Source organism: Neopsephotus bourkii, unplaced genomic scaffold, assembly GCF_033783945.1.
Source record: "Neopsephotus bourkii isolate Nb327-2 ecotype Australia unplaced genomic scaffold, CSIRO-AGI_Nbou_v1 NB_756, whole genome shotgun sequence".
NCBI lineage: Eukaryota > Metazoa > Chordata > Aves > Psittaciformes > Psittacidae > Neopsephotus > Neopsephotus bourkii.
The window spans coordinates 624,924-697,012 of record NW_026901254.1 but is presented as its reverse complement, the minus strand read 5'-3'; the positions used below and the strand labels follow the sequence as shown (position 1 = coordinate 697,012).

General features: G+C 39.5%; 1 protein-coding gene across 1 annotated transcript; it reads right to left on the bottom strand.

The window, feature by feature from the left end:
• Positions 1-46,507: 46,507 nt before the first annotated feature.
• Positions 46,508-70,308, bottom strand: LOC133213041 (uncharacterized). The gene is made up of 3 exons (XM_061354992.1): positions 69,752-70,308; positions 68,997-69,220; positions 46,508-47,156 (listed from the first exon to the last, which is right to left on the bottom strand). Coding segments are annotated over exons 1-3 (783 nt in total). The 3' UTR covers positions 46,508-47,154.
• Between the last annotated feature and the right edge of the window lie 1,781 nt (positions 70,309-72,089).

The following is a 72,089-nucleotide window of genomic DNA, read 5'->3' as shown; positions in this document are numbered from 1 at the left end:
TGTCTGCTTCAAGCTGGCTTTTGTCTTTAAGTCTACAGATATTTTAGTAGAGTTAATTCTGATAAAACTTTGTCCCTTTTATTTGCAGATAAAGCAGACTTTAACAAGAAGTGTACAAAAACATATTTTAAAGTAAAAAGAAAAATACTGTCCATCTTGACCTTAGACTAAATTGTCTGAATGTGTAAGAATCAGGAAATAATGCACCATTTGAATTTGAATATTAAACATATTAGTCCTTGGCAACTCAGTTACCATGAGGTCTGTAATTAACACCGCCTCTCCTTCAATAAAATGGGAGTCTGCTGGCTTATTTTGTCAGCAGACTTGTACGCTTGTTATTTGGCACTTGCTATTTTGTGTCACCATAGAATAAACAGTACTCAGAAGATGGCTTCTCTTACACCTATTGGGAGAAATGAACATAGAGTCATTACATTATAGAGTGGTTAGGGCTGGAAAGGACTTAAGATCCTCTAGTTTCAATCCCCCTGTCATGGGCAGGGGCGCTTCACATTAAACCCTATCACCCAAGGCTCTGTCTAACCTGGCCTTGAACGCTGCCAGGCATGGAGCATTTACCACTCCTTTGGGCAACCTGTTCCAGTGCCTCACCACCCTCACAGTAAAGAATTTCTCCATATCTAGCCCAAACTTCCCCTGTTTAAGTTTGAACCAGTTACCCCTTGTCCTATTGCTACTGTCCCTGATGAAGAGTCCCTCTCCAGCATCCCTGTAGCACCCCTTCAGATATTGGAAAGCTGCTACAAGATCTCCATACAATCCTCTTCTCCAGGCTGAACAGCCCCAACTTTCTCAGCCTATCTTCATACGGGAGTTGCTCCAGTCCCCTGATCATCCTCATGGCCCCCCTTTGGACTTGATCCAACAGTTCCATATCCTTCTTATGTTGAGGACACCAGAACTGCATACAGTGCTCCAAGTAACATACTTTTTTATCTTCTTCTTCCTTTTCTTAGCTGTTCAAAGCTGCCAAAATGATGTAATTTGAGATAGTTTAGGCAGTTATTTTTCAGGAGGATAGGTTGTTTTTCACAGAGAAAACTTACTGAAATTAGAGGGCTTATGAGAAAGAGATCCTCCAGCTCTGGGGTGCACAATCTGACTCTGCATGTCTGTAACATCCCTAATAAATTCAATAAAAACCCATCAATATTTATCCACTTCAAGAACATGTAATTGAAAATGCAACTTTCTTTCCCCCTTTATACAGTTATTGGAACTAAGAAAGCCAAATGAGTAGGTCAAAGGAGTTCTTCATAAGTTTAGATTACTCTAACAATATTGCAAGGCTGTGATCAGGTTAGCTGTTTAAATTGTTACCATCCATTTGTACTGCTATGCGCACAAGGAGGGCAATAAATACCTAGTTAAAAAATCCTCTTGGTTACTTACTTAAATGGTACCTTTTCCATTGTACTCATCTCTGCTGGAAAAGGCCGGCCGATGCCTTTTGGCCATATGTGTAGCTGTGACTCTGATGTTTGATTTTCCACATTCTCAGCATTAATGATGCTTTATTCAGCTGCAGCCATTCTGATGACAACAGAATGCTGTTAACTAGGCATGGGGAGGCAGAGACAGCCCTGACATGCACACAGTGCAACAGCTCTGGGTGCTTCACATCAACCCATACCTTTCAGTTAATAATGTTAACTACTTAAAAGTTGACAGCTGTTAACCATTTTTGAACTGGGAAGGAGAAATCATATCATGACTGACATAATCTACTTAGTGAGTTTATCCTGATGTCAAAAATGGAATATGCTTGGGAGACACCATTGCTTTTCCTCTTCAAAAAGAAATGAAATGAAAAGCATATCTCATAAACCCAGTAGACCCTCTTTGCAGTGGTCTGATTGTTAAGTTCATTGTTTTGGCCCAAATTGAAAAGAGAGCAAGCGCAAACCTGGGTGGTTGACAGGCTGCATAGAAATGTTTCATCCTTTACACCACGATCCATGTCAAAATTGTTACACCACTGTTACACAATATTATAGACAGGATTTTCTCCTGTTGATCTGTATATGACCACCAATTTGTGGGTGGAGGCTCAAAGGGAGGCTTGTATTTCCAGTGTTTGTGGCTGTGAATTTTAAATAGGAACATTGATGCAGAAATGACTGTTAATATGAATCTTTTTCACACATCATCTTTGTTGCTCCCTGAATATAAGAAATACTTAACAGATTTTATGGCTGGAGGTAGGGCAACTCTCTGATATTCAGCCAGCATAAAGACAATGCTGAGATAAATGTAGTACCTGTTCTCTACAGGTTATAGTAAGAAATATTTCTTTGCATGGTCTTAAAGAGAAGAGGAGAAAGTACGGATGTGGCCTAGGCCTTTTAATTTCTCTACTAGGGGGATGTTTAGGACACCTGTGGGACACAGTGCAGCCCAGGAGCAAAAAAACCCAAACCCTACAACCTTGTTTTTGAAAGAGACAGAATAACCCACTTGCCAGTCACTGTCAGACCTGAAAATATTTTTCCATTCATGTCCATCCTCCATGCTGCTGCCCCACAGAACCAAAAAGCTCAGTGGGAATCCTGTCATCACATATATCCATCTCTGAAAATGGGACCTACGATGTGGCCTTGAGGTCAAGTGGTATAGCAAAGCTTGCCATAGCTAACTCCCTTCCCTGATCCAGACAGCCCAGCTCTGTCTAGATTACATACTGGAAATAATTCCTGGATCAGACCTTTCCTGGGCATTGCCTGATAGTTGCTACAACCCTAAGACTAGCCCTGCCATGCCTGTAAGTCTACTTGGAATTAAAATGTATGGATGATAGGGACTGTGCTGAGCTGGTGTCCTGGCCCTGTTACTTTATCAATTTGCACTTGCCTTTGTGCCTCCTGCATGTCTTCCTCTGTTTTGCCTCCAGGCTGGCCCATAATATTAGCTGCTTCAATGTCTTTATGAAAGGATATGTGTAGAGCAGATGATATGACTATTTTAAACCTCTACTTTTCTCTTTTTCTTCTTATTTGTTGTCTCATAAATAATTAATTTAGCCTTGTTGTTGTTCCTCACAAACTAAGATATTTATTTCTTATTGGTCTTCAATCCATTGATCAAAGGTTCATGATTAGAGTGTTGATGTACTGTACATGGATAAAAAAGTTTTTTTTCTTTTAGAAAATTCTTCCATCTTCTAGTTATTCAAGTATATTTTATGTTGTAAATAACAATGGTTTTAATGTTCAGCAATGAACCTATCTTTCATTTATATCCTTGCTTGAATTTCATTATAATCTGTGCTCTCTAATATGTCCCATCAATGAGTTCTATGTTTTGTTATATGCTGTGGAGAAAAAAAGTAATTCTTTTTAGCTATAAATCTGATAGATCATTATCTCACTGGTTGTCCTCAGGATATTGTGATAAATAGTGAACGATCCATCCCTACTCACTTCCACCGAATCTCTGCTGTCTGTATTTTCTGGATCATTGTCATATCTTCTTGCCACTTTTAGGCAATGAGTTTTATTTTTTTTAGTAACTCTTCAAGCTCTCTCACATCTTCAGGCATTATTCTTACACTTTTGATTTATTTTGTTGATGTAGATTTTCAGAATTGTCCTGAATCTTTCAGATGTGTGTGAACAATCACAAACTGGCAGAAAATAATGAATCTGTTTTATCCTCAGTTCTTAATAGTTCTAAAAAATAGCTTACCTGTCTTTTATATTTATTGAGGATCTGACCTTCCTCCACTTGACCTCTAGAATACAATCACTGGTTATTTCTATTCTGCATTTCCACACAGACAAGTTATGAAACAATGTCCTACTACTTTTTCACATGAGGGTGATATTTTTTAAGTGCTTCAGGATGAGGCTGTGTTTATTGCAGTACTTTGAGAAATAGTCACCTCATGTCCTGAAGGACTCTAGGTAAAAACAAAATCCAGATTTTACTCACTAGATTTCATGGTTCTGGGAAGTAATATTTGAACATTGTTTGAAATAGTTTAATTATTTGGCTTCTTTTCTATCTTTCTGAGTCCTCAAACGGACCATTCAAATGATTTTCAAAGTGAACTGCATCTATTTTCTTGTAACACCAGTCCTTCACATACTATAAATCAAAATTTAGTATGTGAAATTTTTTTTAATTGTTCTCATTTTTTCATTTGTATTTTAATGTATAAAATTGTAACTCTTTTCTTTGGCTTCGCATGTAAATCAGACTTCCTGCCAAGAGCTGAAATGGTTTCACAATGGATGCAGAATCAAAAAAATGAAGCAATTCCTTTGGGTGGTTTTCTTTTCCTCTCACATAGTTACAAAGAACTATATAATATCCAATGGAGAAAAATGCTCCTTTCACTACATTTAGGAGGATATATTTTAGTTACAAGTATTCTTAAACCTACCTGTGTATTTTCTTCCTTTTAATAAAATCTGTTGAGGTGGATATGGTATATGGCACAGTTGATAATTATGAATTTGGGGCAAATATTAATGGTTGCAGTTCAGTTCCTTAACTTTCAGCACTCCCATGAGCAGAATGCTATACTCAGTCTCTTGCAGGTACAGCATGCCAGTTATAGCTTGACTTACATACTGTAATGGTTCAGATAGATAGGAGCAAGCCTGAAACAACTAAATTGTGAAGATAGATACTGCAGGTAAACCCAAACAGGCTGAAGCTCAGTCACAGCTGATCTGCCTATATTAAAACTATGTTTTTAAATTATAAGGTGTGCATCACATATGGTTTGAAAGATAGAGTTTGCTTTGGGGAAACTAAAAGTATATAGTCCAGGTGATGTCAAAGTTGTCAGAAATATTTCTGTTCATACCATAATAAAGGTGATGATTTACTTATTCATCAACTCATATACTGAGCCAGGCAGGTGGAGAGCTTTTGAAAGGTCTTCCTGGGGCCTTCTCTGCTCACGTAACAGATCCCCTTGAGAGATGAAAAGGCTTTCCTCACGCCAGTCATTTCTAAATTCAGATGAAGTAACTTCATTTGAGTCATGAATTAATACAGGTCACTTACCTTTCCCAGTATAAGCAGGTCCTGCTACACAAAGGGATAATGAGCAAAAACACTGTGATCCTGCCCACACTTTTTAAGAAAGAAGGTGATCACAGAGGAAATGAGGAGCTGTGAGTAGCAGTAGCTCTAAGACGCGTAGTTAAGCGGAGCCTTTTCTGCCAAACCAGCTCTTCAAATCAAAAGTGCTCCCATTTAATGTTCCTCAGCAATAGCTGTCTGCTGGAGCTTTGGCTTAGCTTGCTTAGAAGCATTTGTGACTGTGAGACTGGAGTAATTGGGGATTCATAGGGGCAGGGGGATGTTGCTATGCTGAGCCCCTATTACTTTTTCTCTTCTTGGCTGCATGCTGTTCACATTGGTAACAGCTTCCAGTAGATGAACTTCACAGCTTGAATTTGATTCCTCAGTATGCCAGTGATACGGAGACCAGAGCATTGTATTTCTTTTAATAAAATTTCATTTTCAAAGGCGGTGAAAATATCTAGATAAAACTAAGTGCCTTGCTTGTTTCTGGTCCTTTTCAGAGTCCTTGTATTCAATTGATGCAATCTGTCCAGAATTCCTTATTTTCTAAAAACCTTTAAGATATGTCCTAATGAAAAGACTAAATTAAACAGATTTCCATTTTGCCTCAGCACAGGTTCCCCAAAGGAACTTATTTATCTGGTTGGTGTAGCAGGATCAAAAGCTGCCCTGTGAGCCTCCAGGAACAGAGTTCAGAAGCCAGTGTGCTGAGACGAGTGGAATTAGACAAGTCAGGAAATTTCAAGAACAGTCTGTTTTTGGGACACTTATTGAACAGTCCCCTGCTGATAGAAAGTGCCTTCTACACTTTGGATTTACAGTGCAAAAAATGTCTTCTCTTTCCTGAAAATCTAAAACATGTTGGTTCATTGTATTTTGGCTTGTTTAATTTTTTCAAGAGTTACCCTCTTCCACAGTAATATATAAATGGTCTAGTATGTAAAACCATCATCCAGAAGTGAGAAGGTTTCCCTCTGTGGCCTGAAATTATCCAAGCCCACATTTTCAAATTTCTGTTTACAGCTGTTGCTGTGGGGTGAGCATTTGGTTGTAGGGACAGAGCTGGTTGCTAAAGGCCTTTTGTTTCTCCCTGCAAAGACCCAGGATACGTGGGGAAAGACCAGAAATACAGAAAGAATGTGGAAGCCAGGGCGTGAGTCTATAGGCAGTAGATTTGCATTCCAGCTATTTTGCTGGAGAGCAGGCTTGGCATGCCCCTGAGAGGTGAGGGCAGCAGTGACTCAGGGTGCAGGGAAGGAATCCTGCTACAGCCCTGCCTGAGAATATGCCCTGCAGCCTTCCTGCACAGGTCCCAGAACAGAGCCCAGCTCCTATGGTCCCACTGTGCCACTCACCCTGACACACTCAGCGGCAGCATCCTGTTGCCTTACACCTAAAAGAAACAGCGCTGCTCTTGCCAAGAGGTCCCAAAGAGCCAAGAAGATAGTTCGAGTTTGTTCCTAGTGAGAACTGCTGGGAGAAGAGGAAGGGGGAGCAAGAGCACAAAAAGAGGAAGGTGATGAGTAAAGGAGGGAAGATAGAGCATCCGCTGCCCTTGCCTCTCCTCCAAATGTATCCATAGTCTGCTACAGAAGTCTCTCTCTGAAACTATCCAGACTACTCTCTCCTACCCAGACCTCTGGAGATGCCTGGACCCTTCTGACTCCTGCTTCTTGCTCTGCATCCCATGCACGTCTCCTCTTCCATCCTGCTTTTCAGAGAGCAAACTCCAAACTGCTCAAGACATCCTCTGCCTCTCTCAGCTGTCTTTTTGCCTATCCACACACAGTTATGCTCCTTCCAGTGCCCCTCCTTCATCCAGGCCTGTTGCCTTGTCAACGTAAATTAAAACAATTGTACGTTTAGGCATTTTCAAACTAGGAAGTAACTTTGTAGGATATATATACAACACTTTAACCATCTTTCATATGATTTACAAGCAATGTTTAAATAACATTAAAGATTTTATTTTGCTTTATAAATTCTGGTATAGGCTTCCTGTTTTGTAGTCCATTCAGAAAAAAACACCTCATAAAAAATATGAAGTGACTAAAAAAGAAGACAAAATATGGTCTTAATTGAGAAATTAATGCAAAGAAACACTGCTGAAAACCTTTGTGATATATTAGTTATTGTATTGAATCAGTAATGAACCTCAAAGTCACTTTAAAATAATTCTAATTGAATCTTCTATCAGATGTATTTGTCAATAGAAGAGCATTCATCGGTAAGCTGTAGCCATTTTTTTTCTTTCTTCTCTGTTCCCCACTATTGGGCATTTTATGAATCATGCTTTTTTTTCCTAAAAGAGTCAGAACCCATTGATTTTTAAAGTAACCTATGGAATTCTGCCTTGCAAGGTGCAAAATGAACATGGAAAATCACAAAATGTGGTAAGAACCCCTGTGGAGTCCTCTCTTATCTGTGTTCCTGAAGGATCCCCAGAAAAGAAGGGCACTTGTTAGACAAGGCAACAGTTTCTATGGAAATGTAAAATAACCTCTCTCTAAAACTTCCCACATAAAACCAGTTAGGCTGGTTGTATGAACTATGTCATATATGGTAACTCTTTCCAAATGGAAAACTTGTCAAGTTTGAACTCTAATAATGACATGGAATGTTTTAGTCAAATTAATAGAATCTATATGTGCAGCTTTAGTAGCTCAACTTGCAAAAGACAGATGGATCATGCTAGCCTGTTCATGTATGTGACCATTTTTGGCTAGTATTTTTTAGATCTTGCTGTTTTTTGCATACAGTGCTGTTTAGTTACCATTTGAGTTGTTTTCTGGTTTACTTGTCTGTTGATCAGTAAAACTGATTTTTTAGCACTGGACCGGTGTGAAAACTGCAGTTACACAACCTACTTGTAATACAGTTGTGAAAGCACTCATGAGCTACCTGGCCAATGAGTTTTGCTCCAGAGGCCGCAGTGTCCTGTCTTACAGTTCTGAGTCTTGCAGAATTCAGGTCACTGAACACTTAAATGCAAGCCCCAAATGCAAAACAATCCCAACTCACAGTATGGACTTTATAACTGAGTTTTTTGCAATAGCAGCAGCAAAGTATGTTTGAAGGTCTGCAAGTTATGTTAGGATGAATGCAAACCAATGAATCATTAAGCAACAAAACCAGAGTAAATATAAATAGAACATATTGCATATTCAATTTAAACTGCTCCTTTTATAAATGAAATTGAAAAATGTTTCTGAAAGTAATTTAACTGTCTTGGCCCCTGAAAAAAAGTGACTAAGCATAAAGGCTTGAACTATGGTCTCACTGTGGTGGTATTCTTGCAGTTTACGATACACCTCTAGCTTCAATGAAGTTGGTGACATAATTCCTGACCCCTTCAGTGTCTGGGACTGTGAGAGATCCTGGTGAGAACTGCTATAGAAAATCTGGTTCTGTCAGACAACTAAACCACTGTGTTTTTTCTATTATAAAAGCAGGTAATAAGTTGGCATCCTTGAGAGCAGTAGCCTAGTTGCAGGCAGTCTGAATTCACCACAACTTTCAGAGTACAGTTCTCTGAAATGAGTCTTTCCATGAGTTTTGGCCACATGAGTATAAACAATTGATATAAACAACAAAACCAAACCTTGAACTTCTTTTGCCATTGTACTTTTTCTTACTAGGTGATTTCCTCATATTTGAGCAGTTCAGGCTCTTTCTGTATGCATGCTTTCAGAATACACAGCAGAACTCATATTTCCACAGCATTTATTTTAATCAGAACTTGCAGGATGAAGCCCCACTTAAACTACCTCATGTTCATATACCTTTTGCTGAAAAAAATAACCTCTGTACAAATGAAGTCTGATTTGCAACTAACCTCTTGTACACTGTTCAGAGAAAAATAAACCAAGGAAATTTCATTAACAAATCTCCACTAATAATTCTCATAGCTGGCTTGATAGCAAAAATGGTACATTTTAATCACAGTTATTGTGTTGGGTTTGTGTGGCAAGATTTTAGTAATCATACAAGTAAATATAGATGTTTATTGAATAGCTATTTAGATGATGAAGCTTTTATTTTGTTTCATAATCTTCAGTAGGAGAGAATGTAGTATGGAAGCAAGTGATTTTATTGACTGCTTTTTTATATGAAACTAAAACCAGTGCTCTACAGTATTTGAAAGACTCAGTTATGTCACCAGAGAATGACAGGCCTGAAAACTAGTTTTTAATTGTGAGTAAAATTATATAAAAGCTGATCTGAAGCTTTATTAATAGAAAGCTAGAAGACGATAATGTAATTAATACCAATAAACTAATACTAAAGACCTACTATTGAGAATATGCCCCATCAAAGCAACCAAATGTAACTGCAAACTGCTGGTTTGGTTTGCTTGGAGATGCACAAAAACTTAATTTCATGGCACGCCTTTTTGATGAACAGTCTAAACCAATTTGAAGCTGACAAGTGTTAATTAGGTACTTTGCATGTTTAAATTGTAATTTGAGGGAATTATGTTTCTGCAGGGTATTCCAAGAATCATTTCTCAGCTAAAGATTAGTGAATATTTTTACTGGCAAACCGAGTGCAAACACTGTCAGTTCCCTGTCTGCATAACCAGACTCATGTCGAGTCTCTTTTATTCAATATATCATTATCAGATGTAGTTTATTTGTACTGTTGGACTATTAATCTATGATAATTACCATGCATCCTAATTTTTATTAAGTAATAAAGAGAACACTTCGCTTGGGAACTAGGATCACTGTGGGGAGAAGAGGAGCCCGTATTCCCCCACCTGCTAGTGCAAACTGCAAGGAGATCAGAGGCAGAGCTGAGTCCTGGCCACAGGGTCTTCCCTGGTACCTACTGTGTTGGTCCTCAGCCTCCTTATGAGCTCCTCTCTCCCTCTCTTCCTCTAGCACTGGTACCATTCTGTGCACAAAAAATTAATTAGAGCACTTTTAATGTTAAGGGAATAGGCTTAGAATTAGCTGTTGTCTTTAGTGTCTTGTGTTAGTGATCAGTTAAACTTAATGGCCGAAGGAAGCAGATCACTCTCAGACTCTTGGACTATGTATGTGTTGCTAAATATAATACTCAAGAAGCTGTTCTCTGGTCCTGTGAGCAAATGGCATATCACAGCTTATGTCTTTACAGTTAAGCACTCTTCCTCAAGCACAGCCAGTTTGTGCATGTGTCAGGCAATCCAGCAGCAGTTGAACAGTATGGACAATCACACACCAGTGTTTGAGCTCATGTCCAGATCTATCTAATGCTCTTGGCTTTTCTAAGCTGACTAAGCAAATCACATTAATGTAATAAATGGAACTAAAAATTGCCTTTATTGGACCAGTTAAAAGCATCATTGACACTGAAAAAATGTATGACTGATGGACACTTAAAGAATAATTCATGCTGTGACTGTAAGTGGTGAGTGCTAGATAGTCAAAAAATGGTCTCATGTCTGGCAACAGAGGGTCTTGCTTTTAATAAGGCATAGTCAGTCACCTATGCCTGAGGTAACAATGAAACTGGAAATAAGAAATGTTCAGGGGATACAACATTCTGTGCAAAATAAAGAGTTTTTTTCTGAAAAATATGACATCCCAAAAAACACACCCATAAAGCAGTTAATCCCTACTCTAAGGCAGTAGATCCAGTCTTACAAGTTCCTGAGGTTAATAGAGTCTGTGATAACAGGATAAATCATGACAGGTTTACAGGCCAAAGCTCATAGATATGTTGAGGAAACCCAGCATTAGCACTCAGACAAGGAGTTAGAATGTGCTGAGAAAGAAAATCTCCCAGCCTTGACTGAAGCTCGCCCTATGACACAAGACCAGCACTGAGAGCTAAGACTACTGAAGGCAGAAGCAGATTGAAAGTCACAAATAATTAAAAATCTGAGTTCCCTAGGAAGAGCACCGTGTTCTGTCCAAAACAACATCCAAATGTGACCACTATATCCATGTGCATCAGGTAAGGAGATATCTGAAGCACCCTGGGAGCATGGTCAAAGAGGCTGACAGCTTTGTTTGTCTCATTGTCCTCACTCCTCATGGGCAACGTAATTGCAAGCAATGAAGAAAACATTTGCCATGAAATCAAGTGGTATGTATTTGTTTTAAACTGGGCATATGCACATGAATGTTATATCAGAAATAGCAGGACCAGTACTGAAGGAAGAGATACACTGACCAGAGTTTTTGGGTAACTTAATTCTTCTAAGCAGATTTTTTAAATTGTATATTAACCATACTTTTCCCCATTCCTTCCTCCTCCATGTATATACCACATACAGAACTGTCCATAAAATTCATAATAAAGAAGGCTTGGTACTAACAGATTGAACTCTGCCTGTTGCTATGTAAAAGTATCCCTCTCATGAGTGAAAACTGGATAAACAGGACTTTTGAGAAGAGAATGTACTAAATGAACTCTCACAGGGTAATTCATGTGCTTGCTATTACCTGTATTTTTGCTTTATCTATTTTTTCCCAATTCTCCATTACCCTGATAAGTGAACGGTTAATGGGACAAGTTCTTTTCACAGAATGTGTAAAGACCTAAATGCATGCCTTTGCGAAAATGGGAAAGCTGTAATTATGATACCATTGGAAAAAAAGAGACCAATAATGGATTAAATGGGTGTGAAGTTATTGTCAAGTCAGAGCTCTCATGAAGAAGCAGTGAATCAAAATAAGAAAAAAATTTTGAGAACTTGCAAGGGAATAGAGACTCTCTCAAAGGAGAGTAGATGGGAACTGGAAGAGTTTTATATAAAGGAACATATTCACATAATTCTGTATATGGATTCTCTATTTTTGTTTGTAGGTGTTGGACCTAGAGCAGAAAAGGATCCATGGAAGATCGATGGTTGCATTACACAAGCACATGTATTTCATGGCAGTCATCCCTTTTGGTCTTTATCTCTGTATCATAGCAGAACTGTAGGAAGCTACAGCAAGTGACTTTTTTCCTTTCAGCATTCCTAGACAGAACATGCAGTTTGAACTTTTGAAAGATAATCCAACTTTGTTGACTGACTTAGAGAACTGAAGACCATGGTTCACCTCAGATTTGGGCTCAGACTGTCACTCATGTATTTGTGTACTACAATGCTGTTGTGTTGGCCAGAACATGCAAAAAAGTAGACAATAGAATCATAACTTTCCTGGGGTATCAATGAGTCACAATTTTCACTGAGCAGTTACTAATTCACAGTGTCCAGGCTTCCCATTTCTGTAAAGGTTTGGAGGGGTGTTATGTCCCATTTTGATTGTGAAATGAAAGCTGATGTTCTTATACTATATATAGTGAAATACATGGATATTATTACAAAAAAAAGCATGTAGAGAAGTTGTGACTGACAACTTTGAGGATTACCAGTCATATGTTGGCTTCCACTTGGATAAAATATGTATCTGTACCTACACTCATGCTTGTTTATTTGCAGAGATAGTGAGAACTGGTTGAACACCCTGTAGCATATCAGTGAAAACTCTCTGTTTCTGCAAGCTAGAACTAGCAAGACACACCTTGAACAGCATGAGAGACTAGTAGGCGAGCAACGTGCCTTTCACACATTAATATGCATGGCGTAAGTTTACAGCATGTTGAGGACAGTGTCTATATATGTCTTGGAGGTCACGGTGCTACTCAAGAGGAAAGTGTTAATTTGGAAATACAGTTTTGGGTAAGACACTGTATGCAGCCAACTCTTCATCTAACCGTTCTGAGCGTGCTGGTTGATCATATGTGGGATGAACTTCCAAGTAGTTTGAACAGTACCATTAAGGAAAAGTAGACAGAACAAGGCAGCTTGTGCCAATGTTGCTAGAGCTGGCTCTTTCTTAAAACACTGCCCGCATACTTGATGCTGGGAGAGACATTACAGTTTGCACATTCCACCCTTACTGGTGAGCTTCATCTCAGCTTAACAGTCATTGAAAGAAAGCTATATAATTTATGAGGGGACTGAATTATCTCTCACTTAGCAATTCTGCACAAACCTTTAGCAAGCGATACAACTTAATCCATATTTTCAGAAAAATTGTACCTGTATTTCATCTCTTCCTAGGGTCTACCATAATATCATTTCTTGGTTTCTAAAAATGGAATAATGGAAAAATTATTCATGTAACAAGGAATGGAAAGAGCATTCCCTATTTAAATCCCATCATTATCCTCCAGTTATGGCCTTGTTATCTTTCTAAAATAAAGCTTACTATTCAAATTTATTTAAATATTACTTTAAAACTACTCTGTTTATTTTATTCCTCTTATTAGATATCTATTTATATTATTTAAAACCTCTTCATTGGTCTTTTCTCTTTTAAAATGAGCACAAGAAGTTTTGCCTTTGTTTCACAAATGCATACATATTAAACAAAGTTAGCTAATCCCAATTACACTCTGGTGGAATAGTTTTGACCTATGTATGGTTACCTTGCCCTCTGAAAAACAGGAAATAATAATTATTGTAGCAGGGATGAAAATCTTGAACCAAATGAGTAAGTGAATAGATATTAACTAGTTGTCAGGATTCTCTCCCAGATGTGGGAGAGGAACCTCAGTTCATCCTTCTCACTGAATTCTCTTTGGCAATTGCTCATTTATGTAATCTGAATAAAACCCCCACATTTATTAAAGGCTTCTCTGTCTTTATAATAGTAAAAAAAAGAAGTTAGGGGTGAAGAGGAGTGTTCCCTTAAATACAACACCAGTTTTTGGCATCTCTGATGTAACTGCAATGAAACTTGAGCAAAGCAAGCCTAGTATTATCCATAGGTACCTCAGGGATACTGAAACAGCAGCAAAACCTGCTTAGCCTGTTTGCTTTCCCATACTCCTGGGCTTTACCTAGCTGCCTTATGCCAACCTCCTGCTTAATTGTTTGATTTAATTGTTTCTCATAGAATAATTGTTTTTTCTAACCACATCAACAACTGTTATACAGTCTTGTTGTTTTTCTTGCTTTCATTTATAGTCACTAAATTTTGTTTGTTTGCTTTTGACATTGAAGAGCTTTTAACTCATCCAGTACTTAATTTAGGGCCCTGATGTTTCTTCATTCACTGTGTCACAGAAAGAGATTAGCAAAGCCAGAAAATTTTATGAGATTAAATGAGATGAGATTATTTCAATTATGTCATCCCATTATTTCGAAAGAAGATGGGGTCAGCAACCTATAAGTACTACTTGTCCTTGGGATCCTAAACCAAGAAAAGTGTCAGACATAATGGGACAGGATAAATTGCTTTTCTGAAAGAATGGGTGCTGCAACAGCAATGCAGTTGCTGGAAAGCATTGCAGGCAAATACTCAGCCTTCCCTCTGTTTCGACAAGTGTGAAATGAATAAGCCTGAAAAACAGAACATTTGTGTAACTTCTGTAATTCAGTCTTTCATGAACATCAGCTATAATAATGATTAAATTTAAACAGTGAAAAGCAATATTGTGCTTACAAAGGACTGCTTTTTAGGTGTCACCATAAAAAATTCCTTCAGCTGAGTGACATTTTCTCTCATGCCACATCCCATTACACTGATCCAGTTCCATCGGCCTTTGTTCAACAACAGGAACAGACAACGTGCTGCTATCATGCATCCCAATGAGAACTGTACGGCAGTGCCTTTTTGAAGGGCATCTCTTAACTTGTTAGAACTTGATTGTGCAAAGGCACATAGTACTGCATGTACTTGTCTCTTGACTGCTAAATAAAAGTCTTAATTGCTGTATTTTCAGCTTTTCTCTCACTTCCCAGGAGTCACTGCCTATGTTTTAGCTACTCAGCAGCAAGTTGTTATTCTGACCACATTTTATCCTATCAGGACTTTCTTCCTTTCCCCATCAGTTTGTAAACTGTTCAATTGCTGACATCAATATTTGCCAGGTTTTACTGATACTCAGTGGAAATCCCGTTATTTTCGCTCTGCCTTGCTTGCACAGCATGACCGCAAAAGCCTATGTCATGAATACCTGGTGTATGGGGAGGTATGTGCAGAAGAGCTGGGCAGTGTCCAAACCCATGGTGCATTCCTGCCTGCTGGAATCACAGCTTGGTGTTCAGCTCTCTGCTCAAAGCTTCTGCCAATGTCAGCACAAAAAAGCTTTTAAATATTAACTCTTATCCATCTCTACTGGCAGTTTAAGCTAGAAAGCCAGGTTGCAAATTTGACAGAGTGAGATAGGCATACATACTGCAGTGCTAGCCTGAGTCTAGCCTGGCAAGTCTTGATTTCTGGGTGTTTTCCAGACATCTTGATTGCAATATCATCAAGCTCGTTAAAAGCCTGCATATACTCAGTTTTGGGTGGTTTCAGTGTGGCTCATGTGGGGCTGACATCACTTTGGACTGGGCTGGCTATGTTGAGCTGGCTCTCTGGCTACCTCCAGCCCAAAGACAGTAGATAATGGCGAAGGGACACATCCCAGACACAGCTCTGACAGTGCCAACCTTTGCACACTGACATGGGGTGAACAGAGGTTTGGGACTGGTATGTGTTGTCTAATTACTGGTGGAATGATCCCTGAACATGGAGTTAGAGAGAGAGAATGGCTCTGGGACACCAGAATTCTCAAGGCTCATAACTAGAAAAACATGACAGTCTATAGCAGTCTTTCAGTAATTAAAAAGGCCTTATAAGAAAGATGAGGACAAACTTTTTGGTAGGGCCAGCTGTGACAGGACAAGGTGTGATTTTTTTAAACTGAAAGAGGGTAGATTTATATCAAATATGAGGAAGAATTTTCTTACAATGAGGGTGTTGAAACACTGGGACAGGTTGCCCAGAGAGCTGGTAGATGCCCCATGCCTGGAAACATTCAGGGTCAGGTTTATGGGGCTCTGAGTAACTTGATCTAGTTGCAAATGTCTTTATTTATTGCAGTGGGGTTGGACAAGACAACCCTCAAAAATATCCTCCAATCCAAAGTATTCTATGATTCTAAATCTGAACTCAGGTCTCTCCTCTGCATGAAGGACTCTGAATGCACACCTACTGTCTCCTACTTCCATCCAGCAGAACTTGGGCAGAGTTTGGAGAGAAACAAAAGTACACTAAAGCTGTGGCATGAAGGCCTAGAGCTCCTGCAAGAGCCCCTGGAGTTCCTGGGGAAGGCTCGCTAGCTAGCTAAGATGATCCCTGTAGGACACATGAGAACGAAGTAGGTGCAGTCTGTCTGGGGAGATGACCCGTGCTGAAGGGAACTGGGTACAATGTATGTCCATGCTGTTATTCATTTCTCTTCTGTTAAGGTGAAACTAAAAAAGCCCTGCAGGTAAAATGGTGATTTCTCACTATTTTTTTGTCACTCAAATTAATATGATCATACTGTTATTCTATACACAGATGCGAATGAAATAACAAGACTACTTTAAATCCAGGACTTTTTACTACTTTCAAGGCATTTAAGAAAAACAACTCAGAAAACAAAACAGCAACTACATATAAATCAGCATCTTGCCTTTATGACTTCAACATCTATGCTGTATCATGCCATTCATTTGTGAACATAATTTCTCTTTGGAAAGGCCTTTTCCAATATGTTCCATTAATTATGGTCTCACACTTAAAACTTTTTTTATGGAAATAATTTTTTTTTATTTTGTGTATTCATTGAATATCCTGCTCACTATTAGCTCACAGAAATATTCTTCTGGAGCTCTGCAATATGACAGTAATGGGGTCAGCTTATGAAATTTGAATGTTTTCATCCTGATGTACTACCTAGCTCAGTGATTCTCTTCTGCTGCTGTATGTGTCAGCCATCTCAAATACAGGTAATCAGGTTCTTTGTGTCTAATATTAATTGGCTGTTTTGTCCTATATTGTGCTTTTCTACACAGTTGCAATGAGTTGCTGTGCTCTTAAATAAGTCAAGGAAGAAGAAATATGTTTTATTAAACCATCTGAGATACATCTGAGTTATGGTAAAGGTAACCACAAATTAGCGTGGTGTGAACTCCTCCTTGAATAGGTCTCACCTACCTGAGCAATGCATTGTGAAATTTCCTGTTTAATGCCATTTAGAGTTTTCAGATTTAAAGGTGGGGGGGGAACGATTGTCATGATAATAATGGTAATAGATTTTACCACAAATATTTTATGAATACAATGTTATTATACTGTTTATGGAGCAATGCAATCCAGAATTGTGTCACCAGGTCCAAAGATGCTATTAGGAAGGACCTTACTCATGCTCTGGGAAAATTTCAGTCAAGTTATTAAGAGTCATATGAGTAATCTGGTTGAGAATTTGAGACCTGGAGGTGACCCTTATGAAAGTCATGATACCTTCTTTCATTTTGGTGCTGTTGGTTCTGATCTGGGCTTCACCTACCTGTCAACTATGAACTGTTTACATTAGAATCATTGGAGCCTGTTTTGTTCTGTCCTTCAGTCAAACATATGCGTTACTTAACTTGTGTTACCACACTGTACCTATTTCCAACCTCTAACCCAGTGCTCTGTATGTTTTGGTCAGTTTGTTCTGGTTTTCTGCAAACAGTGACATCACCGGATCGAGCAGAATCTGTGGATGAAGCACTCTATAGACAGATAGGAAAAGCCTCATGCTCACAGGCCCTTGTTCTCATGGGGGACTTCAACCACCCTGACATCTGTTGGAATGACGGTACCAACAGCACAAGCAATCCAGGAAATTCCTCGATTGTGTGGAAGACAACTTCCTTCTGCAAGTAATCGAGGAGCCGACAGGAGAGGTGCTATGCTTGACCTCCTGCTCACCAACAGGAACCAACCAACCAACACCAGCGTTGGAAATGTGACGCTCCAGGGCAGCCTTGGATGCAGCGATCATGAGATGGTCAAGTTTGAGATCCTCAGGAAAGTGAGAAGAGCGTGCAGCAAGCTCACTGCCCTGGACTTCAAGAGAGCAGACTTTGGCCTCTTCAGGAACCTGCTTAGTAAGGTTCCATGGGATATAGCCCTAGAGGGCAGGGGGACCCAAGACTCTTGGTTTAGATTCAAGGATCACCTGCTACAAGCTCAGGAGAGTTTCATCCCAACTAGGAGGAAGTGTAGCAGGAGGGCCAGGAGACCTCCTTGGATGGATAAGGAGCTGCTGAGGAAAATTCTAATGAAAAAAGAGTCTTCTAGAAAGTGGAAGCAAGGAGAGGCAGCCTGGGAAGAGTACAGGGATGTTGTCCGGGAAGCTAGGGACCAGGTTAGGAAAGCTAAGGCCCAGTTAGAATTAAACTTGGCTAGGGATATTAAGGATAACAGGAAGGGATTCTACAGGTGCATAGCAAACAGAAAACAGACTAGGAACAATGTAGGCCCCCTGTGGAAGCTATTGGGAGAACTAGCTACACAGGATTTGGAGAAGACAGGTTCTGAATGACTTCTTTGCCTCGGTCTTCTCTGGCAAAGGCTCTGACCACACCACCCAAGTCTTGGAAGGCAGACCCACGGACTGTGAGAATGAAGACCTTGGGCCCACTGTAGGAGAGGAACTGGTTTGAGACCATCTTAAAAACCTGAATGTGCACAAGTCCATGGGTCCTGATGAAATCCATCCACGGGTCCTGAAGGAGCTGGCAAATGAAGTTGCTAAACCACCGTCCATCATATTTGAAAAATCATAGCAGTCAGGTGAAGGTCCCAATGACTGGAAAAAGAAATATAACCCCCATTTTCAAGGAGAGGAAAATGCATGACCCAGGGAATTACAGACCACTCAGTCTCACCTCTGTGCCTGGCAAAATCTTGGAGCATATTCTCCTGGAAGGCATGCTAAGGCACATGAAAAACAACAAGGTGCTTAGTGACAGCCAGCATGGGTTCACTAAGGGGAAATCCTGCCTGACCAATTTGGTGGCCTTCTATGATGGCGCTACAGAACTGATGGACAGGGGTAGAGCAGTTGATGTCATCTACCTGGACTTGTGCAAAGCATTCAGCACTGTCCCACACGACATCCTCATCTCTAAATTGGAGAGACATCAATTTGATAGGTGAACCACTCAGTGGATAAAGAGCTGGCTGGATGGCTGCATGCAAAGAGTTGTGGTCAGTGGCTCAATGTCCACCTGGAGACCAGTAACGAGTGGTGTCCGTCAGGGATCGATGTTGGGACCGGTCTTGTTCAACATCTTTGTCAGTGGCATGGACAGTGGGATCGAGTGCACCCTCAGCAAGTTTGCCGATGACCCCAAGCTGTGTGGTTCAGTTGATACGCTGGAGGGAAGGAATGCCATCCAGAGGGACCTTGACACACTTGTGAGGTGGGCTGATGCCAACCTTATGGAGTTTAACCATGCCAAGTGCAAGGTCCTACACCTGGGTGGGAGCAATCCCAGGCACAGCTACAGGTTGAGCAGAGAAGAGATTCAGAGCAGCCCTGCGGAGAAGGACTTGGGGGTGCTGGTCGATGAGAAAATGAACATGAGCCAGCTTCAGTGTGCACTTGCAGCCCAGAAAGCCAACCGTATCCTGGGCTGCATCAAAAGGAGCGTCAAAGGAGGTGATCCTGCCCCTTTGCTCTGCTCTTGTGAGACCTCAAGTGCTGTGTGCAGTTCTGGTGTCCTCAACGTAAAAAGGACATGGAACTGTTGGAATCAGTCCAGAGGTGGACCATGAGAATGGTCAGGGGACTGGAGCACCTCCCATATGAAGATAGGCTGAGAAGGTTGGGGCTGTTCAGTCTGGAGAAGAGAAGGCTGTGTGGAGACCTCATAGAAGCCTTCCAGTATCTGAAGGGGGCCTATAGGGATGCTGGGGAGGGACTCTTCACTGGGGACTGTAGTGATAGGACAAGAGGTAAAGGGTAAAAACTTAAACAGGGGAAGTTTAGATTGGATATAAGGAGTAAATTCTTTCCTGTTAGGGTGGTGAGGCACTGGAGTAGTTTGCCCAGGGAGGTTGTGAATGCTCCATCCCTGTCAGTGTTCAAGGCCAATTTGGACGAGGCCTTGGGTGACTTGCTTTAGTGTGAGGTGTCCCTGCCCATGGCAGGGGGGTTGGAACTTGATGATCCAACCCTAACTGTTCTATGATTCTATGATTCTGTGAATTTTGTGTCACCACACCTCAGCCTTTGCTAGAACATTTTATGATGCACTCAGTGAAATACATAGAGGACATAACTCTTCACTTCAGGCTCTTGCTTAGGATATGATCCATTCTGCAACTGGATGTTTTAAGAGAGAAAGATGGAGAATTTACCTACCCATAATCCTATAGCCATGAAAACAAATATAAAATATGATTGTTAATCAAAAGAGAATTGCAACTACTGAGGCTACAAATTCAACAAATTAGAAGAGTGTGGATGAATATGTTAAAATTCTATTTGGAATAAATTTCATCAAAGATTAAAAGTTATTTTTTAAGCTCATCCAGTGACATTAGCACAGGCTTTTCATAAAAAAACGTCCAAGTGATCTGTTATCTTCTGTCTGCATAATGAAACAACGTGAATCATGGAATGAATAAGATCTCTGTGTCAATGTAAAGTAGAATTATTTTTTAACAAAAGTCATGTAATTTTTTTAATATGAAGTGAGAAAATAAAATCTTTCCATTTATTTTCATAAGAAAGGTATTCTCTTTTTGAACCAAAATTTACAGACTTGATGCAGAAACTGGATGAATTTCTAGAATTTTAATTCTTCATATGGCAGCAGGACTTCTGTTATGAAAATGTATCACTTTTAACCATAGAATATGAGTGGTGTCTCCAGTGGCTGATTATTGGCAAAGGTAGGAACTGGACCTGCATTCAGTGGTTTCCAGACCAGTGCTCAATCTGCTGTGCCATGCAGAGGAAAGCACTTTGAAATTTATTACATATTTTATATATGATAGAAATGTGTTTGTTCTCATGTCCTAAGCTGGATATCTGTTTCTGTCACTGCCACAGTTAGTCCTCATTACATGAATTTTATAATGTTGCATATCAGAGAAATAGTATTTGTAACATATATTAAAAAATAGAAAACACTTTTTCACTACTAGAGATCTGTTGTTGGAAAACTCAGTTTTCACTAAATGTAAGTAAGCTTTTGTCAGTCTTGAATACAGCTAAATTGGTTTGCGTTCATGTTTGCTCCAGGGCTAAATCAAATGACCATTCTACACAGCATACATATTAGTTCATTCCCCATGTCCAGATTGTAGCAATCCAATTAGTTCCCTTGATGAAAAAACTTTTAGTCAAAAAGAGACAAGTTTGCTGAAAGGCAAGTCATTTTTTTTTAATTATCATTAAGCACCACATCCCAATTTACCTATGGCAAAGCTTTACATATATAACAAAAATACCCAAGTGTAGCTGGTTGTGAAACAGCCATTCCATTATTCACCTGTTTGTGTGTCTCTTTTCGCAGCATATTCTGTTGAGGACAGAGCATGCAGCTACTCACAGCCTCTTTTCCCAGCCGACTGCAGAGAATTTGCTAGGTTATTTGTGAGAAAATTGGCAAGCCTGCGGTGTGGAGTGAGGCATCCTGGGAATTTCCCTAGTCAGAGTTCAAAAGCGCCAAAGCTGTCAATCAGTATATATTTACCAGTTTCTCTTCTTTGTCCAAGATTGATGCTGTTGGAGGAGATGAAGGACTTTGTGGTGAGACAAAAACCCAGCATGCCTAATGCCCAGTTTATTCAAGAGATGTCTTTTTCTGCAAATATTATGGCAAATTTTGTACTCTGTCTCAAAGTTGCCATAGTACCTGATGTATACTTGATAAAATGAATTTATGCATAACACACAACATAAAGAACACGTATAATCCACCATCCTTAGTATTTCTGGAAAATAGTTCTTACCCAATTTCCCCTTCTTTAGACAAATTTTCCAAGATATGATTGAGAGCATTAATGTTTAAATATATTACCCACCTGCCAAATGGTAATTTCCATTTAAAAGACTACCACTTCACCCTATACTTACAACACTCTTATTGAGAGATTCTAATTACTCTTCAAGTCTGAACTTAAGTCTTCTTGATAGAGGTGATAAGTCTTTCATTCAACTATATGGTTAACCATATCCTAAATCTTACTCCAGTCACTTAATTCTCTCTTTTTATTCTGCCATATTGCTATATCTGCCCATTTATTATCCCATCTCCCTCACTGAATTGTGAGGGTTGCCAGTGTAACTATGAAGAGTGTGTGTTTCTTCTTCCAGCCATAACACAAAATGATTGCTTGCCCTTATATTCCTGCCCTTTCATTTTTTTCAGCTACACTTATTAGAAATAAATCTCAGCTCTACCCTCTTAGAAGAAGAAAAATATATTCAGGAAGTAGTGTTTGCACCAGACATTGGGTTTTATGGGAATGGACAATACTGTTTCTTCCTTGTTTTTAAAAAAATCTCAAAGGACAAAAAACCCCCCACATTTTAGCCATCTATTCCTATCCTTGCTGCCAACCTAGCACATTTATCACAATTTAAGGTATGTTTCAGGGTTTAGCATTTCTTTCAGTTACAGAGATTTTTAATTACATATTAGGTGTTCTTACCATGTAAAAACTTTGCATTTAATCAGTTTTCAGCTTTGAAGTAAAAAAATTTACTGTACAAACCCCTATCTTACTTTAGTTAAAAGACACAAAAAAATCTGGGGCATCTACTTCTCAAATGTAAAATGACTTTAAAAGGGTACCTTAGTCAAAGAAACAACTTTTCTGCTATAGTTGCATATCATTTCATGTAGAAAATGCACTTAGAATTATCATTATCAGGGCAAAGCACCCTTTCTACTTCATCTAATTCCCTGGAAATATTTCAGTTGAAATAAAAGAAAAAAATGGAAGATGATTTCAATATGTGTTTTTCATCAGAATAACAGTTTAACCGATAGTAATGTGGTGTCTGCTATGGACTGTTGATATAACATGTTATAGTTTTACTCAGTTGGAAGGAGACCAAAGGAAAGGAATTGGCAAAATGACAAAGGATTAAAAAAATTTAGCCCCTTTGCTACATGACTTTTTTAAGGCTCTTAAGTAGTAACACTCTTTTCTTTGTAGGCTTTGACAGGACAGGACTGGGCATCTTTTTCCATAAGTTTGGTAAAATTTTAATTTGGAAATGACCACTACAACTCTTGTGTCAAACAGACTGCATGACTGCCTGACGTTGTTTCAGTAATTCTTATACTTCTTTCATAGTGCTTAAAGCAACACACAACCAATGTTAATAGAATGTTTTAGACACCATAGAAATAATCATAATCAAAAGGTTGGACTAGATGTCATCTAGAAGTCACTTTCAAGCAACATTCCCATCTAAGGGTTCTGCGCAGTTTTTTTCCCACAAACCAGCCAAGAGGATCTCTGTATTGCCATTAGCATTGACAGATGAGAAAAATCACAGCCATCTCCGTCTGCCATATTACTCCTCTGAAGATGTTACACATTGAATGTGAAACTCTGGAGAGGAGAAATGTGTCAGTTACTCATTTTATACTGCTTATTTGTAGGTACAATGTTCTCCTCGTCTCCTCAAACCATACTTTTGAAGTTGTGTCTATTTTGAAAATTACTGCCTCTCCCAAAATTCCACCACAACTACCACAGAATCAAACCCTAGTGAATTCATTCACAATGATTAGCAATAGATGTCTTCAGTGGATCTAATTCTCCTGACTTCATAAGCACCTTTAAAGTACATTTTGGCATCCTATTTGAGGGGATGGAGTGTCATAAGCAATCATTAATTAGCTAACTTACATTTGTGCATTCAAATACCTGTAAGTCAACAGGCTAGAAGGAAGTTCAAAGGCATTGCAAAATTCATTGTGATTTTTTTGCTTTCCCTTTTTTTGTTTGTGTTTTTTTTTAACCAATAAATCCCTGTGCTAAACATTAAAGACTGACGTAAGCTAAACACAGAATGATGGCACTAAAGAACTCAAATCTTCAAGGCACAATCAAGTATCTACAGATATTCTCAACTTAGGCTGAAAACATCTGCCTTAGCAATGGCTAAATTCAAGCTAATTTTTCACAGCTCATTTTAGAGCTGACAGTTGTGTGGACTTCTTAGATGGTGCTGTTGACCTTTTTACTGCTGTATTTTATCAAGTTTGAGATTTGTCAAGGGTCAAGGCCTGGGGGGGTTGTATTTTTTCTATTCTGTTCTTAAATCATAAATCTATAGGGGGGGTTGGAACTTGATGGTCTTAAGGTCCTTTCCAACCCTAACTATTCTATGATTCTATAAATCCAAGCAAATCTAGAGCCTGAGAGAAAGGAGATGAACTTTAAGAGATTTGATATCAATTTGATAGGTGAACCACTCGGTTGATAAAGAACTGTCTGATGGCCGCACGTACACAAAGAGTTGTGGTCAATGGCTCAATGTCCACCTGGAGACCAGTAACGAGTGGTGCCCCTCAGGGATCGATGTTGGGATCAGTCTTGTTTAACATCTTCGTTGCTGACATGGACAGTGGGATTGAGTGCGCCCTCAGCAAGTTTGCCGATGACCCCAAGCTGTGTGGTTCGGTTGATACGCTGGAGGGAAGGAATGCCATCCAGAGGGACCTTGACACACTTGTGAGGTGGGCTGATGCCAACCTTATGGAGTTTAACCATGCCAAGTGCAAGGTCCTACACCTGGGTGGGAGCAATCCCAGGCACAGCTACAGGTTGAGCAGAGAAGAGATTCAGAGCAGCCCTGCGGAGAAGGACTTGGGGGTGCTGGTCGATGAGAAAATGAACATGAGCCAGCTTCAGTGTGCACTTGCAGCCCAGAAAGCCAACCGTATCCTGGGCTGCATCAAGGTAAGGATGAACTTAAGGTCCTTTCCAACCCTAGCTATTCTATGATACTGTGATTTAAATTCAAATAATATAAGCTCTTTTGAGCACCAGATTGTGAGGACAAGTTGTCTGATGGCATCTATAGTAAAAAAATAAATTAGGCATTGCACAGCACAGGATTTATTTGAAAGTGTATTTTGACAAAATGCATTATCCATGATAAAAATAAGAATATTTACAGCAAGAGAGCTTGAGAACCCAAAATGTAATTGGAGGATATAAAACTAGAAAAAATAAACACTGGCAAGCTATTAAAAAATAACTTTTAAAGAATTGGATAAGTGAGATTACAAATATGGGGAGGTGGGGGAATTGGGGGCAGGGGGGAAATAGGGGAGGAAGGACAAAACCTGAATATGAAAAAGGAAATAATATCCAGCACCTTTTATAAAAAGTGATTTAAAATTATGGTCAATTATGTCAAAAGAAACATACAATCAAGACAGAATGTAAGAATGAACCTCTCTTTTACTAAGCAATTTCATTTTATATTAAAATTATTTTTATGCAGAGATGGAAACAAGTGGTATTAAGAAAAAATATATTTCTTGAGCATGATAATATTCTTTGGAATTGCATATCAGAGGTGTAGAACTCCATTTCAATTTTCCTTTCAGACTTCTTTAGCTAGGGCCTTGACTAACATTTCATTTCATTTCTTTTGTACAAGAACAATTAAATATTTTTGCATTAAAAATATTTGATGTAGCTCTGGAGACTACAGCTGTGGATAGTCCTACCAAACTGCAATATTTTGCTCTGAAGCTGGAGGCTGAATATATTTATTCTGCAATCATGTATTAATTCATTATTTTTCATTGAGTACCTCTTCCCACCTCCTCTCTCTCTCCCTCCTAACATATTAACGTTACCAAAGTGGTATTAAATTTGTAGCTAGCTCAGGAGAACAGGGAGCAAGTGTCTTTAAGCGATATTCACAGCTTCCTGGTTCTGAGTGAATCCAAGTACTGACAATGTAATAGGAGTAATTCATACCTCCTGTTTGGCTAAGTAATCTCTCTCAGTTGACCCAAAGAAACTCCCTGCAAAGTTAACAAAGACGCAACCTTGATTTTAAGTGCAGATTATAATAATTGGATTTTAAGGATAGATAAATGTTTGTCTTTAGCAGACAACCTGTAAGTGTTGTTCTAGGATCTGCTTAAGCTGCTCTAGGTCTCTTAACTGATGAACAGAAATAATAGCAAATGTGAAGATGCTGCTATTTGAGGATCATCAGGATCATAAGGAATTTTGACCTCCCTCTAGTGTCAGGATGATGGAGCTAGTTTTTTTTCAGTGATGTCCAGTGATAGGACAAGGGGCAATGGGTGTAAATTGGAGCATAGGAGGTTCCATGTGAACATCAGGAAGAACTTCTTTACTGTGAGAGTGACAGAGCACTGGAACAGGTTGCCCAGGGGGGTTGTGGAGTCTCCTATGTTGGAGATATTCAAGGCCCACCTGGACAAGTTCCTGTGTGATGTACTCTAGGTTACCCTGCTCTGGCAGGGGGGTTGGACTAGATGATCTCTTGAGGTCCCTTCCAACCCTTGGGATTCTGTGATTCTGGGATTCTGTGATTCTGTGAATCTCATTATGGGAGTAGAGTTCCAGACAAAAAGATTTCACAGCAAATAAATATTATTTAATCTCCTGCTGATTAGTTTAATACCACAGCAGCTACATCATCACAGAAGTGACCAGGGGGTTTCTGCTAGTGGAAATACAAACATAATGGTTTTGTTTTATGAATTATTTGTTGGCCACTGTTCTGCAGTTTCTAAGTAGGCAGAATCTCCTCCAAGTACACAATAGTTGTCACTGACTTGGATTCACAGTGCTCGGTCCCGGCACTGATCTGAGTTTTAGAAACAGAAAACATTTTACACTTTAAAAACTGGATGTTAAAGAAGCAGAAACCAAAAAGGATATACCAAGCAATGGGTAGTTAGGTGAAGGTTATATCACAGAAAGGATATACCAAGCAATGTGTAGTTAGGTGAAGGTTATATCAGATAAAGCATAATTACATGAATTGCCTAAAAAAAATTGCAGGAAATGAATTCTGAATGATACAATACATCTAAATTGAACAAAATGAAATCTGGAAGTTTTGAAAAAGATGTTGTAGGAACTGTTTAAAAAAATAAATTAAAAATCATTAGAGCAATATTTCAGAAAGCTAAGTAATAGTCAAAAAGGTGATGGTATTAGGGAGTTTTGAATCTAGCCACATACATCTGAATGGGTGTAATCAAATTCCTATGCTCATAACTGAGAAAAAAAAAACAGGAGAAAATTTTTATTCATAAGCAGCAAATAAAGCTCTATCCTAGCTTATACATCACTGATAGATTTATTAACCAAGTGCCTGGTCCAACTTCCATTAAAATAAAATACTAATTCAAATTAGGTCCCTATATTTCACTTAATAATTTTTTTAAATTAACTTTACTGATATGCAGACTGGAAAGAGCTAAGATTTACTTTTATATTCTCATATGACTCTGAGGGCTGTAGTTTCATTTTCTTTCCTTGTTAAGAGTCAAATTCATCCTGGAGATATTTCCACACAGCTATTTCAATAGGTCATTCATCACAGAAAAAACCCAAACCAGTTTCAATGTAAAGTGTTGGTAGGGTCCTTTCTCAACTGTCCAGCTCTCAGTTTAGTGTCTGATCTAAATATAAAACTTTGTTATTAGTATGAGTACTTTAGAGCTCTTTGTTGTAAAATATCTTTGTTTTTAAAGTAGCCCTGTCACAACTATGGTTAGGCTGTTGTGGTCAGCAAGCATCTAAAGCGCTTTCACAACGTTTTTGAAAGGCAAATATATTTTTATGGCAGGATACCATAAAATTATATTTTATGTGCAGCTGTGACCTGTGCAGCTGTGTAAAGGTGGCTTTTCACTCCTCTACTGTGTTTTTAGATTTTTTGTGACATGGACACAGATATGTTGGAAGGTATGATGGAAAAAACAGAGACAAAAACACCCAAAATATAAGATTGTCAGGAGAACAGCCAATTAAACATTAGAGTGGGTTTTGTAAGTGCCAAGAAACTCTCATTCTAAAATTTAGAACCAAACTTCATTTGTAGTATAGGTGATTTCATGTAATAAAGCACATTATGCTCTATCAGTGTAAATGGGGGATACGATCTTTTTAAAATACAGTTAGCATAAGAATATGTTTTTCCACAGAAACAATTCCATTTCTGTACATACACTTAATGAACATTTAATTTAAATGAAGGTTCAGAAAAGGTAAAATCCCCTTCATTTGAATAATGAAAAATGTCATGGTGAAGTTATTCAGCAAGAGGAAAAAAATATTATTTTTAAGGAATTTTAAAGTATTATAATGTTTTCTGGTAGGGAAGCCCTTTTTACAGATTTCTTTCACATATTTAATAAATGTGTAACTATCAGTATCGTCTCCTTATGACAACTTGAGGAACATATTTTTGTCAAGCTGGCTAGCAAGTAAAGGAAATCTTTTTACTTTAATTTATAAAAATAAATTAATAAATAGATAACCACAATTAAACTCAGTATCCAAAGATAGCTTCTTATGATCCACTCCTTCAGAATATTACATTATAGACAGTCCTTGAGGCATTTTGAAGGCATATCTGGCATCGATGATGTCAGTTTGCAGTCTCCAATTACAAAGCCACATGATGAGCTCTCACCCAGAAAATGAGCTAAAAATATCTTTTAGAACACAACAGACCAGAAATACATTATTGCAATGTCAAGAATTAGGTCCATGATATTTATGTGTATGTGCAAAAATGTATGTGTTTAGAGACACATTTCTACTACATATAAAATAAGTAAAAGGTGCAGTTACAGTCAACAGATAGTGCTCCTGAATGTGTAGTTAAAAGTACAATGAAAGCTTCTTGTTTAGATCACCCAGACTGACACCCCAAACTGCTGGAAACCTTTGACCGTAAACAACTTCTGCACTGGTTTCTTACTGAAAAAAAAAAAAATAAATAAATAAAATTCAGTTAATTTGAGTTTTGTGAGACTGTCCTGGGTTCAGCAGTAGCAGTCATTTTTCTCTTTCTTGGTAGCTGGTGCAGGGCTGTGTTTTGACTTTTGGGCTGGGAACAGAGCTGAAAACCATGATGTTTTGGTTTGGCCAAGGACTTTGTGAGCCTCATGCTCTGCCAGGGAGGAGGGGAGCCGGGAGGGAGCAGAGACAGGACACCTGACCCAAACTGACCAAAGACGTATTCCATACCACAGCACGTCATGCCCAGGAGGTAACTGAGAGTTACCCGGAAGGACACGGGGTCTGCTGGGTTGGACTCGTTGTTCGGCGGGTAGTATTGTACTCTTTTCCGTTGTTATTATCTCTTATCATTGTTGGTGGTGGTGGCAGCGGTGTGATCCAACACGGGCAACTTTGATTATCCTGAGCTATTTCAAAGATGTAGCAACCAAAACACAGCAGATGTAGTGGTTTAAACCCAGCCAGACAGCTTGTGCACTCACTCCCAGTGAGTGGTGCTGGGCTGGAAGCAGTCGAAGCCCGCGTCCCCCCCCAGGGCCTCCCCCCCTTCCCCACTCCTGGAGGGATGGGGAAGAGAATCGAAAAGGTACTATGGGCTGTTAAAAACTACACTGAGAGCAATGGGTGGGGGAATTTTCAAGCATTGGGATACACACTTACCAAAGGCCACCTGGTTGGTCAACACCAGAGGATCTGCCAACAGGGCTGGCCCAGCCCAATCAGAGCTTTTACATATTGTAGAGGGAGACAAAGTCCCTGTGGTGCATATGAGGAATTTGCTGGGGAAGACAGTCTGGGTTATTCCTGCTTCAAGTAAAGGCAAACCCACTCGTGGGATTGCTTTTGCTCAGGGACCTGGATATACTTGGTGGGTAATGCGGGATGATGGGGAAGTCCGATGTGTACCTCAAGGGGATTTAATTTTAGAGGAAAACAGCCAATGAACTTAATTGCACGTTGTTGCCTGCTGCATAATACTTTTATGGCCCATCAACCAGATGTCTTCAGGTCACCAGCAACTAGCCCTGACTTCCCTCCAACCATCATCCCAACAGAGAATGACCTTTGGTAGAACCAGATGAATTATGCAGTAAGGGAACGATCAGCATCAGCAGGCAACGATCCAATACTGCACACAGCCTCTCCTGTTCTGAAAGACTGTTACAAGAGATGGAGCCTGACATCATGGACCAGATGGACTCAGCAGCTTTACAGGACTAGTCCATGCACTAAGATAAGACTGCACTGAGACCAGAGTGATGGTATATTGAAAATGTGGGATCTGAGCATGACGTGAATGGTATGGAATAAGGGGTGGATAATGTCCTGGGTTTAGCAGTAGCAGTCATTTTTTCTCTTTCTTGGTAGCTGGTGCAGTGCTGTGTTTTGATTGATACATCTTTGAAATAGCTCAGGATAATCAAAGTTGCCCATGTTGGATCACACCGCTGCCACCACCAACAACAATGATAAGAGATAATAACAACGGAAAAGAGTACAATACCACCCACTAAACAACGCGTCTGACCCAGCAGACCCGCTGTCCTTACGGGTAACTCTGAGTTACCTCCTGGGCATGATGTGCTGTGGTATGGAATACCTCTTTGGTCAGTTTGGGTCAGGTGTCCTGTCTCTGCTCCCTCCCGGCTTCCCCTCCTCCCTGGCAGAGCATGAGGCTCACAAAGTCCTTGGCCAAACCAAAACATCATGGTTTTCAGCTCTGTTCCCAGCCCAAAAGTCAAAACACAGCACTGCACCAGCTACCAAGAAAGAGAAAAAATGACTGCTACTGCTAAACCCAGGACAGAGACCGAACAGATTAATGTTTGTAAAACACTCCAACACCCTAAAGGAAATGAATAATTCTAGTTTACAGCAGTGTTTGAATGACGTGAGGCAAATAAGGCCATGGGGTATACAGTGAACAGTGAAAGGCAAATATAATATACAACTGCTCACTGCTGGAATACTGTCTGTTCTTTGTGCTTAATGAAGCAGGGGGCCTATGTAATTACAGGGTCAGTAGCATATTCAGCAAAAGAGGGCTGAATTAAAGTTTCCTGTGCAATCTTAATTCTGGCATTTCCTATCTTTAGAGTACTTGACTCTGCAACCTTAATAATGTTCTTTTGTGTGTAAGATTATTTGTTTTTTTAAAGACATCAATCATTACAGTATCTAAGCAACACAGCATGAAGTACAAACAGCCAGTTCTTCATTACAGAGGAACTTGCTTGCTTTTATCTCTTTCTCAAGAGGTGATAATCCACAGCACAGTGTATCCACAGCATGCTCCCAGGAGCAACTCTGTCAATAGTAAGGCACCTACAGAAAGTAGTATGGTTTTGAACACTCTTTTAGATTTGAGGACAAACCTACCTCTGGCAGCAGCATATTCCATATAGAAAAACCCTTCACTAAGGATGCTCTGCCTTCACCTCATCAGAGTTGAAGCTTTAGTGAACTCCAGTGTCATCATCAAATGCAACAGCTGCAGGAGGAGACCAGTGTAAGGGAGCAAGCTGGAAAAACTGAACCATACAGCTATATAGGCAAGCAAGTGTTTTAGAGTATTGTGTTGAACCCAGTATTGCATAAGTAGCCACTTTACAGGAAATTATAGTACAGCCTGTTTTCTTCCATCCATGGTGGCTGCTGGATCACCAAATGTCCTGATTTAAGCCGAGCCTGTCACTCAGAAACCACGCAGCCGTTCACTCACTCTCCCTCCTTTCTTCACCCCCCCCCCACTCCCAGAGGGATGGGGAGGAGAATCAAAAGAATGTAACTCCAATGGGTTGAGATAAGAACAGTCCAGTAACTAAGGTATAACACAAACCATTGCTGCTACCACCAATGCTAATAATGATAAGGGAAATAACAAAGGAAGAGAATACAACCGCTCACGACCTGCCGACTGATACCCAGCCTGACCAAGCAGTGATCAAACCCTTCTGGGTAACTGCCCCTAGTTCTACATTCTGGCCATGACGTGCTGTGTTATGGAATACCTCTTTGGCTAGTTTGGGTCAGGTGTCCTGTCTCTGCTTCTTCCCAGCTTCCGTTCCTCGCTGGCAGAGCATGAGACTCAGAAAGTCCTTGGTCAGAGTAAACATTACTGAGCACCAACTAAAAACATCGGTGTTATCATCACTGTTCCCAGGCTGAAAGTCAAAAACACAGCACTACACCAGCTACTAAGAAGGAGAAAAATGACTGTAAGAAAGATATCTGCCCAGACTTCTTCTAGAATAGGCACTGTGCCATGGAGATCTCTTTGTTATTTACTGTTCCGGCTCCACCAGAATCTGAACAGTATGAAGTCCCCCATCCTCTCTTTTTGAAACAGTGTTTTCTCCCTGGATGAAATGATTAATTACCTCCCACACTGTCTTTCTCTAATCAGTCATCAGTATAACACTTTCAGGATGTATAGAATTTAAGTTTTCAGAAAGGTATTTTAGACATGAAAACAGGTATCTTTTTATCATTTGGTTTTTACTCTTCAATTTCTATGACAAATAGTGAGCATTTCTATTTCTATGGGGAGCAACAGTCAGTCACTCCCTATGTCTAATAACCAATGTTATTTGGAAGGATTATCTGCAAAGCAAAACCATTTTTTTTAACCTACTGTTTAATACTTCATAGTGAGTGATAAAAAATAACTAAAAACCTTAATAAAACTTTCTGTGCTTTTTACTACTTTTTCCTTTACACTTGGGATACCAGAATTGCAGCATAAAGATCAGTATTATTTCATCTTCATCCTCCCTTACACCCATCTCTTTGAGGGATGACAACTGCAACATGATAGCTCAGATGAATTCTATAGTGATCTGACTGTAACGCTTTATCAAAGAGAGATTGATGTTTCTAGTGAAAAGCAAACAGAAAGAGATGAGGGTTTTTTCCCTTCTTAAAGGTTGAATGAGCAATGGAACAGTCTTTTTAATACTGGAAGCCTTACAATGTAAGACCAGTTTATTTTTCTGCGCTACAGTTCAGTTTCTTGATCCAACTCATAAATGCTTAAACAGAAATGCAAGAAATATAAGCTGTACTTTGGTTTTTGCTTCTATTTCTCCAGAAAACCAAAGAAAGTAGTCCTACTCTTACTGAAATACTTAATTCTATCAGCAATTTATTAAATCTTTCTTCAGGTAGCACAAAAAAAATTAAATTAGAGGCCAGTGAAAATGACCTAGAGATAACAGAAATGCTCCTTGGGACTTTAGTGAAAAGCAGTGATTCAGAATATTCATTGCCATATAGACTGAAGGTGAAATAAAGTTGATGATGAAAGTAAGGAGAGGACTACATGATACCATGACCTTCCACACCTTTATATTGGAAGTTCCCCATACCAGTTAGTACTAATGGATGAAAAGAGCAATTCTCTCTTCTGTGTCTACCCTCAGCATCAAAATGTGCTGTGTCTGCACCAGCCAGACAGCTGAGCTACTCCTGGAACAATTTCACAGCTGCCTTGTCATGCATTTCCAGGAAGACATTAACTTTATACACTGAGATTCCTAGATGGTACCATAAAATGCAGACAGAAGAAAAATGATGTCATGCTCTCTTGTCAAAAACCCCCCCAACCAAACCATTACACAAATATGTCTAGCTACTCTAACAGGATTTCCCAACAGTGTTAAGGTTGTTTACTGCAAAGACACCTTCTGAGAACACTGGCATGAATAACCTATATAATATGACTGGGAAATAATTGTTTACCATTTCTTGTAATACAATGCAATACAATACGGTACAATACATTTAAGAGTTGCTTATCTACATACATCCATCCTTGGCTCTCCTTTTGGTCAGTGGGAGCTCCTACAGAGAAGTCTATTTAACCTTTCCTAAACAAATTTAGATAAGCTGTACAACCTGTGGGGAGTGCAAATTGTTTTCCATTAACTCTAGAAAAGAAAATTCATGATTATCTTAGGCAATTTTTAGAAGTCTGAAAGAAGTCTATTCTTGGTTACCCTATGAAGAGTACATGAAATCTGAGGTTATCAGGGTCCTAATAAGAATCAACATGATTTATGTTAGGTGTTGTTCCTACCACATTAGGACTAATCCATATGTAACTTGAAAATAATGAAAGTATTAACCTTTGTTGAACATCGACGGTACTACAACTCTGGCTGAATAAAAATGTTGTGATCTAAGGTGAAATCTCGTTCTTGTGCAAACTAAGATGTCAATATCATTTGCAAGATCAAATACAAACTATTGATTCTCATTTTGCTGGCACAAAAAATTGAACGAATAGTAATAATAAAAAAACCCTACAAAGGGAAACCCTGTTTTCTACTATTTACTATTTTCACCATAAAAAAAAAATTTCCAGTATGATTATGCTACTAAGCTAGGAACTGCATGAACTTGAGAAAATATATTTCCCCATCTGCAAAAACATAACTCTACAGGAGAATAATTACAACTGACTTTTGTCCTCATAGCCTCATAACAAGAACATTTTCTTTTTGAATTCAATCAGATGGATATGGAGGATTACATATAATAAATATTGCACAGTCAGTGTCCTTGTCCTTTTAAGTAATATTTTTTAAAGTCCTGAGCACTTTCAAATTTTATGTTCTGTAGTTGACTTTGAAGAAGTCTTTCTTTCTCATCACATTAAGGCAAATCCCAGGAGGTGGAATGTCTCTCACTTTTGTTTTTCCCTGTCTCACAAGAAACAGAAAGTGGAGGGGAGAAAACATGACTTTCTGAGCTTAGTTTTTCAAGATTTCTCTCTTTTTTTTTTTTTTTGTTGTTTGTTTGTTTGTCACAGGACTTCAGGATTACACTTGAATCTGGTGATAGGATTTACTAGCCTGCTGGTGAAGCCCTTGGGGCTTTCATGGTATAGAAGTTGAAAAGAAAATGAACAAAGAGCAAACAAGGACATCCATCTAATTCAGAAGAGTACTGTAGAAACCTGCACAACTTCCAAACCCTCACTCTAGATCTGGAACAGACACAAGACTTTGTACAACAAGCAGTCCTTACTCCTTTTTTATTTGATTATTGAAACAAAAAGGATCAGAACGACGATAACAAAAAGCAGTGATATATTCAAGGTTGATGTGGTACAGACTGATATTAACCAAAAATCAAAGAAATTATAAATATCCTATTCCATTACTGGTATTTGTACATTAAAATAATATCAAAATCACATCCTAAACACATATTTAGCTTTCCCTTTTGGTCAGTGGGACCAAAAGGTTGGGGCATCTCCTGTATGATGATATGCTTAGAAAGCTGGGGCTGTTCAGCCTGGAGATGAAAAGGCTGTGTGGAGACCTCCATGGCAGCCTTACAGTATCTGAAAGGGGCCTACAGGCGTGCTGGAGAGGGACTCTTCATTAGGGACTGTAGTGATAGGGCAAGAGATAATGGGTTTAAACTTAAACAGGGGAAGTTCAGGTTACATATAAGGAAGAAGTTCTTTACTGTGAGGGTGGTGAGGCACTGGAATGGGTTGCCCAAGGAAGCTGTGAATGCTCCGTCCCTGGCAGTGTTCAAGGCCAGGTTGGACAGAGCCTTGGGTGACATGGTCTAGGATGAGGTGTCCCTGGCCATGGCAAGGGGTGTAGAATTAGGTGAACTTCAAGTCCCTTCCAACCCAAACCATTCTATGATTCGATGATTAAATTTTTTCTAATAATTTGGAAATTAATTTCACTGTGTACCTTAAAAAAATCCCAAATAGAAAAAGAAGTATGCAAGAGAGAGGAATAAACCCAAGACAGACAAGTGATGTACACCACCACCCACTGACTGATACACAGCCCAACCCAAGCAGCGATCTGCCCTTCTGGGTGACTCCCGCAGTTTATATACTGGGCATGACATGCTGTGGTATGGAATACCCCTTCATCTAGTTTAAGTCAGGTGTCCTGGCTCTGCTCCATCCCGGCTTCCTGTGTCCCTCCTTACTAGTAGAGCATGAGACTGAGAAGTTCCTGATCAGGGTAAGTACTACTGAGCAACAACTAAACCATCTGTGTGTTACCAACATTGTTCTCAGACTAGAGCCAAAACACAGCACTGCACTTGCTACTGGGAAGGAAATTAACTCTATCCTGGTCAAAACCAGGACACCAGTTTTTAAAAAATGTTGATTAATAGTCAGGACTGCAGGTAGAGCTGTATCTTAAACACAAGTATTTAATGTAGATTTATTCCTCACAGTTTCTGGGTGAATAGCCATTGTGGCTTATTGCATTTTTATTACTGGATGAATTCCTGAGACTTTCCATGTGTATCAACTTTCAAATCTATATTCCTAAAACTAAGCTCAACACTGCATGATCCAGCATGTCTAGTTGAAGAAAAAAAGGCAATCAGAAGAGCACACTAATCTTTAACAGAGCAAAGCACACTAAAAAGAGTGAAACTGACTTCATCTGTGTTAGCCATACAATTACACTTCAATAATGACTTTTTGCTGGGTCAGACCTAACAGCTGACACCACTAAGATTAGGTACCCAAATACTTCTTTCTGTCAATGGAAGCACCAAAATGCATAGTTTGTTATCTTTTCTTTTGGCAATTTTTTGTCTTATATCTTGTTCCAAGCTTGCAAACTGTGATAATGGATAAGGGTAGGTTGTCTTGTTAGCTTTGCTTCTGCACCCCTCCACAGCTCTTTAAACTTGCCTTCCTTAACTGTAGTATTGCAGGAAGCTTTTTTTTTTTTTTTTTTTAATGCTTGGCATTCTGTCAAAATGTTAAATGTAATTTTCCTGAAAAGTGCCAAAACACAGCTTTAGCTATGTACATAGCCAAGACACTTCTTTTCAAGATCCTTAAATATAAGGATGAACATCAAGTATGAGAAAATACAATTGGAAAAGTACCAATGTTACAGAAATATTTTTCCATGTTGTAACATGATTTTGAAGATTCTTTGCCTAAGTACTGAGTTACGCACAAGTACACTGTGAGGCAGCTGCCCTGGAGGCAGAGTACAGCTGAAGGTGCAGAGGAGTGAACTCCCCAGAGTCATAATTCACTGCTGACCACACCTACAGCATTTATAAAATGTCAGTACAGCACATTTTGGTGTGGGAGAGAAAAATACAGCCAAGCAATGCTTCCTTTCAGAGCTCTTCTTTTCCAGGCCTGATGTCTGCTCTGTTTTCACTGGCTTTGAATACTGCTTTTTTTTTTTTTTTTTTTTCAGATCAGAATTACCATGCTAATGACATTTCAAACCTGCTGCTGTGTACAACTCCTCCAGAGGAATTTTGTGGAAGGATTCCAAGTCTTTCTTCCTTTACGTATTTCTATATATGAAAGAAGTTATAGTGCTTGTGGATAAGACAAAATTGGATTGCTTCCATCTTGATGGCTTTTATTGTCCAGAGGGAAAATCTGTGGGTATTTAGGCCTCACTAACCTCCGTTCAACTCCTCTTTCTCAGACACTAGCCCTGACAAGCTTTCGGGAGGGAATGTGGTCTTGGTATGAGATCCCAGTGATGTCAAAAGTGGGTATCGCATAAAGAAGACACATCGTGTCTTCTAAGTCTACAGTTTAAAAGTTCTAGTAGAGCTACTTGTGTATGGTCCGTTTTGTGATATGAGTAACAGACTGCCAAGAGTTCAGGTAGAACTGCAATGTCACTTCAGATAACCTTCCAAACAATTTCTAGGGGATAGCAGCTTCCCACTACTAACCGCCTGACAGAGGAAACTGTGAACGGAATCAACACTTTCTGGTGTAGTTCTCTTAAAACGAACACTTGGTCTTCAATGGACATCTCCAAAGTATTATCTGCAGATGCCTGCGAGTGCTGGACTTTCTGAAACAAAAAATTTATCATGAGAACTGATAGCTGAGGAGCATTTTTACTTACTGAGCAAGTTCTTTCCTCTGCCAGAAGTAAGCGTTGTGTTTTAAAGGTATTCAGCAGGGATCTGTATGAACATGTTCACAAGCAGAGTCACACCCTGCTGCATGGGGTTTACAGCATGAATCAGAGACAGAAGCACATTTTGAAGGTTTGGCTTGGTTTTTTTTTCAGAGTGCAGATATCCCACAGCAGTTGAAGAAATTATGTGGAAACTTTGCTTGAGAACACCCCAAGGAAGACATTTCCTTGCTTCTGTAATGTTCACCTTATCAGGAAATACTGCCTTTGGGATGTTACTCTTACAATTACTAAATCCTAAGACAAAGTTTCAAACATCATGAAGTGCCTAGCAAGCACTCTATCAAGGGAAAAGTGTCAACAACAGATGGATGACCATCTACAGCAGGGGATGGGGAAATGAGCAAAAAGATAAAATATTAAACATAAAAAAAATGACATAGATAAAATTAATTATAAATCACACAGAATTCTACTTTAGCCACTCTAGAGTTAGCCTGTAGATCTACACTTAGAGATCTGCTGGGATGCTTGTCATTAAAATTAAGCTTGTGCTATTGTTCAAATTTAGATATTTTGAGAAATAGATTTAAAGAAAAATTCTCTTTTTATTTGATACACTGTGGGACATGTATATATTTATATCCTGAGTCTATCTATTTGTGTATCAGCTGTTCATAAACACATGTGCATATGAAAACCTGGGTTCAATCCCTGACTGCCCTCATCCCCTTGGTTTCAAGGGAAAGAAATCAAATACTGCTGACAAACCTGACCAGGAGTGCTCCGAAAAGGGAAATACACATACCAATGTCTTTGCAAATGACAAAATCAAAACACAGAGATTACGTGATTTTCGTAGTGGAGGTAAAAGGCCAAAAGAACAAGTAATGGTGCCTGGTCTCCTGTTTCAGGTCAGTCTGATTCACAGCTGTGTGTATGGGTTGGAATGGTACTGCAGAGGACAACTCCTTTAACTTACATCTTAAGGTCAAATTATGAAATTCAACAAGGACAGATGAGGGCAAATAACCCGTCAGCAAACCAGGCTGGGGCCTGGCTGCCTGAGGGCAGGTCTGCTCAAGAGGCCTGGGAGTTCCTAGCGTACAGTGCCTGAGCCCTGGCAGCAGGGATGACCAACAGGGGCTGTGTTAACAGCATAGCCAGTGGATCAGGGAAAGGTTTAGTGCCTTTGTTTAGCATGCATTAGTCCACATTGACAGCATGACATCCAGTATTGTGCACACCTCACACCCCAGAGACAAACATTGGTAAATAGGAGTTACTTTAGGGGAGGCCACCAAAATAGTCAGGGCTGGAGCACTTGCCCTGTGAAGAGAGGCTGGGCAAGCTGGGCTTGTTCAACCTGGCAAAGACACGACTCCTGGGGAGACCTATGGGGAGGTTTTTGAGGAGATAGTCAGGATCTTCACAATGTTGTATCATAGCATAAGAGCAAATTGTAAGCTAAATAGGAAGTTTGGAGTGGATATAAGATTTTTTTTCATCATAAGGATAGCCCGGCAGTAGAGCTGGTTGCCCAGGGAGAGGTTATGCAGTCTCCTTCCTTGGAGGCTTTCAAACCCATTTGAGTAAAGCTCTGAACAACCTGTTCTGAAACCACAGCTGACCCTTGTTCGAGCAGGAGGCCTGACTAGAGACCTCCTGAGGTCCCTTTGTACCTGAACTATCCTGTGATCCTATTACATTGACTGTGACTGTTTATACATATGTGAACATTTTGTACTTGCAACAAAACTAGAAAGCTCAGTCATAGAATACTTTTATGTTTTGTACAGTAGTCTTTAATGGTTTTTCACACTTTCAGTCTAATTGAAATGAAAATACGAGCTTAAAAATGTGAATTAGTATCTGTTAATATTGTTCAAGAAAATTAATGTTTTCCGATAGTTAGTATTAGAAATATGCATAATTAACATTAACCTAATGTTCCTAATAAACAGTAAGTTAAATGATAGAATCATAGACTCATAGAATAGTTAGTTAGGGTTGGAAAGGAACTGAAGATCATCTAGTTCCAACCCCCCTGTCATGGGCAGGGACACCTCACACTAAACCAAGTCACCCAAGGCTCTGTCCAACCTGGCCTTGAACACCACGAGGAATGGAGCATTCACAACTTCTCTGGGAAACCTATTCCAGTGCCTTACCACCCTAACAGTAAGGAAATTTCTCCTTATATCTAATCTAAGCTTTCCCTGTTTAAGTTTTAACCCTTTACCCCTTGTCCTATCACTACAGTCCCTAATGAAGAGTCCATCCCCAGCATCCTTATAGCCCCTCTTCAGATATGGAAGGCTGCTATGAGGTCTCCACGCAGCCTTCTCTTCTCCAGGCTGAACAGCCCCAACTTTCTCAGCCTGTCTTCATATGGGAGGTGCTCCAGTCCCCTGATCATCTTCGTGGCCCTCCTCTGGACTTGTTCCAACAGTTCCATGCCCTTTTTTATGTTGAGGACACCAGAACTGCACACAATACTCCAAGTGAGGTCTCACGAGAGCAGAGCAGAGAGGCAGGATCACCTCCTTTGACCTGCTGGTCACACTCCTTTTGATGCAGCCCATGATACAGTTGGCTTTCTGGGCTGTGAGGCACACTGAAGACGGCTCATGTTCATTTTCTCATCAACCAACACCCCCAAGTCCCTCTCTGCAGGGTCAATCATACATTTACTCATCCATTAGTGACATTTTAGATGTATGCCTCATGTCACTTAGTACAGCTGTTGGGTCTCTGCTTTAGAAAAACAACACCTTTTGTCGAAACCACAGTAGAAAACAAGCTTACTGTGTCAGCAGAGCTCTGTAGCATTCAGTTACAAAATACACCAGGGATTGCTCCACATAATTATGGGTGCAATATTGGTAATATATGTTTCTATAAATGCTCAACTGTGTTGGAGGACACATAATTTCTAATAATTTTGCTGTCACCATTTTTTTTTAATTGAAGCAACACGATTAATACAGAGAAAGGTATGGCAACATCCTCATGGGTAGGCTGAACTGATGCTTCAAGGATAACACAGATTTTTTTTTCTGACAGAAATTAACTTCATTCTAACTCAGTACAAAGCTGTTTCTAACAGTGAAGTCCATTATCAGAGAGGATCCCCCCAGAAGTCTGTAGCTGTTAGAAAAGGGCTTGAACCTGTGCATTTCTGTTAGTATTAATTTCATATTGCTCAGGCTTCAGGTTGCAAAAAACAGCTGTTGGAGTCCTCTTCAAAGATACAGCTCATGATGCCACACATAAACAAAGATGAATTCTACTAGTTCAAATCTGACATCTGATGATTCAGACACAGCTGATCCACAAACCATAAACTGCCAGATATTTTTGTGACACAATGAAACCTTTGCTACAAGCCATGATGAAAAGAGTGGCTCACTACTAAATCTAGGATTTAGCAGGTATCTTCTCACATGTCTGCTCAGTGTAACTGTATGACTTTCCACATAATCAGATCACAGCATAATCCTGTGCAGTTCCAGTAAGGACTGAGAGTACGCTGTTGGTTCTGAATATATTTATATGTAAGATAAGACACAACAATTTAAATGCAAAACTAAACATCTTTATGTGTTTACCTTGTTTTTCTTTTGTCCTTTTGTAGGTGTTCCAGAAAGCTACTAATACTGGTATAAAGGGGGATTAATTGACAATAGTAGTGACTGAACCACTAGGCTGCATGTAGGCTAAGGCTTCTGTTTTTCCTCTTGTTGCTCCTATGTATTCCTTGTATGAAAAAATTTCACACTCTACTGCTTAAACCTCTATCACTTATCCTGAGCTGACTCTGTTGCTAACATCTATCTGCTTTTGCAGTCATTAGGTCAGCTAAACCAAGAAAATCAGTGGTAAATGTAATTTACTGATATAAATATTTGGCTAAGGATAGCTTTAACACTAACCTGGTTCCAAACCCCTTTAATTAGTTATAGGGAATTGCAAACTTGGGGAACCCAAAAATGAAAAGGCTGGGTCTTAATATGGCTATTATTTCAATTGATTCACCTCAGAATCAATCTGACATTTGCATAATAATCCATTCTTCTTTTTCTCTCCCCTTTCCAAAAATTTCACTGTCAATCCCTGGAAATAAATTTGTAAATTAGTACATTTGTTCCTTTTCCACTCACAAGAAGACAGCAACTTTAAATATGTCTAGATTTAACTCTTTTCCTTATGTTTAAACTAGCATAATGACAGAATCATCTCAATGTGAGCAAAGCTTTATGATCAAGGGGATTATCTGAATCTCAAAGCAAGGATATGCCACATTCTTTGCAGTACCTGAAGGCAAATAGATCGCCTCTGCAGCCCTAATCTGGAACTCTCTGAAGCTGTTGAGGAAGCACTGGAAAAAATGCAGACCACGGTCTCTTGTTTCCCAGAAGGCTCAGATAAACAGCCAGCAGCCGCAGTTCATAGAGGAATACCACGATAACAAGCCTCCAATATACTGCCCCTGGTAGTCATGACAGGCAGAGTGCCATAGCATACATCTTCTTGCAGACAGATCTAGCTCTTGTTCCTGAACCCAAGGGGCCAAATGCTGCACCTGAAAGCTAAAACACACTTTTAGAAGTTTAAAACAGTTTTTGCCTGCTTCCCACCTTGACCACTGACAAGAACAGGATGCTCTAATGTAGGTTTTCTCCTGAGCAGTTAAAAAGAAGAAAAAGGGCAAAAGGTCTTTGAATAAAACTGTGTAACACAAGTATATTTTTATGTTTTTATGCTACTACAAGGAAGACTTGCCTCACATTTGACACCTTTATTGGCTCTGGTTGTGAAAGTATATGTGCTTGCTTTAAGTTGCTGTCCTTAGTATTGTTCCTATTCTTCCTTATGCCTCTTATCTGTGGCTCCTTCAAACAAGCACTTTGTTTACCCAGGGAGTGATGGGATGCTGATAAAAGGGCATGTGCGATAATCAAAACCCTTCTCAGTTTCTCTGTGGTGTGATGACCTTGTGCTCTACCTCTGCCTGCCTTCCGGCCAGTGCTGCCCAGACACAACAGTGTTAAACTTCAGAATGCATCAGGAGTCCTGGTAGCCTAGTCACACATATCGAACTTTGCACTTGGACGTAAAACCAGCTGCAATTGTGTTGTTTACCATTTTTCCTCCTGGTAACCAAATATTCCACAATTAGAGGTAAAACAGATCCTACATACATGTTGGATAATGAATAATGGATAGATTGTTTTAGGTATCTATAGTTCAAACCACCAAAGTAGATTAGAATTGAATGGCCAAATCTGTGCCTAGGCTGTGTGGCCATGTCTCTTTACACATGCTTTTTTAAATGCCTGACACAGTTTGCCATGTATCAGAAGGCACACGTGTGATTTTAACCTGTGGGAGACAAGCCCGCTATATGGTCCCTATATAGTAGGGAACAGAGTACACAGTGGTAGATACCAAACCCCTGTAAGTTAGAACAGAAGAAAGTTTCATTTTCACTGTTCTTGGGGAGATTTCCATGCCAGCTCATGCTCCAGAAGGAACACCTATAACTTAACAGCTCTTTATTTGTGTTCACTGATGTAATCTTAGAAGGGTTGCCAAGGTACCTATGGACACAAGACTCTGTACAGACGGATTCTCAGAAGCCACTGCAAACCACTGTAAGCCATTATTTTGATCAGCATACACAAAGTCTTCAGGTCTTATGCTTTTTAACTACTTAAACCGAATTTTGGCCATGGATGCATTGGGATACAAAGTATTTGGGCCTGTTCATGTACATTCTTGGAGAGTTGAGTGTCAAGGTGGATTTTATTAAGTATTAGTAATAGCTGTATGCATATTTCATTAAAGGTCTTCATCAAAGCCATGAGGTGTGTATCAAAGTAAACTCTCTTCTTTGTGTCAGACACATCACACAACCTTCACCAGAGACATTGCTAGAACGGGAAATCCCCTTGGGAAATGAGTCTGAAGAGATAAAACAAAGTTGAATGATGAAAGAAGGACAAAGAAAAAAAAAAGGGAAAAAAGAATTCTCCTTTTGCTATTTAGATACCTGTTGTGACTTTGTTCAAAGCAGCAGTCTGCCAGTGGTTCCTTAGATTTCCAAAAAGTAATATTTTTTCCCCCCAATGAACCCTTCAATGAACCATACTTACATAGGAACTTTTTCTACAGGCCCTTGAAGCATCATCAACGTTCAGTGTAAACCATCAGCTATGCTGCAGGTGACATGTAAAATTTGTACATATAAATCAGCCGAAGCCTGCATAAATATACATGCATTAGTCCTGTGAATAGCTCTGTTAGCATCAGCTAAGCTTCCTAGGGACTGGAAGTGTCAGAGAATAATGCCTGGATCACTGATTCTGTTTGCAATGGAAGTGACAATAGTAATGAGAAATGGCAAAAGACTTATTTTTACTGAGAAAGAACAAGTTATAGAGAAAGAATAAAGGACATAAGAGCCTGAAAATACTCAGAAGTTATAGAGAACATATTTATCTGTATGGTATTAGATGTCCCAAGAGATGAAGTCTCCTAAGCTTTTGCTTCCTATTTCTCTGCTGACATGCGGGCAGCACTGAGGGGCAAAGCGAAGCTGCACTTTTAGGCAAGCAACTGTGTCCTTACACAGTTACTGTGTGAAAATGCCTCTCTGACCTTCCCCACACAGTGCTGTTCTTCAGTTTCAGTCTGCATGAGCCACCTGGGAGATGTAGGCCAGGTGTATGTAAAGAAGATGGTATCAGACTCATGGTCCACAGATGAACTTCATTCACATTCCAAAAGTCAAATGCAGAAAAATATTCAGCTCTTCATAGAAAAATAAGTTGGGGGAAATGGTGAAAAAGGAAATTTAGACATTCTGCCAGAAAAATACAGCCAACAGTAAATATGGGAAAATATTATGGTAGAGAAGAAAAATTACACCGTTTGGCATGTTTAAAATCAGCCATGCTGGTTTAACTGGTAAAACCTCTTTTAGGGAGAAGCCCTGCACTGCTGGAAGGTGACAAGATGTCCCAGTAATTTCTTTCCATTTTCACATTCTTTGGCATTAATTTGTGCTACTTCACATCAATTTTAGACATCAACAAAATCTGTTGTTGGTTCGGAGAGTGCAAGTGAGAGCAGAACTGAACAACCTGAGCCTCTGCTAAGCATTTACTAATAAGGAGTTAAATGTGTGATTTTCCAATTGCTTGTTTTCTGGACAGATAGTGTTTCTTTTTAAAAGCTACAATGGCTGCTAAGAGTGATCAGCTCATATCACTACATCAAAACCCAACATTTATCACCAAAAAAACCCAAAGAAAATGTTAATGTTGTTGGTAAATGTCTAGGAAACTCAGCTGTACCTGCATTTCCATGCCCTGTATGAACCAGGTCCATAAGGGGCTTCAAGAGTCACATACAAATGTGGTAAAGGGAATCATAGAATAGAATCATAGAATCATAGAATAGTTAGGGTTGGAAAGCACTTAGGATCATCTAGTTCCAACCTCCCTGGGCAGGGAGCACCTCACGCTAAATCACGTCACCCAAGGCTCTGTCCAACCGGGCTTGAACACCGCCAGGGATGGAACATTCACAACTTCCCTGGGCAACCCATTCCAGTGCCTCACCACCCTCACAGGAAGGAACTTCTTCCTTCTATCCAATCTAAACTGCACACACTGAAGCCGGCTCATGTTCATTTTCTCATCGACCAGCACCCCCAAGTCCTTCTCCGCAGGACTGCTCTTGATCTCTTCTTTGCCTAGCCTGTAGCTGTGCCTGGGATTGCTCCCACCCAGGTGTAGGACCTTGCACTTGGCATGGTTAAACTTCATGAGGTTGGCATCAGCCCACCTCACAAGTGTGTCAAGGTCCCTCTGGATGGCATTCCTTCCCTCCAGCGTATCAACCGAACCACACAGCTTGGGGTCATCGGCAAACTTGCTGAGGGTGCACTCGATCCCACTGTCCATGCCACTGACAAAGATGTTGAACAAGACCGGTCCCAACATCGATCCCTGACGGACACCACTTGTTACTGGTCTCCAGCCAGACATTGAGCCACTGACCACAACTCTTTGCATGCAGCCATCCAGCCAGCTCTTTATCCACTGAGTGGTTCACCTATCAAATTGATGTCTCTCCAATTTAGAGATGAGGATGTCGTGTGGGACAGTGCTGAATGCTTTGCACAAGTCCAGGTAGATGACATCAACTGCTCTAGCCCTGTCCATCAGTTCTGTAGCGCCATCATAGAAGGCCAACAAATTGGTCAGGCAGGATTTCCCCTTAGTGAACCCATGCTGGCTGTCACCAAGTACCTTGTTTTTCATGTGCCTTAGCATGCCTTCCAGGAGAATCTGCTCCAAGATTTTGCCAGGCACAGAGGTGAGACTGACTTGTCTGCAGTTCCCTGGGTCATCCATTTTCCCCTTCTTGAAAAGGGGGTTATATTTCCCTTTTTCCAGTCATTGGGAACTTCACCTGACTGCCATGATTTTTCAAATATGATGGCCAGCGTCTTAGCAACTTCATTCGCCAGCTCCTTCAGGACCCGTGGATGGATTTCATCAGGTCCCATGGACTTGTGTACATTCAGGTTCTTAAGATGGTCTCAAACCAGATCCTATCCTACAGTGGGCCTAGGGTCTTCATTCTCAGTCCCTGCGTCTGCTTTTCAAAAGAAAAGAAAGTAATAACTTCTACTCTCCTCATATTCCACTCTCTTTAGGCTGTGGATATTGTGCAAGTGACAGGTGATATTTGCCCTAACAAAGCTCAGTCTGCTGTTTGAAGGGGCAGTGTAGGAGTGCATGAATCAGACAACCTCAAATAAATGGCAAGTAGGAGTCAGCACTAGAGGACCATTTTCCAGATCTCGATTTTAGGAGGAATCTGCTCTCTCATCAGCAGCCAATGGGTGGTGGCAAATAAATCTGTTTGTGTTATGCAGATTCTTCCTGATTGTTTTTCTATCTTTGAAATAGAGATAATTTCACGTTCTACCTACATATGTTAAGAAAATACCAGTATTTACATTTAATTGTCTTAAATGAATATAATAATATTGCATATACAGCACAAATGAAAAATGAGTTCTCATTAAAGTATTAGATCCTGCCCAAAGTTTTGTGACATCCTAACATTATAACACATGGCAAGTTGAAAAGTTTTCTTCCCTCATGCTTGGTTTCTTCTGCATTTGCATTCCTACCTCAAATACATAAATTGCCTAGGGCTTCCCTCAGATAATGAGGACTCTTCAGCCATTTTAAGGATTTCTCTGGTCTCTGGAAACTTCCTCCTTGAGGCCAGAAGTGAGAAAGAAGATATGAATTCCACATTCAAACCTGAGGATTGAGAGGTTGCTGACCTATGATGCAATTTCCTCCTGTATGAATAAGAAATGTAGTGCAGAATATGCAAAACCAGCACGTGGCTACTGCCTGAAAATGACTCTTTTGTCGTCTAAAAGCACAAAGTTTTAGTGCCACTGCAGTCTTTCCCAGAAAAGGATAGGTCATCTGTCAACCAGATCATGTATTACAACACAGGAGAATTCAGTTTTATTTTCATATTGGCACAAGGGATAAAGAAGCTTCATTTACCAGTTGAGTCTGATCTCAGACATACCAGGGAAATCTGTTCAGGAAAGAAACTTCAAGATCAGATTGAGCTGATAGCAATTATATTCACAACTATGTCACCTGCTTGTATTGTAACATGATTTTCCTGACATTCTCCGTTTTCTTTGCTTCTGTTCATGGCAGCTGAGCAGAAATAAAATTATAAAAAAAAATTTAAAAATGCAGGTAAAAATTGGAAGAACACTTCTGTTTGAAATTTGTTGCAAGAATTTGAAAGATTAAAGCCCTAAGTTGGAAGGGAGGGAAGTCAGATTTCAGCTGAATATTTTCATGTTCTGAGTAAAACACTGAAGCAGTGACCTTAGGGCAGATAATATTGCTTTTTTGAAGGAAAAAAAAAAAAAAAAAAAAGGTTCAATATTCAACTGAGATCTCTCAAGGAGGTGTCCAGTAAATGTCAGGATTTGATTTTCTTTTCTTGGAGGAGAAAGTTATTACTGATAACAACTTGCAATATCTTCATGTATAATCAGTTTCGTACGTACTGCCATATAACTAAACATTTAGGCCATTGGAGAAGTTCTGTAACTCCTTTTCTATTTTTAAGATGAGATGGATAGAAAGAATATATGTTAAGGCAGTAAAGCATACATGTCCAGACAAATGATCCTATCTTTCAGAACTAGTCAGAAAATTAGTTGAAGTAATATTTGGCTAATATTCAAGTTGATAGGTATAACCTATCTGGAATGTTGCTAAAATATGCTAACTGGTTTACTTGTTAAGTACCTGAGAATATTAAAAAGGATTGAAAAAGTAACTATAAATATTCATTCTTATCACATTTTGAAGATTACTGTAGTCCAGAGGCTGCCAAATTAACATGAAGAAAAGGTTATTGTTTTTCAATCTTTTGTTTTGAGCCATTGTCAGTACACAAGGCACGATCTAACCACAAGTCAGGGTAAACTGTATCTAATTACTTCCCATACGTGAGACTGATACCCTCTGATCATGATGGGCACACTCATTTTTCCCTGTGAACATCATTAGGAGATGATTTCGGGAAGAAGCAAGCTCATAATTATTTTTAACAGCAATACATTTTTTTTTGTCAGATATTAAGAGGAGTTGTCTTCCTTACCAGCTAACATCTGAGTAGTTTCTTCAGTAACAGTTGGTTGTAAAAATTATTATCTGAGTTCAGGGTATATGATGTTATAAAACAGAACAGACAAGGACCAGATTAAAACCAAAAAATGTGCAAGATCAATGCACACTTTATTGTATTGTTTACAAAGTAGTAAATTGTGTACAATACTGCACTAACAGGTAAGGTGTTTTCCTTGTTTCAAACAACCTACAGCCTTAACATAGCACGTCAAAACATAGACTTAAAGGCAAAAATAAGTAAGGGTGTGAGATTACTGCTGTGAATTGTAAAGAAGAGAGTTACCTTGGAGGTGCATGTTCAGGGACAGACTGCAGAGTAAGAGAGAAGAGAGTCTGAAATGCAGATGAAAGCAAAAAGGTGTTCTAGCAGGGTAGAAGGAAGGAAGCAAAACAGATAAAAGCAGCAGGAAAATTAAAGGATTGGGAAGAGCAAAAAGAACAAGGGAAGGAAGATAAAAGCAGGGTGAGGTGATGAGGTATGCAAAATTCTACACAGACACTTATAAAATTAAAAACACACCCTGGTGTGTACAAAACTTACCCACACCTTCTTTTCACACACAGATCACTGTAATGCTACCTGATAGTCTCACAGATAAGTACTCCATTTCACAAATATAAAAGCATATAAAATCCACAGCCAACTAACCTCCAGTCTAAATCAGATACAACCCTCAACTGAGAAGTGATTTATATAGACATTGAACTTATTATGATGAGACATTACATTGATTATTACTAGGGCTATACCCTGTCCTGAAGCTTGCTATGCAAATAGCTACAGGTTGAGACCTTGACATGTATGCTTTTGACTTTATTTCCAGTCTAGTCCTATGCCTATTACTAAGAACCTAGCTACCTTTAAAAACCATAAAAGTGCACTGGTGGTAGCCAGTGTGACACAGCACATGAAAGTGTCATCATCTGAGACCTTTGGGAGGTGAATGAAGTGCAATGATGAAATCAGGGAGCGGGTGTTTGGGAGGTGCTGCTTTCTTGCATACTTAAGGCTGTAGATATTAATGTCTGCGTAAGGGTTGTCTTTTTGTTTCATTTGGTTTGGTGGTCAAACCCATCATGCTTCAATGGCCAAATGGTAGCAGGTTACGAATAACAAAGAAATTACAACAATGGGCTTTGAGATCATATTTGGGAGCCAACATAACATATGGTTTCAGAGTCGGAGTGTGGGGAAAGTCAACTACTAGAATAAGATGCCTTGAGCAAGTATCGATCATTCTGACTGTCTGGATGTGCAGTAAAATCTGAGAAGGGATTTGAAAGCTTATATAAATTAGTGTGGTGAATGTTAACACACACATGTTCATGTGGGTGTATACAGTCTTCTAAGCAGAAAGACAAACATACATATAGATGTAATAGTTAAAAGGGGGAGTGATAGCCATGACCAAGCATCTGCATATTCTAATCCTAGCACCATTTAATTGGATCCTTATAGCACCGAGACCTCCATTTTTATTGTTAGTGCATGTAGTTTGCAGCAGGATGGTCTTGCAGTGGAAAAGTTTATCCTGATCTACTGTATCCATGCATCTGTTTAATACAGAATGTAACTGTATGAAGAAGTAATATCCCTCCCAAAAGATTCCTGCCTCATTTAGAATACCTATTTTCTGTCTCCTGAATAAGAAAATGAACTATGGAGATGGCAAACTTCTTAGGGCCAGCCATATTCCATTAATCTAAGAAATCCTGTCAAACTTGACCTGTGTTTGCACTTCTCTCCTAGCCATACAAATGCAGTAGGATTCTCAGTGTAACTGGCCTGCTGACTCACTACCAAATAAAATTGTCTTGCTGGATAAGCCTGACCCTTAGGCCACCAGTGGGCCAGCTGTGTAGTGTATAAGGAAGATGAAAAGAACACTTATGGTGAAGTGCAATGGGGAGAACACAGGGGTGGTCTTTCTTACTTTCAGTATGGCAACCCCTGCCTTTTGGCTGAAGCCCTGAACGTTTGCTGAACACTTACTGAAACCTTTGCCACAGACTGGTTATGATGGCTGGCTTCACTGCTTTCCTGTGCTGTGGGGAAGGGAGGAAAAACAAAAAACAGTGTTGGGAAAAGTTACATTGGGAAACTTTGGATGAAAGTGGTCGTGGAGGCTTCAGTCCTCCTCTGCACAGATCACATGAGGGTAGATGGTTAGTTCTTTCCAGCTTTGCTGACACTTGGTTTCTTTCCACTCTTTTTGCCAGAGATGACTTAAAATGTCACCAGTCTGCTCTGTGTCTTTCATGCACTGAAAACAAGTATGTTACAGGTGTCAACGTTAGGTACTGCTCCTACATCTTTCCCAATTTTAGGGCTTTTCTACCAATTATAGAGAAGTGCTTATCACATTTATTACAGGCACTGTCAAGTTTGTCACTTCCCTTCATTATGCGTATCTACTCTTAACCCAACCCCAGTGGCAAAGGAGATAATATCACATACTTGGTCTCTCTAATATCGCCACATCCCAGATAGTTACAAGAAGTTTGGCATGCTTAGCGGTGATGGTTGGGCAAATTCTGTTTAACAGGTCTGAGTAAGAACTGCAGCAGTAGACATTAGGAGGTAGAACTGCAGGAGCAAAAGGGCTCTTACTTGAATCTGTGACAGATATTGGCTCCCATGGTCAGCCTCACTGCTTGTTTGGGTGTTTTGAATATATCCAGGAGATCAAGAAGAAATATATGGCAGATAATCTTATCTCCAAGCAAGTAAAAAATGCAGAACCATGAAATGTCCAATGACTGACCACAATGAACATCTTGGTAGTAGATTGTAGGAAGGCAGTGCTTCTATCATAATATCCCTAAAAATTTCCTTATTATAAGTTCAGAAGTGAGTCTGGACAATTTAAGAGTCAGGCAGCTGCTCCTCTTTGAGGAAATAATTTCTTGAAGGCTTTGCGGTATCTTTTTAGTGGTAGTGGTTACACCACTAAAAATTACAAATACAACTGAAAACCATTGGCATTGCAACTTGCACTGTTATCCTGCATGTCCAACAGGTTTTATGTAAATGCTTGAGGAGGGAAGTTTATAGGTTTCTTTAAGTAGTAATTTGTCTATTACCCATAGCTTCTCTGTGCTGTCAGAAGATTTGGCTAATATTGCATCATATTGCTCAAGTACTATCATGTTGCTGGGTTAGTATCTGGAACAACATGTGGATTAAAAGCTGCAGAAAATTCTAATAAATAAAATTACATTGTCCACAGCAAAACAATTTTCACTTTTACATGCTGTTAAAATATTCTTGTTTATATGCCAACATCGTGAGATCCATGATGCTCAGACTAAGTTCTCAATTGGCCTCTGCTAATATTCTAAGTCAGCTATTATCCCAGTTTGATCAGTGGATTAAATTACACAATTCATAATAAAAATATGCCATTTACATTGTTAGCTTTTTGCAATCAAGGTTTTTAGGAACCTTATTACATGCAACCATCTATCTCTGTGACTTTGACCAACATAGGCCCTCCTCCTTGACCTTTAATATTAAAAATTAGGGTTTCTCGTGAATTACATTTTTTGGCTAAAAAATATTTCATGGAGATTTTTCTTCTAGCTTATTTCATACTACTGAAAGCACCAAACCTGGGAAGCATGAATGGTCATTTCAGAGCACAAGGAAAATGGTAGGTAGTTGTTTTCTGATTTCAGAGAAAAGCTATGCTTTGTATGGTAGTTGTTTCTGCTGACTTTACATAGTTCTATCGAACAGCAATGTAAACTGGGAAAAACTTTGTCTGCAGGAAGTATTGTTTCCCTGCCTTTCATACAAATTTTATTTGCAGAATACACTTATTTCTTAATGGATTAGCAACACCCAAACAACTATTTCAGCCTAATAGAACAGAGCGAAAACTGTGTAAACTACTGCTAATTTAAAACTGAAACACAATGTCTTTTAGCTTCGCTCTGTCATTGGACATGTCACCTATTTGACTTTGATATGATCTGAGAAGTAAAAATGTTTTAGAATAGATGTACAGTGAGCAAACGGTGCTTTTTATCACTTTGATTACCACTTATAAAAATGGTTCTAAACTCTCCCAGAAATCTAACAACCTTTGTACAATCTGCCCTTCAAATACTTTGAAGCTTTGATCAATATCCCTGAGCTTAGACATGCTGCTACTTTGGAAATGTTTCTTCCAGTTTAAATTAAGCTTGTTTCTTAGTTTGCAATATTAGGCAAAGGAAAATTTAAGCCTACTCAGTATTTACAGAAGAGACCACAACCCAGGGAACAAGTGGGGTTGTGATTTCACCATTCTTAATACCAGACATGCATTTCCACATCCCTGAACAAGACAGACTCGTCCTGGGTCACACAGGGGTACACAATCACACCGCAGAGGATAAATGGGCAGGCAGCCACAGGACACAATGCACTGATTTGGTCAGATTAATGTTTTGAAATTTGTCTTAATGTCACCTACAGGAAGACTGATGATGACATATGGTGAATATCTACACTAAATTCCATACAGGATTTGATCTATTTATCAAATACTAGCATCTGTTCATTACTATGCCATCATAGTTAGCAAGAACAAAATTTCACAAATCTCAGCTCTTAAGAACAATCCTTATTAGTGTTGACTTCATTTGAAGGTAATAACAATGTTCATCTTGCTTGGCTAGCTAATAATGCTTTTCTTTTCTTGTGACCTTGTAAGAACTGAGAAAACAAAAAGGTCACAGCAATCACTTGATCTCAAAATTTTAGATTTGCAAAATTAGTTGCTAACTAATCACCATCTCAACACTATTAAATCATTACAAAAAGATCTTTGAATAAATGTAAAACATTTCTATGATATTTGAAGTTCTTTTTAATAGCAGTCCTATTTTAGCTTTTGCCAGTTTTGATGTAAATCAAAATATCTGCCTGAAGTGGGATAAAAGGTTACTTTCCTTTTTGTGTGCACTGAGAATTTGAATAATTTTCCAAAACTCCTGAATTCCCAAAGATTTCACTTGACAATATGAAAAAGGCTACACAGATAATGGGCAAAGTCTGTGACTGAACATAGTACCCTGTTATCTGCTGACACTTACATACAGACTTGGAGTAGTTTACTCATTGATGGAGATCATCAGTTACTATTGATGAATTATGTTACTTGAAGCAGCCAAGCAGAAAGCTGGAATACAGGGCGGAATGACACAACCTGCTGGCAAAATCAGATGCTTCTACAAGCCTATGCTTGGCAGTTGGAGGCAAAATAAGCCTCTGGTACCACATTAAGAATGCAACAGAATTGTACATCTACAAATCTGTACAGTCTTATTTTAATTACATAAAGCTGTGACACAGTATATCTCAGAAATGAGACAGAAGTACAGGGATTTAAGGTAGCTGACATAGAAAAGGACTCATTCACATGAAAATTAAATCATCATCATTTTACTAGCCCTGTCAAAAGGCTTGGATTGCAATAAGCATCCCAGATCTCCAGCAGTGGTTCTAGTGGCTCTAAATATTTTCCCAATTCCAATATGTTTACAAATTAACATTCTTTGGCAAAATGATTAAGAACAGACCACTGCTAGGTTCCAACAATCTGGTATTCCAGACATGAACTCCAAGTTCCAGCATGTCCTATCTGTCAAGATCCTGGACACACGTACTGTTTCCGACCCTGGCAAAGGATCAAGGTAGCTCTCATTGCTGTAAAAGATTAAGTGGGCAGCAGTCATTAAACACACAAAATTCTGCAGGTATTATAAACAAGGTACAAGAAATAAGTCTATAGCATGTAGTATGACATTTCCTTTTATTAGCCCTTCCTGCACTGGCTGCTGAACTAGAGCGAGGACCAAGCTTGGCCAAATCCTTAACAGTGGCAGAGAACCCCCCCCCCCCCCCATTGTGCAACAGCTCACATGTGAGCATGTTAATAATATCACTGTTTCTTACCAGTTCCAAGAGTGGCTTTACCTTCATGCTGAATAATAGTAATGACTTAAGTGATCCCATAAGACTCTATGGAGGAGTGCACTGAAAGCTGATTGCATATCATCACATAGGTTTAGTAACTCATTATTTGGAAACATATAAAAGGACAGATACCACAGGATACTTGGGGGAAAAGCACCACTCCCATCTTCCTTGTGGATTTTCCTCCCTTCCCTTCTGCACATCTGCATACAGGAGGACAGGGAGCTGGGGATAGGAACCAACCTTACATGGCCTACACTGGGTCAAACAAACACAGCAGTTAACTTTAAGATACCCTGGAACTACTCTGTTATTGATCCAATTTAGGAGCACAGATCTTAAATTGAGATGTGGAAAGAGGTGAAGAAAAGCTTGGTTTAATCTTTCCCAACCATCATGCAGTAGTGACAGCTTTTCACACAAGGAAAACCAACCTACATTCCAAAAAAGGATGTAGGGTTGGGCTTAGAGAAGAGTAATCTTTGAAAGAGGGCAACAAAGCTCTTCCTGCTTCTTTTCCTGAGGCAGTATGCTTTAGTATACCGCCTGTCCTGGAAAGTAGTCAATAGGTCCATGTAATCAATGGTATTATGGAGAAGAAACAAATAAAAGGAGGATCCTTTTGTGTAGGAACATAATGCTGTAATTCAAGGACAGAAAGAATGAGAAAATTTAAGAAAAATTTAAGCCAATGGTATTGATAGTAAACTAAACAAAGATTTTCTTTTGTATAGACAAGGCTGCAAGGATTCTCAAGATAAGGAAAGCATGGAACAAACAGACCAGATGTCATCTTTCAAATTGATGTGGGCCTTCCTTCTGTAGATAAGGCCCAAGACACAGGTAAACAGTTGCAAAGAAAACAGCTAAAGGAGCCTCTCAGGGTCGTAAACTAGCCCAAGGAAGAGCATGTAGTTAATTGGCAAGACTAAAGAGCACCTGTGCCATGGCCTTATCTTCCGAAGTTATCATATGCAATCAGTAATGAGAATTGGGTGGGCATTTCATGAAATTGTCATGAATATATATATAATAAAGGTACATAACCTGTAAACTGTCTCTTCGTGGTGTGCTTGATAGGCAGAGCAATACCCCATGCACCCAGTACTTCAATAATGTTGGCTTTCTAACTTTGTTATTCTGGTTGGAGAGTTTATTTCACAGATTTCAGTGACATTAGACATGCTAAATGTCTTCAAAATATTATAGAAAATTCATGTAAGTGAATAAAAATAGCAAAGAAATATGCAAAGTACATGTTTACCCATCTAAAAGACCTTTGAGGGTGGACACAAATATATGGAATGGTAAGAATTAAGAATGGCAGACACAGATTAATATGGTTACTAGTGCAGGAAAGTACAGAATTCTAGAAAGAGAAAACAAAGGCAAAACTGGCAACACCTGAAAGCTATAAAATAATATTTTTTTTTAAAGCACCATAGTAAGAAGACACAAAGCTTTATACAGGAACTCTGTCTCTTGAGAGGAAATAAGCCTGTAACTGAGTGAAAAATACTTTAACTCAGCCCTGCATTCATTCCTTTATTTAAGAGACAAAAAGTGTTTCCTTAGTAATATTTTCAGTTACCACTGAAAACCATCAGTTTTCAGAAGAAATCACTGAAACTATCAGTTTTCAGAAAAAAAATCACTATCACTTTTCCCTGTAGTAACATCTTTTCTGTGAACAAATACAACAGAGAGGACTGCTTCCAGGCAAATCATAAAAGATGCAAAGGTATGACTGTCTTTCATAGCAGTAAGGTGTTCACATCTCAAAATAATCGAGACTGGATGTTTGTCTCAGTTTAAGATTAGGCTAGATGCAAGTCAGGGCAATAGTTATCAGCTGATCTTTCAGATCAGCTAGTTTGGTTTCCATTAAAGGCCGCAAAGGCATTGCTGTTAAGCTCTATACTAACTTATTCTTCATTCATCTGCGTGTTTCCTTAGCACAAACTTCCTGATACACTGCTTCAAGTTAAAAAAAGGATTGAGACGCCTTCTTGGCTTTTTTCCCCTTTCATTAGCAAATTTCCTACTCCTTTGTGCGACTATACTACTGTAAACACAGGTGCCACCAAGTATCTCTACAATCTTAGACTCTGGGCATTATTTACTCAAAAAAAACCTGATTTCATTAAAAGCGTCTGTTTATTATCTTTAATGATCCAGTTTTAATCCCAAGTATCTATTGAGCCTATTTTACTTCAGGACTGGTCTATCTGCGACTTTTCTGTCAGTCCACCTGCTGTCATTATCCCTCCTCTACATTTACAGTACTGTTAGTCCACTGGACAACTGGACACAAACATGCAGGTCACACCTTATTAAATTGTTGCGAATTTCATGAAAATTGGTTTCTAGGGAGGGAAAAGGAACCCAAATCAACGTTATTCCTGAGAAAAGGCCTCCTACATGCTCTCTTTCTCTTATTTTCCTATGAATAACAACTGTTTTTTAGTGAATAAGCATCCCATGTAAGGCTCATTACATATGTTCTGCATCAGACTCCACCTTATGCAATAACCTCAGCTTCCTTCTCAAGGACTCATGCTTTAAGTTTTTCTGCCACACAGGGCACATTGTCAGGACAAGACCAGAAAATGTTTCTGACTGACTGTCCAGGCTGCTCAGGCAAGGAGACAGAGCTGGCCAGCTGGAAGGTCAAATGGAAGTTGTGAGTAAAAGTACATGGATTCTTTCAGAACACCGATGGGAAGGAACTGGTTTACAGCCAGAAGAAATGGGCAGGAAAGGATGAAAGAGGGAGAAGGTGGAGAGGACACAGGGTCTGGACTTTGTTGCTCCACATGTGTGGATCAAGAAGTGCCACTGAGCACTAGTGGAAAATTGAGACCAGAAACAGAATAAGTCACACTGAGAGAAAATAAAGTTGATGAGACTCTGATCACCTGTCATGGTAGAGATGGGCATCAGTTCTGGGGCTGATGGAAGGAAAACTAGGAGGCAGGACTACAGACACACTGCTGGGAGAAAACAGGAGCAAGAGTGGCATCAGTCACCACTAGGGAAAGCAGGCACAGATATTTCTATGAGCAGCTTACCCTGTTAGTGGAGTGAGACAAATGAGCTGGCTGCAAAACAAGGCAACCATTGCAATTAAGTTACTGTGCGTGAGCAATCCATCCATCTGAAAATTGAGGCTTTTATGAGAGGTGTGTCACCATGCTGATATAAAAATACCACTTATCTGATAGTATGGGAAGTGTACTTGTATTTTCTAATATGTATAGCATATGTGGACATTTCAGCTCAAGTGGCATTAGTTTAGCATCTCTATAATCCACTCCATACAAACAAATGCATGCTCTAAACTATCACACATTCTTTTCTAAAGCCCAGAATAGAACTGAAGCACCATTTTCCTCTTCTGGCAAGGTGTATTTACAGCACTCTGTGTACCTCATCTCTCACATACAGAGCCATAAATCCATTTGCTAATGATCCAGTCTTGGTCTCTCCAGACTGAGACCAGATACAATACTGTTCCTAAAGTTTATCAACTTCAAGTTGATTAAAGCTGTGCTTTGAAGATAAAAAAGTGTGATAAAGTATTACGTGCTTTGAAAATGAAGCATGAGACATCTTGTGTTTGGAATCCAAAATTAGGGAATGCTTTTGACAATTCTGACATTCATCTTTGTGTGTCTCAATTTCTCAATCATAAAAAAAGAATAATAGTGGTATTTAATTTTGTAGGGAACCATAGATTAGCTAATTTTTTGAAGAGCACAGCACAAAGCTCCACAAAGATATTTGATAATTTTACATTTGATGCAGGATCTGCCTTTTGGAAATTGAGTATGATCTGATATCAGATACTGAAGGAAGAAGAAAGACGGAGTAACTATCCTTTTACTGATGGATTTCCCAAAAAGGGAAAAACCCAAATCTATACAATCATGTAATTAAAAACTGCCTGATAATGTGCATACACAAAAAGGGCAGAATGAAATTCACACAGGAAGCCTTTATTTTTACATTCCTCACATTTTAAGGACCTGACTTTGCAGTTCTTATCACTCTTTTTGTATGGTTTCTCCCTGTAGGCAAGTCTATTTTAATTATATTAGAGTTTGTTGTATAAACTAGTTAAGCAGCTTAAAATTTTTGAAGTTCTGGTTTTCAAACAGAATGCTATTAAAATTCATTTGATTGTCTTTTTGTCTTTACTGTGTACTTCTGATCCTTTGTAAGTATTTTTATATGATTAAATAATTTATTGTTTTCATTGTTACTACTGAAATCTTATCAGGAAGTTTAACATTTCATTAAATTACATAATTGATGAAGTAGGTGGAATCAATTAAATTTATGGAAAAACAGAATTCTCTCATTTTATTAAAGTAACACCTTTCACTCAAAAAAGATCCAATCAGTATAAAAAAGTTGTAAATGAGTTTTGTTGTTCAGTACCATGCTCTTATGAATTTATGTGTGCAACAGTCCAGCTTTCTGCCTAAGGGTAAAGTGAGCCTACAAGAGAATTAATTTTTTGTAGGTCATTCCAAGAACTGTAAAATCATTTTGGACAGAAAAGAACAACCACTGCATGCTTAGTAATGTGCATTTCAGATGCAAAGCATGTCTCTTCAGCCTCAAATTTTATAGTAAAAACAGTAATTACCCTAACTCTTCCTGGGAAAAATCCTACAAAACCAAGTAGTATAAAATCTAAGCAACTTTCCTCCTAAGGGAAAAGGAAGAGAGGCAACTGCATGCGATCTTTCATATAACATCAGCAAGGCTTAGCTAAAACTTGGAGGGGTGGTAGATAAAATGGTAAAGAATAAGAAATAAGATGTGTATTGATTAGAATATAGTTTTCACTGTATTTAAGAGTATTTAATGCAGACTGTAGTACATATGCATTAAGATTTAAATGTGTTTATTGTCACTAAATGTCATTTACTATCACAGAAATTCCATTACAATCAGTTTACAATACCCAAAATATAAAGCTCTCCAGTATAAACAAATAGACAGAAATGTTGACCTTAATTCAGTACAATCTTTCTTGCATTACAACCTTTGTTTCTCCTCTCAATAACTAAATTTAAATTGAAAAATAACTATGTTCCAAGTAAGAGCACCAGCATTTTCTGGACAAATGTGTTCATTTATTTCAATGAATAAATGATTTGTTTTTCTTATAGAATAAACCACCATGGCCATATGATTTCTGTTTTTTTCTCTTCTTTTTCAATACACGTGCTATGTGCCTCATTTTTGTCTTAAATTTGCTGAACTGGGTATTTTAAACTCCACCCTGAATGTTTTAAACTCTGCATGGATTATTTCTACTTCCATTTACTATGATGACAATAATTCGCTGGAGTAATCTACTCAGTTCCGCTGTGACATCTGTCCTCAAGGTTGCCTGTCACTCCTACGCATTTCTCAGCATTCTGATTAATGCATGTCCAGAATGTACTTGCTAATAAAATAGATTGCAATAGCTGTATGAATTATAACACAGATTTTGAACTTTAATTTTACACTACACGGGATTAAAATAATACAGGATTGTACGAATCTCCCTTCTCCGTATCTCCACATTTCTGCCTCAAATGCCAAGATCACCCCTGCAACCAGCTATTTTCAGAAATCTCTCAAGGCTTCTTCTGGGGATAGTGTGACTCCTGTGTCAGTTGACAACATGCTAATCTCTGTGCTATTTTCTATCTGGCAATAGAGTAAGAATGCAGTCAAACACAGTCACTCAAGCACTTCTTACCATAAATATTGCAGATATTTGTTGTACCTGGCTTTCTGTAATGCCCAATCTGAAATTAAATTAAACCAAAACTTACAGACAAGGTATGAAGCCTCAGTGCTATGTATGTTTTCACACTTTATTAGTCTATGGAGGAATGTCACGCTACAATAATGGACAAATACATGGGGAATAGAGAATTAAAATTTCATTCTTCCAGCAACAGCAGACTTTATCAGGAATTTGATGACAAAGAAAAGAGCAAAATTCTGTGAAATTTTGTAGTGAAAACTACTTTGTTAAAAAGGTATATTACAACAGAATGCATGTACAAGTTAGGGGATAAGGGAGATTACACTGGAGGCTATTAAGTCGTTCACCTATAAAACAGCCCTCAAGGAACGCTTTTGTTCTTATCACATCTGCAATTACTTGTATTGATATCCTTATTCTTTTGTCTCTTGCTTTGTGTTAGATTTCACATAGGCAGTATTGTCGCAAATTCAGACCATGATTTGTTTTGACCATCCTTCACAAAAAGAAAAAAACAACCGTTTCTGCTATGAGTAATATGGCAATTAAATGCTTCCTATTATGGCCATTTTTTAGGCTATTAACCAAATCCAAGCAGTGTTGCTTACCTGTCTTCCAACTCCACTGTTCTTCTATTGCTTCCTACTACTAAGATATACATAATAACAATTGGACACAAATTTGTATTTGTTGTTCTTCCTGTGGGTGTGGACATGTTTCATGCTGGTTCATGATGCAGAAGGTCACCAGTACTGCACGTTTCTGAGGTCACCGGAAGTCTTCCTTACTCACTGCAGTCTATGCACCAGTTTTCTCTGATGCACTCTGCAAATCTCCACTGAGATTTGCGCTCTTTATTACAGTCCTGAACTAAAGCTGATTGAGGGAAATTAAAATGGGAGCATCCTCTTTCATTTCACTGCAAATCACTGTAAATAAAACCTGAAATATATCTTAGAGGACTGAAGCCAACAAAGAGCCCAAGTACCTAAAACCTTTTCATCTGATCATCACATGGAATGCAAGAGGAGAAATTCAACGCTTCTGGATGTTGATCAGGCTCATGAGTTAGGTATAGAAGTGCCTAAAGGGGCCAAGATCTGTGTACACACAAGCACAGGGTGACAGGCACAGCACCCTGGAGCTTCAAAATGGAAAAGTAAGACCCTGCAGAGTCACTTTAAAGAACAGTTGAGAAGGGCTTATTTGATGAGCAATTTTCAACAGATGCCTCAGGTCCTGTGTTAGTCATCAAAGTCCCTTATTAAAGTTGAAATAATTTTGGCTACTTCATCCAGAAGTTGATTACACTTTAATAAAAAATTAAAGAATAGCACCTACTTCATTTGGAGAAGGTGTTTATGCTGTCTTACATTTTTATAATTGTCTCCCTCATTCTAGAGCACCATACATTTATAGTTCAGCATGACTGAACTTTAGATATTTTATAGCTTCAAAACACATTTCACACACACACCCCCTCCCCCACCCCCTCCCACCTCCATATAAATTATTCCATTTGAAAACAAGTTTAATTCTTGGCAAGTGAAACTCCCGATTTCCATGTTCATAAGCCAGCTATTTTTACTGAATTACTCCTTAGTCTATGTATTTTGTTTTTATTCAGTTGAAGCATCCTTATTCATTTACTAATTAAGTAAAAGTCAGATTAGGATTGCCACTTAAATGTTAATGTATCTGTTTGATGTAGATGAATTGGAAGCACATGATGTCTCATAATTGGTAAATGTAAGATGATAGCTCAAATCCACCTCTTGGGCCTTTGTCACACACATTAATAATTTTCCATTTTAGATAGCTGAAGGGAACGGAAAGAATCAGTAAATGCTTGAATTTATGAAGCATGTTTTCCCAAGATACTGTTCATGAACTTGACTGTTTCAGATTAACCATGAAATATCACAGAAGACCCAAAGTGTTGAATTATTTCAAGGTTTGATGCACAGCATAATGTCTTGCAGCCATATAACTGTTATTGATAAAGTACACAAATTTTTCAGCTTTTTTGTTTGCAAATACCTGACATAAAATGGCTCTCTAACATGAGATGGTCCAATAGCAACCACTACAATCTCACAGTGTATATTTCGCTTGACTTGCAGTTTCATAAGCAATAATTGTGCATACTCTGTACATAAATCCACATAGCATCATGGAATTATGGTTTCAGATCTAAGCTTGTGTTTAAAAACAATAACTATTTTTGCACAGGTTTCAAGACAGACCTTAAGGGCATTAACAGCTCGTTAAAGACTCCAGCTTTGGGAGTGAATGTTTCCATTACTCTTTCTGTTTTAACTCCAATGCCAATTTCAGTACCAGAGAATTTCACCATTCCATTGATGAAAATGTTAGCAGATGCCATCAGGTAATAAAGCTATTTCATAATCTCAAGCTATTACTCCTCACAATTTCTTAGTTGCTTCTCTTATGAACTAGCAAAACCCTTAGTTTCCTAGAGGTAACTTCTACAGTGTTCTTACGTGCTGATAATACAAAACACTTAAGCTTGTGAAAACAAAATTTTATTTATTACCATGTAATATTACTTCAAGACTTGGGACTATAACACACAGCACAGAATCTTAATAGAAAGTTGCCTTTTAGCAAAACTCTGGTTAGAACTTTACCATTCTAGGTATGGAGCAAAATCTGTACTAATTACATCTGTTACAGGAAGGAGTATAAATATAGAATCACAGTATCATGGAAAAATTAGGTTGGAAATGGTTTCTGGAAGTCATCTAGTCCAACCTCCTGCTTCAAGATTGTCTAACTGAAAAGAGGATGGCTGAGGCCTTGCGCAGTCATGTTTTGAAAATATGCATGGAGGCGGATCCTACAGACTGTCCGGGAAGCACATCCCAGTGCTTAACCACCCTCACAGAGAGGAATTCTTCCAGTGCCCAATCAGAATTTTCCTTGCAGCAACTTGTGATTGTTGCACCCTGTTGTCTCATAGTCACGGAGAGCACTGCCTAAGTGCCATCACAATGCATTTCCTTCCTCCCACAACCTTACAGCAAGAGTTTTTAGAAACATATTGAAACAAGTGACTCTATTTTCTCCACTTGGGATTTCAATTACGTTTGGGATTTCAGCATACTTTGTCCATCATCCCAAACTCACATATGCCTCTCTGAAAAAGCTGGCAGCTGAAGATGGAGACTAAAAACCTGCCCACATATTTAGTTCTAACCACTTACCATCAGAAACATGATGCTGCATTAGATGGGCCTAGCATAGCAACTTCTGTATTTGTTAGTTCTTCCTCTTCTGTACTTGAAACATAGAATCATAGAATAGTTAGGGTTGGAAAGGACCTTAAGATCATCAAGTTCCAAGCCCCCTGCCATAGGCAGGGACACCTCAAACTAAACTATGTCACCCAAGGCTCTGTCCAACCTGGCCTTGAACACTGCCAGGGATGGAACATTCACAACTTCCTTGGGCAACCTATTCCAGTGCCTCACCACCCTTACAGTAAAAAACTTCCTCCTTATATCCAATCTAAACATCTCTAATTCAACTCAGAGCAGTTGTTCACAACTTGTACTTGGGTTTGAAGTTTGCTCCGTTTCAGACTTGGAGAAGCTTCAGTGTCAATAAGCTTGTCTACATTTTACCACAGCATTACCCAGTATGATGAAAGACTGCTTAAAAATCTGTATCCTCGATATCTTTAGTTTATCATGGTCACACTAGCACTACTTCTGCATTAATTCTGAAGACAGCTTTATGAATGTAAAGTTAATTAAGATTATTTCATTAATTGTACATATAAATTAGCAACTTCACACTGATTGTAAAGTAATAAATTCATGGGAAAGCATTTGCTGAGAGCATGTGTGAACTCCAGCATTTGCTTTGGATCATTCAGCCAATATACAGCCCCTAATCATAGGGCATTTGTGTTTTCTGGACAGGTATGTGGGCAGTTAAGGCAATCTTGTCTGAGGATGGAATATTTTCAGAACTTGTTTACTGCTTATACCATTGGTAAGAACTTCCTTGGCTATAACTTCATTGACAGTTTATGAATCTACCCAGAAAAGAATATCCTGACGTTTCTAGCAGCTGCATTCAGACTTATGATGATACTTTGGAACATTAATATAACTAACTTTCTATGCTGTTGAGACTTTTAAGTGATTTTATGATTTCATATAGGCTGCTCTATTCCCTGGTTTATTTTTCCCTTCTGCTTCTGCCAGTATTACTACTGATGGCCAGAGACCTCCCAAAAGCATTGTACAACCTTTAATTCTTCCCAGATTTTAGCATTAGAAAATGGTTAAAAGAAAGACGGTCTTGGGCTTATAAAGCTCATTAGGACCACAAGTACCCAAGTGAACACTAGGGTAACTCTGAAGGCTCCAGTGTTCCACTGAAGCATCCACTGTAACCAGCCCTGGAAAGAAAACTATCTTCAGGCACTTCTGGGATTGAAAGGAGACAAAGACCTTTCATGATTTTGCCAACCTCGCCTCCAAGCAGACAGCTGAACATTAGGCCAAAAGTGGGTCCTTGTCGGTGCCAACATAGGCATTTCAAAGTGGTTATAGCTTTGAAAATAAACCATGTGCAAATTGAGCAACAATTTGTTCCCTCTAGCCTTGTTTCATTTTTCTCTTTCTATGCATTTATTTACAGGTCTCACCTTTTTTCTCAGTCAGAAACACCCTGGGAGCTGTGAATTCTCCTTTTCACTGGAAGTTCCTTATGGCTACATTGTAAGAGTCTACACAAACCCCATGTCCTTGTTTGAGGCTCCTGGCCATAGCCTAATGAAGGAATTGGATCTATAGTTCATTAAGACATTAAGATCAAACAACAGCAGACAGCTTGCCATTCCACTGAGTACAAACAGCATAAACAGGAAGAGGTGTTTTCTATTACTACTGTATCAACAACAGACTGGACTTTGATTTATTCAAGATTTTGGTCCAACTGGGTGTCCTGGGTTTAGCAGTGGCAGTTATTTTTCTCTTTCTTGGTAGCTGGTGCAGGGCTGTGTTTTGACTTTCAGCTGGGAACAGAGCTGAAAAACAATGATGTTTTGGTTTGGCCAAGGACTTTGTGGGCCTCATGCTCTGCCAGGGAGGAGGGGAGCCGGGAAGAAGCAGAGACAGGACACCTGACCCAAACTGACCAAAGAGGTATTCCATACCACAGCACGTCATGCCCAGGAGGTAACTGGGAATTACCCGGAAGGGCTACGTGGACTACAGGGTTGGAAGAGATATCGGTCGGTGCTTAGTCAGGCTGGGGGGCAAGTTATCGGTCGGCTGGTGATGGGGTGTTGTATTCTCTTCCCTTGTTATTTCCTTTATCATTACTATTATTGGTGGTAGCAGTAGTGATTTGTGTTATACCTTAGTTACTAAACTGTTCTTATCTCAACCTGTGGGAGTTGCATTCTTTTTGATTCTCCTCTCCGTCCCTCCAAGAATGGGGGAGGGCAAGAAGAGGGGGTAGTGAGTGGACAAGCTGTCTGGTTAGGGTTAAAACACGACACTGGGTATCCCAGGTTTAAGGCTAGATTTTAATAATTTGGTTCTTACTTATACACAATGCATAGTTGCATATAATAGTTCCTCTAATATTAAAAATATATACTATAAAAAAATCTCAGTAGGGTTTTTTAGCATAAAATGTATAGAAAAATATAGTATACCAATATATAAATATTGTTTACTAAAAATTAAATAGTAATATAAATAAAATTCATAAAAATCAATATAAATTTATACGGTAAATTAGTATAAAATTTTCAGTATTCATCTCTGCATTACCCCAAAGTATGCCTGTCTTCAAGAGATAAGAGTATTCATCCCATATCTCTAAACCCCTATCTGGATCACAAAATATATGGTTAAGATTTTGTCATTCAAACTTCAGCAATGCAACAGCCCTTGGAAAGAAGTGATGATAAGGACAGGCTAAGGCCAGTAAGAAAGATACTTCAGAAAGTTTCATTTTCTGGGAAAGCAAGCAGGTGGAGAGCAAAATGTGAGGTTTCCAACTAAAGGGGGGGGGAAAGGAAGGATGATATTGGGGCTTTTTTTCTTTTATTTTCTGATCAATTTTTTATTACTACCTGCTTGTAGTAGTACAATGACTACCATTTCCAAAGTAAGGCAAAAGTGGATGTTCAAGTAAAGGCAAGTGACAAAGGAAAAAATAATGACAAGAGTCAGCCAAGAGTATGACAAGAGTATTTTGGAAATTGCAACTACATGAATATCATCTGGGCAAAAAGATTTCTAAGACAGAGCCTGAACCACAAGGACATGTAAAATCTCTGAAGACTTCTGGGTGTATGAATATTTAGGTAAGCCTGAAGAAGCTACCTAACTGTGCGACTAAAAAACTTGACAAGCCATGAAGAAAACAGAGAAACTGGGCTACTTGCTGCTACCTGTGCAGCCATCCTTTCGCAGGGTGGTGAGGCACTGGCATGGGTTGCCCAGGGAGGCTGTGAATGCTCCACCCCTGGCGTTGTTCAAGGCTAGGTTGAATGAAGCCTTGGGTGAGATGGTTTAGCGTGAGGTTTCTATGCCCATTGTAGGGGAGTTTGGAACTAGATGATCTTAAGGTCCTTTCCAACACTAACTATTCTATGATTCTATCATTCTGGACTAGTGTCACTGTGTATGTGATAACAATCTCGTGTTCTGCTTGCATTCAGCTAGACCTGTACATGGCAAAGTCAATACTAAAAGAAGTCTCAGAACTGACAACTGGGAGCTGATAGAAGTCAGAGATGACAATCCAACAGCACCATAATCTGAGTACTCAGGTCACTTAAGACAATAAGTGTTCTTCCTGATTACATTCTCAACATGGTGGTATCAAGCATACTGAGTTAATTCTTTTTTTCCCATGAACAAGCTGTGTCTACAATAAGAACTTTTTCTTTTTTTTCTTTTCTGTAGTTTTGCAGCTTCATGAATAGGTGGGATACCAGTAAAACTATTCCAATTAATATGGTGCTTCAATTGGGCTTGCCCAGTGTTACATTTCCAATGGCAAAAGGAAAGGTTGTTCAGGCAAATAAGAGCCAGGCCAGTTTCTGCAGTCCATTCCCCTCAAACTGCTGCAGCTCCACAACTCTAGGAGTAAGGATACTGAACGGCATATCCCTGCTTCATCCTTTTTATAATCCAGTTTTATATGTATTGTTTAAGAATTTGTTTTACAGCTTTTTGAGCTTGCTCATACCATCTGCCTCCATTGCCTCCTGTGGCTGTAAGATCTGGAAGTTTATGACCTGGAACTTTATTACCTGCTGAATAAAAATGTTCTTTATTTTGACAGATGGCTGCGGGTAGCTGGTTTCCAAAACACGTTATCCAAGCTAGGTTTTATGGAATGTCCGGTCTGGTATAGCTACTGGAGGGCTTCAGTTGATAAACTCAGGCAACCCCCAACTGTGTGGAAGAATCTCCAGCATCATTTGCCATCCTCTCTTTATATATTTTATGCAAGGGCTTTCTCAGTATTTAAAAAGATATAAGTTTTCTACATCTCTTCTCATCGTTCTGTTTACCCATTAATTTTAAAGTGCCTTATTACTACCAATATTGTTGTTGGTGTTTTATACTCTATTGTTCATTTGTATTGCATGTGTGCATGTGTGTTGCTTAAGATCTCAGTATTACATTGGTTTCACACTGAGCTGAGCACTGTAAAGGCACAGATCAAAAAACCTACTGTACAGATACTAATGCAGCAAAAAAACTCTAGGTCCCTTTTCCATGAAGATTTCCTATCTAATTTTTCCTATTTCTTCTCCTATTTCTATCTAAATAGATAGCCATTACTGATCTCATTATAGCTTTTTGTTTGTGCTAAGCTGGTACTCACCCATGGAGTTCTCTAAAAGAAAGACCCAGTAGTACTTGTAAATTTTATGTCATGAAAGTCCAACCGATTCAGTCAAGGCTAAAAGTGCTTTTGTGACCATCCACCTACCTTCCTACCCTTTCAAAAATAATTATGGAAAATAGGACCCACCTCTTGATGGACAAGTTTCCACAGAAACACATTCTCCTTTTGAACCACACATTTTATGGAATAAAAAGTGCTGCGTTTTAACTAACTATAAAATACTAAGTAAACTTTTACAGTATGTTTATTTTTACAGCAGTTTTCCCTCTTCATGTTTCATGAAACCCAGGGAAATTGGTTTTTGGGTGTGAGAAGAGTCTAACCATATAAACCGGGTAACCCTAGGTCTGCAGAGGTAAGTCCATGAGTATACTGACATCAACTATTTCCTCTTTTGCACTCCACTACCTGAATTAACTGTACAGAAAAAGTGTTGCCTGGTGGCTATCAGATTTATACATTTATATAAGTATATTGTTGTATAGATATTACTTTTTTTTTTTTTCCTCAAAGAATCCTCTTCAAAAAGTCACAGTAGAACCATTAGTACCTTCAGAATAGGATATAACCTGCACTTGCTATTGGGCAGTAAAGGTTAGAAAAAAAAGTTTGTGCTTAAACCCAGACCAGACGAACTATTGCCAATAAAGTGTAATTGTCAGGGTTACGCTGCACTGTCTTAAATGGCTTGTGAAAAAACTGCCTGCGGTTATTCACTACAGGGTGACAAAACACTACAGGTTATGGGCAAAACCTATAAAAAGTTTCCATCTGCTGCCATTAATTTAAAATGACAAAGAAAACTCGTGTTCTTACACCTCGGTGTGCTTAAGTCATGCATATATGAGACGCGCTGATGTGTCGACAGTTGCATGATCCTACTACAAAGATGACCATGTTCTGGAAGAGCCTTCAGAAAGGCTCTCAAGGGTTTCCCAACACAGAATTGCCAAATCGGCATGTCCAGCCTCTGGGCAGCTGAGGAAGATGATGCTGGCACTGCAGCCTGGATGGGGGGGCTCTGCCTTCGTTTCTCCAACCTGAGAAAAAAAGGAGCAAAAGATCATTTTAAAGCAACTGAGCTGTGGAAAGGGGGCTCACCCACATAACCCGATTTAAAGGTCTCAAACGTGCACGGCTCCCTTGCCGTGACTTGCTCCCAGGGAGTTAACCTGGAAACCGTGACTCCAGGCTGACGGGTTTATTTTGTAATCCAAGCCAACGTTTGTTTCAGTTTTATCCCCCACGCACACAAGCACCCCGCCCCCAGGGTCCCTCCGGGGCTACCCGTGTGCGCGGCCCGGGACGGACCCTGCCCCGCAGGACCGCGGGCACCCGCGTCCGCCCCGGCGGGCAGGGATGGGCCGGGATGGGATGGGGTGGAATGGGGCGGGGGGGAGACCCGCCGCGGCGCTGGGTAGGCGCTGCCCTTCGCTCCGCACGAGGGCCGGGCTTCCCCAGTTCAGACAAGCCCTTGCCCCGCTCCCGCGGCGGCGGGTTTGGTGCGACACCGTCCTGACATGTTGTAACTGGTTTCCACACCCACCGCGCCTGAGAGCGACGGGAAGTACCTGCGATGAGCCCAGCGCCGCCTTGACTCGCCGCCGCGGCGATCGCAGCAGCCGGGTCGAACCGCCCCGCCGCTCCGGAGGCGAGACCCCGCAGCGGGCACCGGCGCGGTAAGTGGGTCTGCCCTCCGCCTCCTCCTGGACGGGTAGAAGCAGCGCCACGGGCACGGTCGGGCACGGTCTGACCCGGCTGCAGGCGGGCGTGTGGGGTGGCCGCCCCCCCCTCCTCCCCACCCCTTCAGCGGCCTGCTCGACGCCACGGGGCGTTTGAAACAGGGGCGCGGGGATCGCGAAGTTGAGGCTGCGGCGGCGCGGCTCCGGCCACGGGCACCTGAAGCGACCTGGCGCCGAGTGGCGTGGGGCGGTGGCGGGAGAAGGGGAAGGGCCCGGCGGGGGTCCCACGGGCATGCGGTCCTCAGGGGGAGGCGTGCCCGCGGCGGAGCCAGCGCGGGGCTGGTGGCCTCCGCTTTGCTCGGAAAGTTAACTTTCTGGACAGTAAAGAAAAAGAAGCAGGAGCGCTTGGGGCGTTGTTTTTCACTTGAATCTGATGCCCTTTGCATCCACGGAAAATAGTGTAATTCCCTTTATAATGAAATTATTGCCCGTCACTTCTTACTATAGGTAATTATTATTTATTTTTGATGCAATTCCTTCATACGAAGGTTGGTGGTAGGTGGCTGTCATAAAATGCTTGTTTGTTCAGTCAGCACGAGGCCCTTGAGTGGTGGGAAGGCTCCTCAGCAGAGCCGTGTGTCAGAGTTCCTCCGGTGGATGTCCCCAAAAGCCATGCCTGAGAGAAGGGACTGTGACAAGACGTCCTCATGGTTTAACTTACCACTTGAAACTTTATGCAGAAACTGTCAAAGGAATTACACTCTCTTTGCAAAAGTTAGGATATCCCAAGGAGCGCACCATGGCCAGGGCCTTGCCAAGGACCGGCCGTGTGAGCCTGGGGTTAGAGCCCAAAGTTCCTGAATGGGAAACTTTTCAAATCCTGTGAATATTAGTAGTAAGTCAGGGAAGTTGCATGTCTCTAGCTCTAGCCTGGAGGACTGTGCTTCTGGAACCACCACAGAATGTTGCATCATTTTCTTCAGTGGGCAGTTGTCATCTGCTGCTTTTGTGAAAGCTGGGATCTTACTGTAGAAAGGCACATTGACGTTTCTTTCAAAGAAAAGCTCTCTTCTTGCTGGGTTCTTGGTAATGGCACTGGAAAGGTCTGGGGTGTTGTTAATAGGACAAGATGATCACATCAGTGCAGGATTCTGAATTTGTGTTCTGCAGCAGAAGATTCAGTTTTAGCAGCATTGGAGTTTAAATTCTATTTAAACCCATTAATGGCACTCAGTAAAAAAGTTAAAGTTTTAAGTCCAAGCAGAGAACATACCTGATACTCTGGGCTGGGATTAACAGCCAAAGATACTTCTCAGAGGATTAACAGCAGCTTTCCTGATGCTGGTAAAATTTGTAATCATGTATATGAAGCCTGACGAAGCTCTGGACATCTCCAGAGATGTGCCTCATTCTGCTTATAGAATTGTTGACCTCAGGAGTAGGATCAAGCTCATTATGCAGAATCATTATGCAAAGTTGAAGACACCAAAATGTTTATTTCAGAATTTTGTCAACCCCTGCCACTCTGTTCAAAATTGTATTGATTCCATAGGTACATTTTCTACAACATAGCTCTTACCTTCTAAGAAGGAAAACACCTGTGTCAAGATATCTAGAACTTTTGTTAAATATACCTGAAGCCGTCATTTTTATTTGGGAGTTTTCTTTTGTTTCTTCTCATAAACGTATGGCATGCTGATGTCCTTAATGACAAAAACCAGAATTAGAATCTCATCTGTTCTGTGATTTATTTCTGTGCTGACAAGATTTTACATTTACTTTCTTAAATAAATGTGCACTGCTTGAAGCTTCTTTTGTAAACTGCACTTACAAATCAAAAGATCAACATCAAAGATGTTCACTGCAAAATAACTGTTCTTGTTTGGAAGACTACACTAGAAGTCGCACCTTTTGAAGATTACAGTGTATTTATACCCTGCTTGCAGCATAAGTCTGAGCATAAGTTACTGTATTTGACCTATGCCACATTTAATTAATTCATTGTTTTCAATGAAATGTCAAATAATATACTATACTAATGATGACTTTTATTTGTTCATAACATTCAATATTTTATATTGCACAACTTTACATATTAAGTATAGTCTTGTTCCCTTATATTATTTTCAAAGGAAAGAGTGAGGAGAAGAAAAAGGGGATTTAGACAAGTTTTTGAAGTAAACACTTAAGTCTTTCTCAACTGTATATATGCAGCCAGTGGCAAAAT

Coding starts and splice junctions, on each gene's coding strand:
- LOC133213041 (XM_061354992.1), bottom strand. CDS start 70,308: ATGCAAAGGGCATCAGATTCAAGTGAAAAACAACGCCCCAAGCGCTCC. Junction 69,221..69,751: donor CGGCGCTGGGCTCATCGCAG/GTACTTCCCGTC, acceptor TTTTTTTCTCAG/GTTGGAGAAACGAAGGCAGA.